The sequence below is a fragment of the Falco biarmicus genome, chromosome 5 (genome assembly GCF_023638135.1).
Source record: "Falco biarmicus isolate bFalBia1 chromosome 5, bFalBia1.pri, whole genome shotgun sequence".
NCBI lineage: Eukaryota > Metazoa > Chordata > Aves > Falconiformes > Falconidae > Falco > Falco biarmicus.
Genome location: NC_079292.1, coordinates 59337862 through 59409950, shown reverse-complemented (window position 1 = coordinate 59409950; position 72089 = coordinate 59337862). Strand labels below are relative to the sequence as shown.

General features: G+C 42.1%; 1 long non-coding RNA gene across 2 annotated transcripts; it reads right to left on the bottom strand.

The window, feature by feature from the left end:
- Positions 1 to 38886: 38886 nt before the first annotated feature.
- On the bottom strand, positions 38887 to 66421 carry LOC130150212 (uncharacterized). Of its 2 annotated transcripts, none has more exons than XR_008822151.1 (3): positions 66301 to 66421; positions 49004 to 49100; positions 38887 to 40830 (listed from the first exon to the last, which is right to left on the bottom strand). It is a non-coding gene; the product is annotated as an uncharacterized LOC130150212 (long non-coding RNA). The 2 variants fall into 2 exon arrangements; XR_008822152.1 differs by lacking the exon at positions 66301 to 66421 and adding an exon at positions 62193 to 62330.
- Between the last annotated feature and the right edge of the window lie 5668 nt (positions 66422 to 72089).

Below are 72089 nucleotides of genomic sequence, written 5' to 3'. Positions count from 1 at the left end.
TTGCGCAACTTGCGCAGTTAAGAGAGAACAGAGACTGGAATGCTCCAGCCAGGAGCATAAAGTTGCATAAAACCCAAATGTTCTCTTTTCCCTCTGTATTTTCCAACACAACCTGGGGTTAGCCACACAATTTGTCAGATTTTGTGACCAGCACTGCCTGCGTGATCCCAGCATCCTGGAACACTTGCAAATCTGACCCTTGCCGCAGTGCTGTGACCCATGTTACTGTCACAATTTGTTCACTGACTCTCTAGCTTGTTCATGCAAATTCTGCTTGGATAATTAAAAACACAGTCCAAGGTTATGTTAATAGCCTTTCTGAACAGCCACACTTATAAGCTTCCCATGTTGACAAATAACAAACAGGAGTCCAAAGTAGTAACAAGCTTCTGGCATCCACACGGTAACTTTGAAAAGTCATTTTTCATAACACCACACATGCTCGAAGAACCTTCAACTACAATATGTAGTGCAATAAATAACAGCTTATGTCTACTTTTACAAATAAAAAACATAAAATGAAAAGTCCTGAGGTATTTGGTGTTTACTAATTGAAGCAAATACAACTGCCTGTTCTATTATATCTTTCTCCACCTCACTCCCATCATCTGCTTGCATCTGTCTCTGGAGCCAGCACTGCCTCTGTGCTGCCCATTCGTACATGACCCAGAATCACGAGGTATTTATCAGGGCCTCCAGCTGCTACCACAATATAAGTAATTTTATCAAACTAATGTTTTATTTATCTGCACTTAATGTTCCTTTTTAAAGGGGAGAGAATGTGGGAATATTAATGGAAAAGTTGGGGGCAGGGAGCTGAGCTGAGTTATTAAAAGTTTCACAACTTGAGCTTTTAAGCTTCTCTGCCTGAAGCTGCTCAGATTGATGTGAATGCGTCCATATCTCTCATGCAAATTGTCCCAGAGGCAGCTATTTTGGGTAGAGTGTATATTCATTGTGGTGTCACAAAAGGTCGATTAGGTCTGCCGAAATTCCTGGTTGATGCTGATTGACTGCGAGTGACATTTAAGTCTTTCAAACTTCCTTATCTAACCCATTCTTCGCAGGCTGAACATGGATGTGCATCTTATGCAACCTCACAACAGACACCCCGAGCTGCAGATTTAGGAGCTTTTTAATTATCTGTGTGTAGGGAGGGGAAGAAACTGTGGTGATTTTCTTTGTGTGCTGAGGGGAGTTCTTTTCAGCCTGCTGCAGGAAGTGACACAAAACCCCGTGAGATGAGTAACAAGGGCTCTGCTCCCAGAGCACAGAAAATGGAACGGATTTTCCTCAGACGTTCTCACAAAAACACACCTGTCAGCTAACAATGAAGTGGAAAAGCATCTACACCTGACAATCCGGCTTGTCATGGAAAGCGCTAACCAAGTGAAAGGAGAGGAGTGAAATGGAAACCCTTTTGAATCCTGAAGTCTGGTGTTTGACTTCACGTGGACCCTGTAATTTCTACCCAGTGGTGCCAGCTACTCCGGGGCTGTGTATCTTTACTTCGCTAATCTATTTTGCAAAACTACCAATTTTCACTTCATCTTGCTGAAAAGAAGAAACTTAATTTCTACCTCTGAAACATAGTTTTGCAAAGAAAAGTGATGGTCTGTTTGAAAACTGCACATCTTGGAAAACAGGGTCTGAAGAAAATATGACAGCACTGCAGCACACACACGCATATATGTATAGGAGTGAAGAGAAAATAACACTGATGTCTGGTCTTCACTTTCTGTGTAGATTTCTCTAGGTTAAACTCCAAGACTTGGCAGGATGTCTGGATCTAGCAATTGGGCGATTTGGGTTGAAATTTACCTCTGTTTTTAGATGCAGATGAAAAGGCTTCCAGCAATGAATACACTGAAAGTGGATGGAAGGAGCCCAAATCCTTTCTCATGAACTTCCCACACATTCCTTTTGTGTGATGAATGTGGTCACCTGTGGCTGTGTAATTTCCAATATCTCAAACAATGCCCGGAAGGGTAAGCACCTATTGGTTCTAATGATCAGCAACTTTTGGCAGGCATTTAAGAGATTTTCAAACAACCCTTCATCCCTCACAGCTGTGACTGAATATAGACTGAAAAAATTGGCATTCCCTCTGCATCCTTTGACTTTAAATATAATCACTTGGTGGCAGTGATCGCATACATTGTCTTTAACAGTGGAGGAAATTAGCTTTAATTTAACAAAGTGATTGCATCTTGGCTTTCAGAGATGCCTATTGCAGCGTTATTCAACACATCAAGCAGCCCCTGGGCCCAGAACAGCTCCGTAAGCAGCAGAACACCACTCTGCACACTGCATCTGTAACTATCCCCTTGGACAGCTAAAAGGCAGCTTTGGCTTAATGACTCAGGAAACACGGCACTTGTCATAGTGCCCCTTCCCACTCTGCCTGGCATTATGTGTGTGTGAAACCAGACTTTGCTGTGGACTTCACTGTGGAGCATGATTCTGGGAATTTGGGGAACAGCATGTTTCACCTGAAGTCTGTCATATGCCCCCAGTGCTTTATCTCTGCTGTCAATAGATCCTCTTCCCTTTTTCTCTTGTTCATAAAACCTCACCGCTTTGGGCTTGTTAGGTGCCTGCTTTGCTGCAAGTATGCGTTTATTTGCTTTCTTGAGTCAAGGGCCGAAGAAGGTTATAAAAGCATAGGTAAACACAAGTGTAATTTTGAGTCAGAGGAACCTTTAGCAGTTACAGTAAGATGAGAGTAAACATAATCACTACACAGTCAGACCATTTTCATTTATTTGTAACACCTCAGGGCAATAACTGCTTTGACAGGGCTATTTTAAAATCATTACCCTACTATTTTCTGTACCCCATCCATTCAATTTCCCACTAAAGATTAAATAATCCACTTGGAGGAGAATATCTTTTTATTAAAGTAGCATTTAAGAAACAGCTACTGAGCTTTTGAGGAATTGAGTATTTACATTCATATGAAAGAAGAACTGTAGCAGAAAGAAGCATCTTTTCTTCCAGGTACTGAAAATACAGCTATGATTTAGAGAATCTCCTCGCTATTGTAAAAAAAACATGCTCTTTCTCTCCCACGGGAATTCTTCCCCTCACACGCAGTACACTGCACTCTTAGCCAGAGACAAGGAGAGACTACAAACAAACATTAGCCAAGTGAGCTTTTCCCTATTCAATTTTTCAGTTGACCCTGCAAAACAACTAAGGGCAGACAGTCGTTGACTAGTTGAAAGAAACAAGTTGACAAATAAAACACATTAAATCGCTTTGCATATTCACCGTACCAAAATACCTAATACAATGTGTAGTTGATAGGAAAACAACTTGGACTGACTTCGTGAGCAGTTGTTCCTGCAGCATTGTGACCTCAGCCCATGCCAGAGAGCTGCATCCTCACAGCACCAGCCAAGCAGCCTGGTATGGGGTCCATAGGTGTGTGGCCTCCTGGAGGGGTTTTCTTACAGGCACGGACACTAGCGGGTTGTAGGGAGGGGTAAGGACATACCTAAAGCCTAAGCACTTGCAGTTCCCACCGGAGAAAGGGAACTTGTACGTCCCCTGTGTGACGTGGGATCCTACTTTTGAGTGTGGGATTTCAAAATTTGGACTAGTAAAATCTGTTTGTGTATGGTAACATTTTTTAAGTATCTGGTCTTGTGATTTATCCATTGTATTGTTGATATCGATCCTGAATGTATAGTTGATGGATTGGCACTTAAGTACATGTCATTAAGTAAAATGATAGACTGCTTCAGTGCTGATCTAGTTTAAATAACATGAACTGAGTGGTTTCTCCCTTCAATACACTTCACACAATTGCCCATTTTTGCAGACACATGGAAGCTACAGCTGTGAGCTATACCTCACAGGTTAGACCAAATACACATATACGATGGTGAGAGATAAACCCACAAGTGTGTAATCCCACTGTTTCCTTCCCCATCCCCAAGTCTGGGATAAAATAATTTTGTTTTCCCTCTTTCGAGGCAATTTTGTGGCACCTGCGGTACCCTCCATGGTAGTAACAGTGAGATGAGGAAGCGAGCGAGCAAGGCTGCCTGATGTCCCACCAGAATCAGGCAGGCTGGAGATATGGTGGCAGGTCACCACCGGGAAGGAGTGACATGAACCCTGACCATGCATGTCCGTGTTGTCTGGCCCCAACCCCAGCTCCTGCTATACCATGGGCACCTTGACAGCTGCCAGCAACTCCAAATGACTTAGGTCCCAAAAGGGCATGGCTAACTTAAGTGCTTCTGCTCACAGCAGGAAGGCTTTTCAAGGCCTCTTGATTTCTTTGTGAGACTTCATAACCCTAGGCAACATCTCCACAAGGCAGTCTCTTCATCTCACTTCAGTTGTGAGCAACGCTTTTGCTGGGAGGTTGTCCCTTCACTTGCTGAGCCCCTGATGTACTTAGGGGTTTCAGCATCTCCACATGCTTGTGCAAGTTATTTCCATTGCCATCTTGGGATACTGTGTTAGATGATGATGTGGTGTCAAGTAACATTATGTCCAGAGAGATGTGAAAAGACAGGCTTTGACATACAGTGCCACTTCTTTATCTTACCCAGCCTCACGTCTGGTGATTAGTGCTCCAGCTCAACTCCCCTTTAGGGCCACTGGGAAAACCGCACTTTGTGAACTCTGTGGGAGGGATCCTTTCCTCCCACCTCTGGATGCCTTCTTTGTACATTCAAAAGCTTAAAGAAAAGGCAGGAGCTCCTAGCACTTTTAGTGGTCTTGATACATCATTAGACACTCTTGCTTCCGGGAAACATCCCCATTGGCATCCCTGCAGAGGAAGGGATGGGACACTGCATCCTCCTCGTGGCAGAAATCCCCACATCACAGTCTTCCTGCTAATACCCTTGTGGGGAAATTGTCAATGACGAGGTCTACCTCCCTCGAGTGGAAGACAGGCAGTTGCAAAATTTCTTATTACCTGAAATGAAAGCAGGACATATTGTACTTGGCACTATGCTGCTAAATCTAGGGACATCAATGAGCTCAAGGAAATGACTGGGAAAACAGTGTCTTAAAAGCTGTCCCTAGGTCTGCAGCCAGTCCATGCCTGGGGAAGGTACTACACTCAGGAGCTCACAGGAGACACCCACACTCCTTCAGATAATTTTCCCTGAATCGATATTCTTCTCCCTCTACTTTCCTGAAGTAGTATGATCTTCTTAACCGCTGTCATTTCCCTATTGTTCTTATCTTTTTCCATTCTTGAGAAAGAAAAAAAAGGAAAAGGAGGAGCAATATTTTCTCTCGGCAGGGCTCGTTGTAGATTGCGAAGAATTACTGTGCCTCAGCTAAGCTTCTCTGCCTGCTCTTGGTCCACTAAAAAGAGAAACCTCTTCCTCAGGGGCTAAAGTTGGGACATTTTATTTCCAAGAAATGACCAGTTGTCACATTTCAAATAACATTTGGTACTTGTCTGCAGCAGCTTGTTCACCCACCCATGGCACTCTGTGGGAAGCGGCAGATCGGCTCTCCTTTGCAGCCGTATATCATGTTAGCCATCCTTGTCAAAAGCACACTTCATTGCAGGGTTCACAGTTTAGGTTGCTGCTTTCACATGAGATCTCAAGCCCTATTTCAAGCTTTTTTCTGTTATATTGTAGACCAGTGAACATAATTTTCTTTTATCTTCCTGCCTTATGGTAGACATTCTTTTGTCCTTAAAAGTACTTAGGTACAAGCTGTGCACAGATCTAAAAAATAACAATAATCACAGTCTAATGGAAAGCTGAAGCCATTTGTATGAGAAAGAAAAGAGCAACAACCACAAAACTAATGCAAAACCAATGGAAAACACACTCATCTTGTTAGTCCTGACTGTGAAGGGACTCACTAGTATGGCTGCAAAATACTGATTTCAGAATTTAAGACTGGTAGTAGGGACGATTGGAATTTCTCCCCTGCCTTGCCTGTTGTCACATGATGAAAAGCATGCATTCTCCTTAAAGGTTTTTCTTTCCATCTAGCCTGTGCTAAGGGATTTGCTGTTTTATACTAAACCCACATTGCCTGTTTCAATCTAAAAGCTTTGTTCCCCTCCTGTCTTATGTTTAGAAGCATCACTGAAGTCGGTATACCTGCTTGGGTGGAGACCTTCTCCCTAAGTCTTGGCATTTCTGAGGATCCTGGCAGAACTGTGTTGTCTGCTCAAAAATTACAGTGATTGGTCATAGACAAGAGAGGCACAGAATCGACATGTGCAAATTTTGATCCTTGGTCTTGCTTGAACACAGAATAGGGGCAGTAAATTATTGGCAGGTCCTTGAAAATATTTTAACGTCGCTGGCTTTGCTGGGACTAAAGTGGACGTGATACACGGCACGGGAATATTTTAGCCAAAGTCAGATCAAATTTTAAGATACTCTGTCATCAATAAATTCTTATTCTTCATAGTTAGTCTTAAAAGCGATTTATTTTAAAGGCAAAGAGGGCTTATCTGCAAAGTAAGAAATTGCCCCCATCTGACACTTTGTTATGCAAACTTATTTGCTATTTGCGTAGGAAGCACTTTGGTATTGCAGTGAAGGGGCAGAATTCCTGCTAGGTGCTGAACACTCATGGCCTTGAAATTCTTTTAGGCATGTTTGTCCTTGGGACCATTCACATACTTGAATTTAGCAAAGCACCCTTAGCACATACCTGGATTGGGACCAGAATTCTTACCATATGTAGGGTGTCAGCTGGTTCACCTTTAAAAGTAATTTTAAATGTTGACTTGTGTAACCTTCAGCATGTCCCTCCAGATGAAAATGATTCAGTCTTACCCCAGTAGATAGATCTCCTTGGAAAGTTCATGCATAAACTGTGTTTAAGGAAAATAGCTTCTAATTATGCAAAGATGTTAACAACCATCCCATCTGATTGTAATGAGGATAATTTGCATTATTCCCAAACAAAAAAGCTTCATTAGAAGAGGTTTATGGCTGAAATGCATTTTGCTACAGTCCAGCTAATGATCAGAAAACCATTATTCTACTTTCTTTACAAAAGTTCTACTGCTCAAAAGAGTTGGAATGACTGAAGGTGAACAGTTAAAAGTCTGCCAACATATTCCCTATCACTACATATCCTTCCATACTTCACCATCACAGTTTCTTAATTTATTTAGTTTTTATAAGCTTCTTTCTGCTTTTTGTGTGGTTCCGATAGAAAGACACCATTATATTTACATTGCGGGTTTAAATACAGTATTCTCAAATATGCTGTAAAGGTCTCTGAAGAGTCTGTAATCCCAGGATTATTTTGGTTATGCAGAGGACGGTAAAATCTTGTACCAGTATTACATGGTGAAGCAGAAGAACACTTTAGCTATTAGGATCAGAGTGATCAATCCATTTGTATGATGAAATGCATAGATTATATAATCTAGGGAGAGCTCGTGTAGGAAAGTTTGTGTTTAACAGCATGGTTTATGAGCCTATATGGGATGAATGTACACACTGCATAATAAATAATCTCTTAGTGCTATGAGCTGAAGTTTAAAAGCAGCCTAACAGAGTTATGCATCTGACTCCCTCATGTCTTTGAAACCCTAGACACAATATACTAGAAATAGGAAAGGGACTTGAATGGTAATTACAAGCATATTTTGAAACCTATAGAGGGGAAAAAAATGGATTAAGGGCATTGTAAATTGAGAAAGGGGAGAATGATGAACTATGTTTTTTGGAGCTAAAGGACCAATATACTTTTCTGGCTATGAAAGTTTATATGAGTTATCTGGCAATTGTACAGTATGCTTGTAGAAGTGCTTTCTTTCCAGAAAGCTCTAACTCTGTTCAGGGTTTGATAGTTTGTTTCCTTCTTGAAAAGTAAAATTGGATGGAAGGCAGAGGGAAAGAAATGCAGCTGGTGGGCATATGGGTTTCTTCTTGTTGTTTTTTATGGAGTGAATATTGTTGAATTGTCTGTATCTATACTAGGAGCTGTGATGAGGGAAATTAAATCCCTCACCTGCACATGGAGAATCAGCAAAAGGATGTAGCTTCTCTGCTAGTGTTAATTGGTGTTGTTAATGAAAATCAACAGAGGATCAGTGGTTTTCACTACCTGAGAATCCCATCCAGAGTGCTTAAATCTCTTCTAATAATGTACAACAAACAAGTGCAAGGTTTGTGTTGTATTATGATCAGGTAGCAGTTGGATGAAATGTATTTATTGCAAATATGCATAATGTAACTTAGAATTAATAGGGGGGGGTATGTGTACAGGTATGAAGAGAAAGACCTGACTTTGTTTTTGTGTTAAGCTATATATTCCTTTATATCTAGCTATTTAAATGTCAGTTAGTTCAAGGGTTATTTTACTGTCTACACATTTTGTATTTTTCTGTAGATATTTGCTTTGGCAGCCCTAAACACAGATATGTGGAACTTCCTCGTGCATTGCCAGTAGTAATCACATTCAAAAGGTAAGGAAGTAATTTCTGTGTCAAAGGGAGAACTCCTGGGCTACACGCTAGTTGCAGAGCCTACAATACTGAAAAACATAGATAGCCCTTCTATTAACATAATTTTTAAATCCCAGTGAGGCTACTTGAGCTTTCATCGACAATAACAAAGAAGTGAACACCAGAATCAACGAAGCCAAGGTTTCTATGGATTTGTGTATTGTGCTCAACTGCAATTTCCAGGGGAATATAACTTCTCATTGAATTGTTGCCTGTATCTGGTGAGTTGACCCAGGATGGATTCTTCATGGATTCTCTAGTCTCCAGTAAGAGATGGGCTCCTCTTGCAGTTTTTCTCACATCTATGGCTCTCAAAGTCTCTTTTTTCTAGCCAGCTATTTGCATTAAAAATTAGGAGCTTAATTATGTTCTACGTCTCTTCCCTTTCCATTAAATTGGATTGAAATCAGGCAGCAGGTTCAATAGTCATTGGGGGGAAGGGATTCAAAGTCACACAGATGAGGCTAACTGTATGCATACTGTGTACATAAGGAAAAGGAATAAAATAAAGAAGTTCCCAATTCAGGCAGCTAAAACTGCAATCATTCTATGACCTTCCAGCATTGTTTCTCCCCATATTCCTTCCTCATAATACTTTGCTGGCCCCTCTTCTCTAATGCTTTGTCTCACAGTTCCTACATTTTTCCTGCCACCAAGTGCATGCATCTCTTTCTCCCTGTTCCTACTCCTGTTTTTCTCTTGGGAATGTGTGTCTTATCCTTTCCTCCCTGGAGGCTGATAGCTCAGCAGAGTTGCTTTTGCTCTGGGGTTACAATCTAGAAAACAAAGCAACAGAGGAATTTTGCTTTGAAATGAGAAACTTGCCTAAACACACCCAACACATTCACTAGGAACACTTTTCCCTCCCTCCCTCGCCTATATACATTCGGTTCTCTTAATTGTTCATCTCTATTCAAAGCAATTTCCTTGGCATACATATTTTCATTAAATGTAATGAAGGAAGGACAATTTAGCATCCCACCTGTGACAACTCACTGATTCAGATCATGATGACCTATTGTGAATACTTGGGCTTCAGTCAAGATTTTGATTAGTGGAAAGAAGTAACCTCTGCATAATTAAGATTGGAGCCTGGTTTTATTTATTCTTAGCCAGTTTAATTTTAAAGTAAAAGTTCCATTAATTAGATAAGAGATGAAGGCACCTCCATAGCACTCAGTGGTGGACTAAGTATTTATAGTTGGTCACATTCACTTCATATTCTGAAAAGTTTGTCATGTCTGTAGTCTGCAGGAGGGCGATAATTTATTTGTAGGTACACTAACATAAAAGCAGAGAAGCAGCTTGTAAAATATGGAGTTTGAAAAATCTGGTGTAAATCACATTTGGAACAATTTGAAATGATTCTTCCTCTACTGTCATGCAATAGCTCATGAATGGTTTGGCCTAGAAACTTCAAATATGATTTATTCAAAAGGTCCTCATCCCTCCCACTCTGCATAAAAAGAGGAGAGAGCTGGTGAACTTGGAAGGTATCCACTGGAAAAGTGGAAACAGTAGAGCAGCTTGATAGGATCTGAAATAGCTTATTAAGTTTGTCCCTGATACTATAGGCTTCTGAAGTCACAAAATAGAATGGACAGCAGCAGTCTCCTTGCAGCCAGCTGTTCTTTTAGTCACATGCCAGCACCAAGTCTTAATTCATAGGGACTATTAATATCAATATCACCATCCCACACAAACAGCAGCCTGGCATGGACCTTCTAATTCTGTGACCCCTCTGTTAGCTCCATAAACAACCATGACCATAGATACACAATCATTTTCTCATTGATTTTTGTTGGTCTCCCACTCTCGTATCATCATGAGAGCATCCCATAAACATTTAGGGGTGAAGAAAAGGAGTTTTTCCTTATGATGTATCTTCTAGCATCACCATGTTGCTGTTGATGCCATCCAGGGTTAAAAAACTCACTGCAACAAAGTAAACAGCATAGCAGTGATAATAAGTGACTGGAGCTTTAGCAAGAAGGAGTACACAATGAAATCCAGAAAGTAGCTGTCAGATAATTACAGAGCTTTATGCTGCAGGCTGCACATGCACATGTGAATTTCATGTGTTGTTTATTAAAAATGAGTACATTACAACAGGAAAACTTCTTCACTTACATTTGTGAACCTACATTGAAAATTTGAAGAGCAAATATACAAAAAAAAACTTTTTAAAAATACCTGGGGTTGAGGATAGTGTTAAAGCAAAATTTACTCCGTCCCCACTCAGAAAAACCCCAGATGAAGAATGTAAAAACATGAATCTAGGGCTCCCCAGACAATAACACTTTTTTGTCTCTGTAGTTCTTCTATCCACTACACTCCCCTCCAAAAGTAAATACAAGCTTGTTACATGTATCCCAGCTCATTAACATTTCAAATTGTCCTATCAATTTAAATATGAATAGAGATCATTGTGTATGAGGGGGATGACTCATTTCAATGGCTGAAACTGGTGGTCAGAAATTGTATTTCAAAATGGTTTTTCAGCAGGAAAATGGGACCTCCAATTATAGTAATGCCTACTTCTGTTTCTGGAAGTGTGCCAGGTGTGTGTGTGAAATTTAAACCTGACTTCTCTTGTATTTTGCTTGGGTAGTCTGCCGTGATTTTCATGCTGTAGTTGGTTTCCTTTGTCATCACCTTGTTCATAAAATAAGTTTGCAGAAGAAGTAGAGCTCCCACCTTTCACAACTACAGACACTAGGTAAGTGGATGCTAAAGACCTGTTGTCTAAATAGTGAACTCGCTGAACTGAAGCTGAAGAGATCAGGGACCTAAACTCTCAGGTGACTTGGCAAAAACAGTATTAGCAAATCATATTGTTTGGTTTTATGCTGAACTACTTTGGCCTTTGACTTTTATCCCCCTAAAGAAAAATAATAAGGATTTTTTCCCCCTTTGCTTTTACAGGAAACTCTTGACTAGTCACTAGTCCAGAATATAAATAAACCACATGAACTCCAGATAAATGATGAAAAGATGGGAGGCAGAAAGTTTTCCAAAGCCTTTCATTTGATGTGATTGAACAGAAGACAAAACATCATCAACCTTCTCTTCATCATTTTTATGCTTCCATCCAGCAACCTGTGGCTGTTGAAAACTCCCAGTAAATGAATTGAACTGGAGTTATTTTTTTTCTACTCTTCAGTGAAAGAAAGGGAGTTTATCGTTCTTTTCTGTCCCACTGTGAATCTGCTGGTGTGCAGGTATGAGACAGCCAATGTTCTGCAGAAATTGGCAGGAAGTGTTATTTGGAGCAGTTAATCACTAATTTTACATTGGTGTTACATATAATATTTTTACTCCATTTAGTATTGACTGATACAAAACTGCATCCATGGTAGTGAATTAGTGAGAAATGACCTGGTAGTGAGTTAGTGTGAATTCTCTTTACAAAGCAAGCAATTATTTCTGTTGCACATTAAGCTTAAAAAAGTGTTGGCAATCCTAGCTAAAATCTCACTGTGTATGTTTCAGGGAAAGCTTGAATTCTCAGGAGTGTGTTTTTATTTCTGGAGACTGACATGTCAGATTCTTGAGCCCTAGGCAGTAACTTGCAATTTTCCTGTAACAGATTTCTTCTGGGTTTGCATTGAAATAGCTGATTACTACGTCTTCTAAATCGGCCTCCTATTTCTTGAAAACTTGGAAGCAAGAATTAAATGCTTTCTTTTCACTCTGCAGAGCTGTCAGGGACAGGGGTTAACATACATTTATTTCTACAGGCTAGTAATGGTGAATATTACATGTAATTATGTATTTGTGCAGTAGCTCTCAATCTGTAGTCTGTGATGTCTGGCCTATTTTTAGGTGAATAAACAAGTCTTACACTCCCTCTTTACACAGAGGCATTAACTATATTCATTTAGAGATCACAAATTCATAGCTTGAAAACCATAGTGTCTGAGGGAGTAGATGAGTAGAAGATACCATCTGTAGGTGTGTATAGCTTTATATAAACTATCCCAGGATGCAACCAAAAAGCAAGGTGAAAGCTCGTGCATCCTCCCTTTTCTTCTGGTACCCACTAGTTTGCCTCCTTCTCCACTTTCCTTCAAGGAGGCTAATACAACCAAACAACTTCTTTTATCTCTTCCAAAGGACCATGACCTCAGCCTTTCTTATCCCCCTCATAAAAGCCATCTTCTGCTATGGGATATGTTTGAATAAAGATCTTATATTTTCTCCTTTCCCTTGCTTTTGTGCTATCCAACTCCAGCAGAAACAAGAACTCCACTATGTCTGGAAACAGCCAGCACATGATTAAAGCCATCACAATAAATAAATAAACGTGAAGCAGCGAGGCTCATCATAGTTGGTGGGAAGAGAGCCCCTTCATGCTGCTAGTGGCCATCTCGTTCTTTGCTGTGGCTTGTTTTGGTTTTGTTCCTCTGTTGACTTGAAGTCTTATCACTGACCTTGGGTTCTGAGAGGCAGCTCGTGTCAGTACCCAAATTAGCTTTTTGCTTGCTTTGTAATTCCCACAGGCAAAAGATATATGAAGCACTCCTCACAAAAGACCTGAATCCAGGTATCTCCTCCGCACTTTGCTGTGCTGGGGTAGCCCTGTCCAGCTGCCTCTTTTGCTTCCACCTTTCCAAGGAGCAGCGCAGGCAGGTGCTCCCACTTCTCTTCACTGACAGAGGTTTTAAAGCCCCTGGTCTCCCCAGAGCAAGAGTCAGAGACCCTGTAGCAGGTTTTCATGGGAACACAGTGCCACCTGGACACCCCATTCCCCTTGAGGGTCTCTCTGTAATGAGTGACTATGCTGTATGATTAGTGTGTACGTACAATTTCTGAGGCTTCACGTGTGCTGATGTTTCTAGTCTCAAGTAACTGAGTTGGTTTTCTTGATGCACAAAGACAGATAGTGGCACGGTGCTCCTTCCTTACATAAACACACATACACAAGAAAAGGCAGAGGGAATAGAAATAAACAAATGCACAAAAATAGTAAGCATAAATATTGCAGATGTAGATATGGAAAAGTATCTGGCAGGCAGATCTCTAGAGAAACAGACGGATAGCCCACAGCAATAAGCAGTAGTTATCTATAAAGATGGGCAAATGCAGTGGTAAATGACTTGTGACTCTTCAAAATTTAATTTGCCATGAAAGCCCATCATGAATGATGCAAGGGCAATACCTGGTGGGAAACTATCCAGCACTACTTCTTTTCTTCTCTAACCTGTGGGATGGAGAGTTATCTGACGGGTTACGATAAGGAAACATGAATGCAGATACGCAGAGATATCTCAGCACTTGACAGCTTTCAAAGTTTATTGTCAAACCAAATTAGCAGAAGTCTGCCACGTATGAGCAGGCAGAACAGCAGGCAAGATGCTAAAATGTCTGCAATGAAATCATCGCCTTCCATTGTATTCTTACAACCCTCTCCTTCCCCTTGACCTCCATTTGCTAGTTCATAAGATATTAAGGTGTCAGCAGCTAAAAGCAACTGCTGGGGAAGGTTACAACAGCCTTATTTACTCCTCAGTCTCTTTCCTACTTAATTTGCTGGAACCTGTCAGTTGTGATATGCCTGAGGAAAGGGTAAGGGCCTTTTTTTTCCCCTCTGTAGATCTTAAAGAGCACTTTTAAGCATGATTTCCAGTCTCTGATAAAGAGACTATAAGTTGTAACACAACATGTGGAATGGAGATAAAGTACCTGTTGAAGTTTGACTATCATCTAGCTGTGGAGGGATTGTGAGGAAGGGTGATGTAAAGAACGGTGCAGTTACATATAGGTGCTGGTCCTCAGAGACCTCCTTGTCCTTAGCTCAGAACCCTTGTTCTCCAATTACCTTATTGTATGTTAATTTGGGTGGATGGACACCTGTAATGTGCAAGTTTCCCACAACATGGGAACTGTTTTGTTTGCAAGGTGGCCGAGCCTGCCCTTGAACTGCTGTCTCCTGATTCAGCTACAAGTCCTCTGTGGCCTTTCTACCCCGTGTGGCTGGTGTTTCAGTGCTTTTCTAGATCGTTCCATATGAATGCTTTTAAGTTTAATATACATTTCCAGGTGCACAGTGATCAGCCTTTGTTGGTGTTATGCAAAAAGCGGGGAGCCTAAGTTACACTTCCCAATGGAGAATCCCAAAGCTCTCCAGAGAAAATTATCCCTCTGTCCTTATTCCACTACATGCCATCAGGCCAGCTTTCAGAGATCCCCCTCCACTCAGCATTCAGTCTTGCCTGATGTCCTCAGGGAAGTAAGGAATTAAATGGAATGTATTTTTAAAAGAAAAGCAAGAGAGCCCTCCTGCTGGAGCTGAATAAAACTGAGACAGCTCTGTCAGCTGCATGTCTTCACTTTTGTAGGGAGCTGTCAGTAAGCTCTTTAAAGTTGGGGAACTTATGCAGGCAAAACAATTGTGTGTGTCACTTGTAATCTACATGCGTAAATTGCACCATGTTGAAAGCAAGGAAATTCATTATTATTTATATAAATAGATCTTGCAGATTTCATTAAGATTAGGTCAGGCTGTGGAGTTATCACATAGGCTTGTTTGCACTTTTGTTAATCTTCATTTGCAAATGCTGATTAGTGCCACAAAACTCTCTTGCTGTTTACTGCAAAATCCTGCTTCTCTTCTTTTCTTCTTGTCAGGAAGACTCAGGAGGAGGGAGAGGGGAGGGAGAAAGAGAGAGAAGGGGACTTCAAAGCCAGTAGCCAGAACTAGAGGGAACATGAAAGTAGATTTGCTTGAATCAGGAAAGGAAGGGAGGGGAGGAGAGAGAAGCCCACTTGCTGCCTTAACATCCTGGGTGGAGCAGGCTCAAGCAGGACCTCCTAATCACAAAGCAGTGGTGCAAGAACAGTGCAGATCAGTGGGCTCAAAACCCTCAGGATGTAGAAACTCCTGAAAACTGGGTGAGTGGTGCTTCCCCCTTCCTTTCCAGTTCATACAGTTCTTACATCCCTCTGTACAGTGAAATACAAATCCTTCCTGTTGGCCCATCAGATGACATGACAAATGACTATTACCTGCAGTTTGCTCTTGTCCCATTCTCTCCAGAAAAAAAGGGTGCATACTGAGAATACTGTGTTATTTTGGAGTATTTCTGTCATGTTACTAAATTTTATGCTTCACATGGACTGACATCTACAGTGCTGTAACCAGCTTGCTTTCAGTTTAAAAAAAAAAAAAAAAAAGGGAAAAGTGATTTATTTGATGTCATTCTAATGCCATTCTATAACAGGTACTTGTTCATAGCGCTAGCTCCTCTGGTGAAACTGGAGTTCCAGGATGAGAAGCCAGAGAGATGGAAGGCTGCATGAAGAAAAAGAAATAACAGAGCCGGCGTGCCAACAAAGTGTGAGGAGTATTGAGGCAGGAGTACGTGTAGAGCCATGGGGAAGCAGTGAGTGATGCTGTGGGGGACCTGTTACCAGAGATTCTTCAGTACATAGCCCTGGTACAATTTTTATAAAGAATAGTTGTGAAGAATATATGCATAGCAAGTGCTCTCACACTAGGACCGGAACATGGTCCTTGCCTGGACAAGCTTGCCCATATTTTTTTCATTACGTTTTGTTCCACTCTCTGCTTCCTGCCATGTTGTATCAGAAACCCATATGAATCACAAAAGGAGAAATCCTGACACCTTTTTTTTTCTAAGTGTTTCCTTTCTTGTAGGTACTCCTTTGTGTCTTCATTTAACTGCTGACTGCTCTTCAAACTCCTTCCCAACAGTATCTGATAACTAGGTCCATTTTTTAGCATCTAATGGTACCAAATGCTGAACAAATACATCAGGGTATTTAAGCTATATGAGGGGCATGGGTTTGCATAGTCAATATTCAACTTCCCCCAAACTCCATTCTAGAACAATGGCCCTGGATTGCTCTTCAGTGACGGAGCCCATTACTACATGGAAGAGAAATAAAACTGCTTTCCAAAGATCCCAAGGCTGGAGCCTATGGGAAGCATGTACAAAATTTTGTCAAAGAAAGTGTTTGCAGCAATTTTTTTTATGAGTAATATGCTAGAAGAAATTGTAAGTAACAAAACAAAATTAAATTTGGTGAATGTGCTGAAGGGTAATCCTTAGAGAAACCTTATCTATCTCGAGTATTCAAACACATCAACTTGTTGGGCATGATGGCAATTACTGCACTACATATATTCAATTTGCTCTTGTATATACCATATTATCTTCCATAAGGAACAGTAAACTGCAGAACATATTTCAGTAAACACTATTCTGAGCAAACAGAAATGGCTTGAGTGTGCACTTCCGTGCATAATAATGTAGCAATGAAATATTGCTCTGACAGAGCTGCTGAGTGTAGGGAAGATTACATCCTCTGAGAAGCTCCACAGTGTTAACATGTACTTCTTTAAAGTCTTGGAGAGACAGCCTTTAGGAGTTCTGGTGTCCCCTAACCTGGAGTGGGAATGCAGGTGTTCCTTTTGTTCAGGTAAATTAAAGAAAAAATAAAGGTAATTCCATTATTTTGTAGAGAAGACTATGCTACAAATCCAGAGACAGCCCAATCCATCCATATACACCGATACGGACACATGTATACATATGTATGTGTGTGCATGTGTGTGTGTATACATACATATATGCATGTTTGCAAGGTTACAGGCTCTTAACCTGTGAAGATGCTGTTTGAAAGCTTAAACCAGAGGTGCTTCCTAGCTAGTAATGGATGTTTGTAGAACCACTTTATTCTAGGGCTATTTTTCTTCATGTAACTGCTTCTGTATTCTTCATATGACTAAAATCATATGTTCCCTTATATTTCAGATTCATGTCCAACCATGTGGCAGGTTGTGCAAGCCTTATGTGACTTGTTACAGGAGCACACAGTTAGCCATCAGCCAAATGCATCCAGCAAGCTGGGTATGATCTGCTGTATTGGCTTTGGAGAACCTGCATTAAACAACCAGTATTCTGACCTGGAGCAGAACAGGAGTATTTTGACTAAATCTTGTCAGCATCTTGTCAGAAGATGCTGATTCATCAAAATGAAGCTTTTTGCAGAAAAAAGCTAGCTCCTCTGGCATTTTCCTTTGGCATTACATTTGACTTGTTTTCAATTAAAATGTTTTATCTGAGAGGTCAAGATGACCTTTCTGTTTTAGAATAGAAAGTAAATCCTAGTTTTAAAATGAGAAAAATGAACACATCTATATTAAATGAACATCTATTTTAAAATGTTCAGGAGAGACCAGTTCACTCATCCAACTGAACATATGCAAAAATAAAATATCAACATCCCTCTCACCTGAGGAGGGATTTTTTGTAACAACTCTAACCAGTTTTCATGATGTTGTTAAAATTCTTCCCCTACTCAACTGCACATGTCACACTACTCACAGTACTCTCCTGCTTGTTCTTTCCTCTCTGCAGAATTTCTGCACTGTATGCAGTAATATTTTGAGCCATAATGCAAGGGCATAAGGATTATGTCCCCTCTTAAAAGGCGCCCTGTGTTTTTGGGAAAGAAAACAGACACAGAATGTGCTCCTGCACTTTTGGATACATGTGTTTTTCTTGTTTTCCTCCCCTCTGTGTACTTCATGTGTGTTATGTTAAAGATTTCAATACAAAATTGTCTACTGATAGAAATGGATTAAAGTTCTTCGTAGTCAAGAATTTGCAGTTCCTCATACCAGTAGAGAACTTTCTCTGGTTTTGTTTTTTTTTAAAGGTTACCCTTCCTATTGCTGCCCTCCAAGCTTCTTGGACTGAAAAACCTTACCCCTGATCTTTTTGATGCTGCTTCACTGTGAAGGCCAGCAAGGTATGGATTCAGTGCTGGAAAAGCCATTGTTTTTCCTTTTTAACTGCAATGCAATGAACTGAAAACACCTGAAAATTCATGGTGTGTGATGGGGTGAGATACTCAGTTCCAGCTGGGGGAGGGGGTGTGGTGTATGAAATTTCTAGCAGAGATGACAGTGGTCTTCATCTGAAGAGACCATAACTTCTTGACACACTTTAACTCAATCACTTATGATTATCTGACTTTACCTTTGAGCAATAAGGATAAAAGCCTCTTTTAAATTGACCTAAGGTCCACAAAAATGGCTGCACCAGTTTTTAAATTTGTTTTAAACCTGATTATTTAAATCAATGCCACTTTTGTGTGCAGACAAGATCTAAGTGTTATGCTTCGTGGATGGAGTGAGTTCTACAGAGGGAACTGAAATGACCTATTTTTTCTCACAATCACATCCCACTGGATTGAGGAAGGAGTTTTAAAAGATTGAAATTTGACTTTCCTGGACACTTTCCTATTCAAGGTATTCCAAAGAGCTTTTCAGCCATAAGCTGGATGCTGGTGCTGCGGAGACTGCACAAACACAGAGACTTAATTCAGCAGCAACAGCTCCAAAAGAGCTATGGAGGTTAAAGTCTCTGTTACTGAAAGGGAGACTGCTGCCAACCTGCCTTAGAAGTCTCTTCTCTGGGACACCCCTGTGGATGGCCTTCGTCCTAATGAGCCTGAATTTCCATTTGACACCAGGTGCCATTGCAATATTCATATCACTTGTTAGGAAGCTGTACAGGAAGCTTACAGGCATGTGATGAGTCCTGGGAAGTTAGGGGAGGATGCTGTGAAGGTGGACCAGAATAGAGCCCTCATGAGGGGGCAGATATGGAGACAGAAGACAAGAGACCAACTAGTATTGCTGGCGTGGAGGAATTTGTTACGGTTTCTGTGAAATTCTAGCTGTAGTGAAGGACTTTCAGACCCTTTTCCTGGGCTGTCTTGGTTCTTGGCAGCCAGACAGGGACTGAAGGCTGCTGCTGGGTACATAAACAGTCAGAACCAGCCTGCAGTTGTCACACACACACACACACATGCACACGCACACACACATGCACCATTGCATAACCTGGAGGCATCCCAGTTAAATGGGATTACCATCCCCACCAAGCCATAGTTATCACTATTAAATGTCATTAGGCTTAAATTAGGTTTGCTCCTAGAGACGTCCTGATTAAACGAATTTCCTGATTAAGTCCAAGTGGCATGTGCTTTAATATACTCTGTTAACATACACATGCGGTTTTTCTAATTTTATTGTTTCTTTGACTCAAAGTCTCTGGCTGTCATAGCATTAAGTCCTCAGTTAAACCCTTAAGTGCAAAAGCTCTGCGTGCACAAGCTCTATTATCTTTGCAATGTCATTTTCCCTGTTTTATTAGAGGGAAGAGAGCAGGTTTCAAAAATCAGGGCCTTGGTCATGTAGGAAAAATGGTATATGCAAAGCTAAAGCTAACACAGTTGATTAGGGAATCAAATTAAATCTTCTTCAGTAGACTGCAAACTGTTGGAGTGGTGAGTGCGGATTGTATACAGACAATCAAAGGAGTATGAGGTATTTTTAATTTCCTATCAGAGTTACTCATTCCCTCATGGCTGAACTGGAATGAGCCTAGCCTAACTTTTCTCTCTGTGGGTGTTTAGGGATGTTACACTATGAGTTCTCTGCTCTGCTGATCCTTTCCTTTTCCTTCTTCCACATCTAGTTGCAAATTAAAAAACAAGAAACTTGAAAACTTCTGGCATTTGACCATTGAATATTGAATGGATTTCCAGTGTTTAAATTGATGGTTTGAAAACATTGAAGACAAATTTAAGAAATCAAATATTTGTAAAGAATTGTTTGTGTCAAGAAGGTGGAAAAGAAGAGCAGAGGAGAAAGGAGAGAGGAAATTCCATTTCTTTGCTGGTGCAAGAGGAGACAGGGCAGGAATATGACCCAGAGTGACGCAGGAGTTTCATGGAAATCAGCCAGATTCAGAGAGGTGTCTCTTGCTCTTTTCACACAAGATGCAGTGTCCACTACTAGCTACAGAACACCTCATCGACAAATCCATGAGGAACCTGGCGTCCCGGTGCCTGATCAGCCCACACTCTTCTGCCCTGTATGCATGTAACCTCCCAGTGACAGGACACAGCTTGGAAGTGCACAAACATCCAGGGAAGAAGAAAACACTGCTTCAGTCCTGACATTCAAACATACCTGGCAGTGCCATGTCTCTGCATATGCCACCTGATACCAACTAAGACAATGCACAAGTAGATACAAGTAAATTAACAGTTAGGGTGGTTAAGCATCAGCACAGGTTTCCTAGAGATGTTGTGCAATCTCTGTCCTGGGAAATTTGCAAAACTTGACAAGATGCTAAGTAATCTGATCCAACTGGAAGTTAGCTTCATATTGAGTAAGGAGTCGGACTAGAGACCTTCAATGTCTTTTCCAAGCTGTTATTCTGTATTTTTTGCAGCTCTTCTTCCCAAGGAACAGGTATTCTCTCCATCTTCTGTCAAATTAATGGGAATGAGATACCCTAACCTCCTAGAGACCCTAGCCCATGCTCTCCAGGCCCCTGACATGCACTCTCAGACAATCTGCTGCCCTGAGCAGTTATATGAAGGGGTTACTCATCTGGCTCAGCTTGGGGTCTGCTTTTACACTGGATGAGGCTTGGTCCAGGCCTCTGAGGAATGGAAGGTGAGTACAGAAAACACCTATCTCTGTTCTTTAAGCAGTCCTGGGAGCTTCCTATGGGTGTGCCAGACAAAGGCTGAATAAGTCAGTTGTCTTTCATCCATGCAACTCAATTAAGGCACTGAACAGCTCTGTTGCTATTCAAACCCAAGTGCCATCAGAAAAAATAAAGAAAATGAGAAAGTCATAATGCATTGCAAAGCTGAATAATAAAACTTGACTCCATCATAGCTCTCTTCCATCACAGATTTTATTCACATAGCATTGCCCATTTCACAGATTGAGAAAGTGGGAGGTTTGGCACAGCATTACCCAGAGCAAGGAACTGAAACTCATTTGCCTCACCTTTAGCCTGTTAAGTGGTGAAAGTGCAAAAAAATTAGAGCTGATCTGAGTAAAGAAATTTATCTTCTTGACTCAAGCTGCCATAGCAGTTGTTTAGGCTGGCTTAAAGAGAAAGTAGAGCAAATGTGTACTGCCTTTGTCATGGATGATGAAAATATGCTCTGTCCCCCATCACTGCATGGAGGACACTTGCCTGGACTGTGTGTTCAGCCCTCACCAGAGCTGTCAATTACAGACAGACTGGAAATTACAGCTCATTATTTGGACTCATGCTGCCCACATTAATGTGTTCAAAATAAGCTTCTTATTTGTTTTAGGTTTTGCACCTAAAAGCACAAGTTAAGTGCTTCTCTGAATGCCCTTGTACAACATAAAAGCCTTTCTCATCCTTGTGATTTTCCATAGCTGCCTCAGGTGTCTGTACTGCTGCAAACAGCAATTAGAGGACAAGGAACTTGTCTGTCACACACAGATCCAAAAGACACTGTGTTTATCCCTTCTCTTATTTGCCTTCTAGCCAGCACAAAACACTCAGTGATCAAGGTACTCACTTTGCCTTGGGACTCCATTTTTTTCTTATGAACATAAATATTGTTCATACAGAAAATAATTGAGTCCTCAAGCTACTCATTTGAGTGGACAAATATAGATTGAAGGCTGCATGCTGATGCCCTACCATGTTCATCCAGTTCCTGTGACTAGTGCTTTGCTAGACTGCCTTTTGGCTGCTCTCCTCTCAGTGTTTTCCTTAGATTCTCTGGATCATTTCTCAGAGGCAATAAGCCTTTCTGCACTGATTGGTTCTAGGTATTTCTCTCAAAGATGTACTCCCTTCAGGAACAATGGAAAAACTACAACAGCAATGCTCTTGCTAGGAAGACTCACGCCCATTTTGCTCTTGAAGTAGTACTAAATTGCAGTATGTGTCAGAGCTAGATTACAATGCATTCTCTGTCCAGGGCATCTTACAAAATACTTACAACATACTTACAGTATACCTCCTGTACTCCAAATAATGGCACAGACGATGGGACATCCAGCTCTGCTTTCCATTAGATTAACACAGAGCACAATCGTCCTTGGCAGGACAGCTTTCAAAGCAAGCAAAAAGTTTGAGGTACACACATTGCCTAAAAAAGGCAGAGTAAAGCATGCTTTGATTTCATCTTGATTGATATAACTGAAGTAATGCAGTAGCATCATCACAATATATAGTATATATTGTCTTTATGCCCTGGAATATATGACTGTGTCATCCCTGTTGCACTGCACAAAGCTCATAGCATGTTTTTGATGGGCAACATAAGCACGTACTGTTTTCCTAAGAAACAGAAGCTGAAAGCCTTCTTATGCTCACAACGACTATCATCTGCAACTGATACAAAAAGCACCATTTTTTTGATTGTATTTTCCACAGCTCAGCTTCATTTTCTGCTTATTTATGTCTACCATGAAAATAAAATACAGCCAAGTCTTTTTTACCAGTATTCCTACATATCAAGAAGACAGAGCCAGGTTCTGCACAGTGGTGCACAATGGGCATAAACTGAAACGAGAGAGGTTCACATCAGATATAAGGAAAAGCTTCTCACACTGAGGATGGTCAAGCAGTGGAAGCTGCTATCCAGAGGGACTGTGTGTTCTGTTCCCCATCCTTGGAGCATTTGAAGGCCTGAATGGGTACAGCCATAAGAGATCTGCTTTGACCTTAGACCTGACCACAGTTTGAGCAGGAAGTTGAACTAGAAGACTCCTGAGGTGTCTTCCAACCTGAATTATCCTATGGTCCTATGAAAAGGCAACTTTGTATGCTAGAACAAACAGACAACAGTGAAAGAGACAACCTACTCACCATATGGTTGTATGGATTATAAACAGCAACAGTACAGGGGGAATGGCTGGTTATGCTGCTCATGGGCTTCTTTTCCTTGGAATGCTAGTCAAAGGAAACAGACACATCCTTTATGTTTTCTTGAAAGCCTATATCCAGCTAAGACTGAATGGTTCCCAACAAACATCTTGTGTGTATCATGTATGTGTGCCAGTGTATTCTCCTATCAGGCAAACAGAGCTGTCACTGTCTGACCAGGACTTCTATGCTCACGCATCGATGGTATCCAAAGATCCTTGTAGCTTGGATTTGGAAGGGTTGGTGTTCTTTTAGGAGGAGCCTGCCACATGAACAGATATGGAGAATCATCTTGTTTAATCTACTACCATCACACAGGCCATAAATAGATGAGAATTTTGCCTTGTCTTTCTTGTAGCAAAGTAAATGTTACTAAGCCAAATAGCTTCCAGCTGAGCTGTAACATTTTTTGATGTGGTAATATACTGCCATAACACAAATGGTAAAGGGCTATAGTATGGGGCACCATACTATAAATGGGCACCTAGTAGAGCTGTCAAAAAGGAGTACAATTCCAGCTGCTCTCCACTGACTGCATAGGGTTTAGCAGCTTTGGATAATAAGAAAGCTGCATCTTTCAGCTCTGTAGTAAACTGAGCTATATTCAAGATGCCTGGCATTGAAGTTCACCCCTTGCTATGAGACAGAGAAATGCTGCTGTTTTTTTGTTTGGTTGGGTCTTTTTCCCCCATCTCCTTCTCCAGATTGTGTTCTGGAGCTGCTTTTCTCCTCAGATGGGCTACTGCCTGAACACTAAAGCGGGCTGTGATGAATCCTTTAGCTACCCAAGCTATCCTCCATTATGCTGTCATAACTCCAGTACCAACAGTGGAAAACCAAATTAGCTCTCCTGTTCTGGGCAAAGCTGCTCTGAAACTAAACCAGAAGAACAGGGCTGTTCAGCATAGGTAGTTGACAGAAGCCATCTTTTTGTCATCATCAGGTTACATATGTATCTAACATATAAAGGAAATTCAAGAGTTATAAATGTATTTGGCCTAGGGTACTAAACGGAAGGTCTGGTATATGTTTTTTGGAAAAGGTACTAAGGAATATACTTAGTATAAGATATCCTGATAGCATCCCTCTGAAGTAATGAAAATTACCTGTTTCAGAGGCAGAATATGAATTACATGACTGTACCAAGGGTGAGAAATATACAGTATTTATATGGAAACAACAAGCTGGCTACTTCCCTCCAAAACAACTCCTCCAGGATATTTTTCATACACTCGGTGAACACTGACTTGACAGTAGATAGTAAAAAGTTTGCCTGAAGTATCTTCAGTCACAGGACTTCCCTTCCCTGGCTTTGTTGACTCATGCCTGGCTCTAGGAATGTAATTTGCATTACATTTAGTTTAGTGAGTTTAGTTCCCACTGCCTCAACTTTACCCAGAAATGTCAAGATTATAGCCTATGTGTGTTGAACATAAAAGTGTGCTGTTGCATCACAGTGTTGAATTAAGTTCTGTGGGAGAATGTGTGTATGCAAAACATGCCTTTATCTGAACAAGAGTAGGGTGGTAAATAACATGATAATATGTATAAATGTAGCAGCACATGTGATTGCATGTGGATGCGTGAGGCAGTTGTATATGTCCATTTAACTCCAATTTGCTTTTTACCCTCCTTAAATAGCATTTTTGTCACTGTTTAATGAATGAATGTAGCAGCTAGCATTGTTGGGATGATGTTCTTAAATGTTGTGTGTCTACTTCAATCTCGTGTACTGTGTTTATCTTGTCATCTATGCTGTGATCGTTATCCAAGGTTGAATGACTCTTTGCTTCTGGAAAACCAGAGTCTGTCAGCGCTTATCCACTATTCCTTTCAGCAATTTCTCTTTGATACCAAACCACAGGTGTTTTCTGGCCTTATGAAAGGTGTGAAAGTATTGTGTGCACCACAACTGAACTGGGACATCTGAAAAACTACCTTGGCAAACTCTTTGCCTCCCCTTGCCTCCCCAAATGTCCCTGCTGGCAAAGGCAATAAGATGCTCATGTTGATATGATAGATAGCACCAAAGGAGATATGGTTGAAGAGTACCAGTGCTAAACAAGAAAAGTGACTACATAACACTTCATTGCAAAGGAAGTGTCCAGAAATGGAAAAAGAATAATCCAAAACACTTTATCACTTCAATGCAAAGTAAGCGTTCAGAAATGGAAAAAGAATAATCCAAAACACTCTCTAAAAAAAAAAAAAGCAAAAACAAAAACCAAACAACCACAAGTTTTATTTCATTTCTAGGAAAACTCAGGTCAGATATAGGTTCCCTCATGAAATTGCATGCTTGCTTTTTTTCCCCCAGTTTGCTGGTGGGGATCTCCAGGAAGCTGAGGACACAACTGACTTGGCTATGACCATTTACCAAAGCATATAAAATAGAAGGCACTGTGTACCCTAAAGGCTGGGGCAGAGCCTTTGCCTAGCCTGGCTGTATTCTATGATCTGAAACACATAAATGGCTTTATCATAGTGATGTTTCATCCAGTCCAGGCCCCAGCTAGAGTCTCTGCCCCTGCTGGCACCAAGTACGCAGCCTGCTTCCTTCTGCTCCTCATGCTACTGTCCCTCCTGCCCTTCCCCAGGAGGCTGTGCAGTCTCTCCCTACAGGGAGCAATTCAACATCCTACTGTCATGACTAAAACCTCTGAACCCAAGCCGCTTCTGGGCTCAGCATGACATCAGTAAGAGCCTTCCTGATAAATGTTTAACATTACAGAGCTTTTTCCTCCATGAAAATAAACTAAGGCTTAAATGTTCAATTCCTTTCTGCTCTGTGCACATTTATGTTTTCTCTAAATGAGGCCACAAATGAGGCCACATACCCTCTCTTCTCCCTCCTCCCCTAGAATTTCTTACCCTCTCATTATTTTAAGGCATCAAACCTGATTCAGTAAATCTCTTCTTTCAGAACTGTCATGTTTTAGCCTCAGAACACAAACACAGTATTTGTTCCTAGCACGCTTCCTTTCTAATGCTTTAAAAGCTGTTACAAATGTCTTGTTTCCTCCCAGCCACAGCTGTATTAGGTTATCTGTTCTGGGGGTTTCTTTGGTTTTGCTTTGTTTTGTTTTGTTTTGTTTTGTTTTGTTTTCTAAAGGAAGAAATTGAAAAACCTGATGCAAACCCAGCCCTTTTGAACAGCAACTGATTTATAACTTTATACTCCCCAGACCAAAGATTAACCCCTCTCGTCAGTTATTAAAGGTTGTATTGGATGCCAGGAAGGAGTAGCATTTGTCAAGTCAAGATTTCTAGGAGCAAAACTGAGACACACAATTTCCAACGTGTATCTGAAATAGGCAGCCTGTGGGAGAGCAAGTGCGTTTGTTAAAATTACAAAAGGATGGAGAGGGAAGGCAAAGGGAAACTGACTGCAGAGGGCTGAATGTTTCTTTTCCCATGGTTGCCCCAGAACGTGATGGGAAAAGAGAGCTGTGGGCCATCTTTTTGGGTGGTAAAAGCAAAGCATCAGCAGAAAAAGTTATCAGGAAGAGGAACATAAAAACAAAACCAAACGTTCCCTACCAGTTAACCCAATATTTTCAATTGTTCTAAATTAACTACATGTTTCAAACGCTGCTGAAGGAAGACAAAATGCTGTTGGTTTGTGTGCTAATGAAGAGTATCATTTCTTTAACACAACTTCCTTCCTGAAGTCAGGAAAATCAATACATATATGGTCTCAAATTTTATTTTTGTCTTCTTAAAAACAACTGAGTGGGATCCAAGAAATTTTAGGCAGATGTGCCTTAGTGCAGTAGATAGTAGCTCAATTATCGAACCTAAAAATATAAATATGCCTAGATGAGGACAATGTGACTTCTGTCAGTGTAAATCCATCCTGTTTAACTTACTAGAATACTGTGTAAGAATGAACAATATCATGGATAATGGTGGACTGATAAAAAGATGCGAAACATTCCCCGCAAAATTACCCCCACAGGAAAGTAATTCAAGAAGTTTTATAACCATACCATGAAGAGAAAACTCCTGTCATAGATTTAAAGGCTAATATGGGGAAAAACATTGGAACAAGTGAAAAGTACTTTGCATTATTGCTGTGACTGCTGGAGTGCCAGTCCCCAACAAGGTGTTTTCCAGACCCAAGGCTGGAACACTCCCACCTCCAAGGACACCATGAAAGAAAGAATAAAATCACACTTCAAAGTGAGGAGAAACAGTGCAGCATTATGAGTGCAAACCTGGACTGAATCTTTCTGCATCAGGGAAGAAATGTGATCCACTGACATCAAGAAAGAGTTCCTTACAAAGAGAAGTCTATTCAGAAAAACATGGTTATTAGCACCTGAACTCTTAAGATAGAGGTGAGGACACCAAACAGTTCACTACACACATTTCTGACTGGTAAGATGTGCCAGCCCTACCCGAGCTGCAATGGGCAGGGCTGGCTCTTCCCTTCTTTGTACAGACTTGCCCTGGGAGATGGAGGAGCCCAGTTTGTCCCCTGCGGAGCAGATTGACCATGGGAAGGCTGGGCCTCACCAGCAGGGTGGATGGGAATCAATTTTCTGATTCCTTCATTAAATCCCTCTGCTTCCTTATCATCAGCGAGTGCTTTCATTGGAGGGAACATGGACTCCTTTTTGCTTTTTTTCCTGCTGTATCACCCACTTATATATCTCATAGCTTTGTAAGCAGGCACGAGGAAAAGAAGGATGTTCTGAAACAAACTTCTTCCCTGCCAGAATCCCAACATCCTTACCCTAACCCTGAGCACAGGCTGATCCACTAGCATCACGGTCCAGCGCTTCTCACTGCTGGAATGCTCTGGAGGTTGCTGGTGCTGCACTCAGCAGAGCTCAGGGCAAGTTATCACTTGATGAAACATGGAGAAGCCTTTCCATGCTATAAGGAGGCACAGACAGAAAAGGAGGTGGTCATCATAGAGGGATGGGCAAAACTAGGGAGTGGAAATCTGCATCTATTGGGGCTGTAACACTGCAGAGCTATTTCTTAACTGATTTTCATGGCCCACTGGCTTTTGTTTTGGTTCCTAGCTTATACACAACACAGGCATGCCCCCTGCCTCCTGCTAGTATTTTAAAATAAGCACTGAATGCTTGATGCTAGCCCTAATGAGCATGCTGGGGCCTCTCTTTTCCTCAGTTTGCAGTGACTTTTATTTAGGTCCTCTGCTTGTTTATGATTTATGAAGCTTTCATTCCGTCTATCACATTTAACAAGCTCTGTGAAGAAAAGAGAAAGCTTTTAGCTCCAAGGCAAAAAGAGAAAAGCAATGGTTCCTTCTATTCCTTTAATGCAATTTAAAGGAGAATGGAAGTTAAAGATGCAAGAAAGTGAAAGATGGGATAGCAGAGGGAGAACAAAGAAAACCCTAGGCCCCTTTAAATTCTCCCTAGAGGAGAATATTAGGAAAGGCAAAGATGGGTTTTCCCCTCCAGCCCCCAAACAGAAGTGGGTTTTAGACATACAGATTGGATTTGCAGCTTTCCCAAATCAGCCTGGCAAGGTAAAGATACCTTGTACTATGCTTGCCATCTTTTATTATCTCTACTAAACCAATTTGAGTGTTATTTAATTAAAAGGGACATATAAGGATAGGTCAGGCAGCTCCAGGAAAGGTGCACTGCAGTAAATCACCTGTTGTTCAGAAAGCCACTCTTCCAGGGGAGTGAAGGAAATGGATGGGACATCTGGGATAACCTGGTCTGAGGCCACAGTTCTGTGTCTGAGCAGAAGACTTGAACATATATTGTAGGGTTTTTTTCACTGACAATAAAAGGCATTTTCTGAACACCCTTGGAACTGAAACCATGAGCATCCCCATTAGTTTTCTGGCAGGTTTCATTCCCTAGATGCATTGAGCCATTTCCTGGATGCAGTAACACAAAGTCAGTGAGCTAGGTCCTTGTGCTGGATATCACCAGATCTCAAATAGATGGGATACCAGGCAGTCCTTGGAGACATGGGACTTCATTTGGTCTTTATGCTGAGAAGTATCCATCCTGAAGCTCCTTGCTGTTGCTGGAGACCTCTCTAATGAGTGGAGAACTAATACAAACATGGCTTTGAACCTTTATTGCGACCTACAAAGACAGATAATTTCATCTCTTTCTATAGACACAGAATTCCAGTTGAGCAGTCTATTCATGACACAGGATCTGAGGCTTGCTGAAATCAACAAAAAAAAGCAACCAAAACTAAACACCAACAAACAAACAAACCCACAGAATTAACAGTCTTTGGTTTAAGCCCAAAATGATGAAACTTCTGCGGTAGTGGAGAAAAGATCCCTTCCAGTCAGTCTGCATAACATTTTAGTTTTGTTATAGATTTGTTATTGTTTAAATGCCACAATCTGAGAAAAAAAAATGCCTGTATTAAAAAGTCAAAAAGCACAGCACATTTAGTACTGATGAGGTATGTTCCTCCTCACCCCTTCAGTCTTCTAAGAAGCCTTCCCTAAACACTGGTACATATAATGTGATATAGTCCCAATAATTGTGAAGGCAATAAAGAAAGAAGCAGGAGGAAAATTACCATTGCATATCTTATTGCATGTCAGAAAAGGGGGGGAAAGGCCTCCTACACAATTGTTTTCCATCCCCAGGTCAGCTTTGATCTCTGCAAACATAAGTTTTAAGCCCAAAGGATATTATTTTCTAAAAGTTCTAAGCACCTGCAAATAGAAGCTTAAGATGAAAGTGACCAAAATATTTAAATGAGATTTAATTATAAAGATTGAGGAGATGACTTCAGGAAAGAAAATTGTAATCTTCAGAATTAAAACAGAAATAAAAATCCATCCAGAATAAAAGAAATAACTACTTTAATTATACTTTATATCTTTCCTCAAACTGGTTGCAAATGTATATGGATAACAATCATTGCACACACACTGAATTTGGGATGTAACACAGAATAACTTTGGTACCAGCAACCCATGGGTTATCTGGGGACATCAGAGGACCAAGCAAAGAGCATGGCTTCCCTTGATTTCCATGGCGTTTGAGGTATGGAGGAGGCAGTGGCTAATGAAGGCTTCTCCATTTTATTCATAATTCTTCCATCTGGCCACTTCCTAATTGTACAGTTTTGCTAGTTCCTAAGCTCTTGTTTCTATATACAGTCAGGATTGATGGATTCCTTCATCTTGGGTCTCCCACTCACTCCAAACCTCTGGTTCTTTTAGTGCATTAAAGGTCAGGCTTCAAGCAATTTTCTTGCCTGGATACTTCTTATTCTGTCTGAGGTGTTTGGTAATTAGATCATACAGCACTGTGATGTATGTGAAAGGGGCTTTATAAATCAGTATGTAATAACAACATAATACCACATCCATTTGTTAAAGAAGAGGGAGGGCATTCTGACCATCCAGAACATAATTCCCCCAAGGTGAACCTCTGGCAGGACAACAGGCCTAATGAACACCATCGCTGTGGGTGAATTGCCATTCGTATCTGTAAGGACAGAGTGCTGCAGAGGCCTGAAGCACAGAACCAGGCACTCTGTCATCCCCGTTTTGCGCCTGGAGTTGCCTCTTTCATTATGTGTGAATTTTAGAAGTCACTTGGAAGTCAAGAGCCAGACTTTCAAGGGTGTCAAAATATCTAAGGGTAATCGATAGGCACTGGGATTTTCACACCTATCTCCCACTGCAGGGAATGAGAGAAGGCCATAAGTGCTCTTTAAACACCCTAATGCCTCTGAAGACCTGGTTTTTCATTTCCCTTTGCTCTTGCTTCTCTGTACAGCAGAACTAACGCTGCCTGCCTGGGAAAGGGCTGAGAGTTTTCGCTCTGTCAGAAGCACATTTAGATCTGTGTCAGAAAGGTGCTGTTTAAAAAGCAGAAGGTGTTACTGTGTTTGCAGGAAGTGTTAATGGCTACGACATGCCAGCCTTTGACATACAGGTGACTACAAACACAACTACAGCTGAATGAGGAATTAAATTACCCTTCCTTAGGTAAGCCTACCTGGCATGATGCCACACTAAGCAGAGACACCTAGGCATGCCCTGAAGCAGCTCACCCTGGCACCAGGAGCAGCCCAGTGTCTCCGGACCCCAAGCTGAAGGCTTACTTTGGTGCGGTGTCACACCTGGACGTGGCCCCAGCACACTCTGGTTGGACTGGGGAGAAGCCCTCCGAGCCCCTTCAGGTGACAAAGGGGTGGGAGGCTTTAGGGCAGGGGTCCTCAAACTTTTTAAACAGGGGGCCGGCGCGCGATGAAGTGGCAGGCAGTCATCTGCGGCTGCTTGGTTTGCCCCCCCAACCCCCGGCGAGGGTGGGCAGGGGGGTTCTGTAAATACCAGGGGGTGGATTGAGGACCCTGGGGGGCCGTATCTGGCCTGAGGGCTGTAGTTTGAGGACCCCTGCTTTAGGGACTGCCTCCCAGCTTTGAGCAGTGATAACCCCTGCTGCACTGTGTACTTCTCAGCTGTGGCAGCAAACACATGCAGAGTGTTTATTTGGTCAATTCAATGGGTGGGAGAGTAAGGGAAGCGATTGTAAACCACTACATATCTTGGAAGCCCTGGGAGTAAAAGGAAGATACCCACCATTTCCAATACACATACATGCATATTTTCTCATAAACAACATGGCATTCCTGTGTTCAGTTCTGCACTGCTCCATGCTTTCATCTTCCTAAAAGCAGTGGCTCCAGTGACAGGGTAATTCCTACCCTCAGGCTGGATGCCAAGTGTTGTGTGCTGAGTTACCCATGTAGTCAAGCCAGTTCAACTGCCTGAACCTTCAGCCTTCGCTGTGAGATCATCTGCTGACTGTATGTCCGCAAGCCACAAAACCTGCCAGTAATAATATTCATCTTCTTACTCTGGACCTAAAAGGAATAAACTTAAAGAAGATAAATCAAGATTTTAACGCCCTTAAAATGGCATATTTAAATAATCCTCATTATAAGTGAGGTATTCTTTTGGAGCTGGGAGAACGAGGACTTCTTCAGGACTGCATCTGAGTACATGCTTACTCTCCCACCCCGTGGGAGACAGACCTGCACGCTGCAGGTGGGCTGGCTGCCACGAGTGTTGTGCAGGACAGACTGCTTCAATCACTTATCCTCGCTGAGAAGAGCTGAAGGAGAAAGTCCCGCTTGCCCTGTGTTACTACTTGCACTCTGATGGCATCAGAGGAAGGAGACACACAAGGGGTTGGTCTCTCCTACTGTTGCTCAGTGCTGCAGCTAGCTAACAAACAGGCCAGGTGCTGCTAGCAACACAGGTATGACAGCACAGAGTTTAAAACATGGAGTGGAAACACATGGGTGTTGTTCTACGGGAACTGCATTAATTCCAGCCCATGTTCCCCAACTCTGCTGAAGGGTGGTTGGTGTGTGTTAGTCTGGGTTCAGTGCTCTATCTTGGTTTTCTGGCTCTGGGAGCATCTATACAGATAAACAAAACAGGTACTTCATATGCTAGGTTTCATAGGCTTAATTGTTCCCTTTTCCAGCAACCCTGGGAGACAGGCACTTTGCTGGAAGAGGAGGAAACACAGCCTTCTCTCAGGCCTGAGCCACTCTGTCTTGGATCTAACCTGGTCCATCTCTAGAAACTAAAAATCTGCATAAACAGATCCCAGAACTGATCTACAGGTCAGGGAGTTCCTCAGGCTTCAGCAACTGATTAGCAGTAGTGTCAGGATGTAGGGATCAACCCTAGTGCCTGAGGTTACATCTGAATGGAACAGGAAGGCGATTCAAGGCCCATGGTCCTGGGATCCCAGCTGTTTGCCTTGGGGACCTTACCAGAGCATGCCATACCTTTTTGTAGCCCATGTTGCTGGGTTCCTTCTCACAGAGACCAGGAGAGTGGGCAGAAGTACAACACCCAGCCTGGACTCCACCAGTATAGACTCAGCTTGTGGCTGGGGTATCTATCAGGAGATCTTCTAAGCACCTGGGTAAATCCACCACTTCAGACACAGCTTCCATTTCAATAATGCATCACATGTGACACCCCCATGCTAATGGGAGCTTTCAAGATGGACCACCTGAATTACCTCCTGGACACCTTGCAGCCACCCAGCTGTACAAACCTCTGTCAGCTACCAGGCTGACCAGGACTGCAGGTAAAGGCTCCACAGCTATCTAGCTTAGGCCTGAGCCACATAGTCCCTCTGTGAAAACACCACAGGTTAAATAAAATAATGCTATCGATGTTTTCTTCTGTTTACTGCTGTCAACATTGCTTTCCTCTGTATTATTTCTTTTCCTGTCTATCTAATAAATGGTTTCTGAAGTCTTCCTGAAGTGTCAGAAAATAACAGTTGTGTGTGCATTTCTTGTTGGTGCAAAATCTTCCCCAGTGCTTAGACAAACATCCTGGCTTTTCAAGCAGAAATATTTGCCCCTTGGGCTTTGATCTTTGTCACTTTTAAACCTATCCCATCTCAAAAGTTTTGATGTATTTATTCACTAAGTCACAAAGAATTTTTATTACTCTTGAGCTCTGTAACAAGTTTATGGCTGAAGGCCCTGTGTGAAAGCAGGAAGTTCTGCTTTGTGCATGACATGCAGTGTTCCATCCAGAGTGAGATCAGAGATTGCGTGGAGGCTGGACAGTGTCAGCTACGTCTTTCACACAGGCAGCTGCATACCAGCAACTGATGAGACGTTTTGACAGAGACATGTCACTGCTGAAGTCACACAGAAGAAGCAATAATTAAATCCCTGGTGAAAGAGAAATACATGTGCAGATTTCAAAGCTGTATTTGGCTGCTGGGATAAGTAAATAGAGGTTAAGAAAGGTTTTCCTCCACATTTCTCCTACGTTATCTGTTCTGCCCCCAGAAATCACATTTCTAGGCAGAAGACAGGCTAAAGTATTTTGGTACAAGGTGGTAAGTACAACATAAGTGGATATTATGCGCTATCCTTCTACTACTTTCAGTCCAAACAGCATTATCTTCACCTAAAAATGCTTCTAAAGTATATTTGGTCAGAGAAACTAATAGACTTGTTTATGCTGGGTGAAGATTGATAGGAAAATTCAAGCTCCTTTCTGTCTTAGAGTTACTAGTTTCTCAGTGACGCTCCTCCCCTGCTGGTTTGCATGAATAGTCTTTGCAGGAACCAACAGGTTTACATGGGGAAATAATCAGCAAAGAATAGATCAGAGGGAGGGAAATGGCATACTAAGACCTAGTGTCCAAGTCACCCAAGAGCTAGGCCTGTGCTCACAGCAAATGGTGCCTCAAGGCAAGTCTTTTATGCCTCAGATGGAAGAGCAAGACATCCTGCATTTCATGAACTTCCTGAGCAATGGGCACTCCTTAGAAAGCTTCACCATTTTTGTCTTTTGTCCATTGTCTGCAGACACCCCTTTATAAATAGGTACCCCACTTTGGTAGGCACCGCTTAACAAGAGAGTTCCCCACAGCTGTGTACTGGCAGCCCCTAAGAGTTCACCCCACTACCAAGCACTGCAAGGGGAAACAATTTGTCATTCAAGGCAGGATGAGAGATTGAGCCCTCCATCTCTTTATCTTGTCTTTGTCGTGGGTGGGTGGTCAGCTGTGGACATCACAGAGCTGGCTTCTCCTGACTGCCACCATGACATCCTTTCAGAGATGCCAGGGAGTAAGCAGCAGAGAGAAAAGACAGATTCAGTATTTCCACTGCCCTGCTTGGTAAATAAGCTTCCTAAGTGGAAGTTTAGAGCTCCCTCTCACCATATTTGCAGCATATTGAGATGCTTTATTGCACTGTGAGGACATGAGAAAGCTTCTAGAAAGGAAAGAGTATGCAGCTTCTGTGCTAGGAACCCAGCAACTAAGCATTTGTGCAAGCATAAGGAAAAATACTTTTTGCCCTTCACTCTCTGATAATTCTCCCAGTCTGTCCCTCTCTCATATCACCTTTTTAACAGCTTTATGCATGCTGAAAGATTTATTCATCTCCCTGTCTCTGACTCCATCACCTCTTCCTTGCTTTCAAGGTTTGCTGCATATTTCCTATTTCTCATTATTCTCCTCAAAGCATCTTCCCTGCATGCTCCAGCTTGTTCGCTCCCCCAGCCCCTAGTGCAAATAGCCTTCTGGGCCTTGTTAGTGCTTCTTTCAGTGCTGCTTTCACAGAGGAAGCCTGTCGCACAATCAAAGGCTCTAGGCTTAGAGGTAGTTTAAAAGACACTAAACTTTCATGCTTCCTTTCTGTCCTGCTGCCTACCCACTTAGTCCCTGTTTTGTTTTGCCATCCATTAACCTTCCTTTCCTGTGTCTTTACTGATTTGCACTTGTTGATTTCATATCAGCTCTTATGTTTGTCAACACCCTTATCACTGCATCCCTGTTTTCCAGGGTTCTTGCAACTCCTCCAGTTTGGTGCTAGCCCCAGGACCATTAGTTGTATCCCTTATTGTTTGTTGCATCCCTGTGCATTCCAGATGTTAATGAAAATTCTGAGTAGACCCTGAGCAATCACTGAGCAGACTCAACCACTTTGTAACAATCATATGATTTGTAAAATAAAAAAATTATAATGTATCCAGAGAAAGTAAGCCTAGGAGGGGCCTCTAAAAGCCATCTTGACCATTCAGGACCTGTTGCTGGAATTTAAGCTATTTTTGATCGATGGTGTATAGTCTGCTTTCAAAATGCCTGGTGCTGAACACCACACAGCCTCAAAAGGCAGTATCTTGGTCCCTACTCCACCACTCCATAGCACTACATTCCTTGCTGGTTTTACTGTGAGAAAATGTTTCCTAATATTTAGCATGTGACACATTTCCTTAGTTTGCCATGTTCTGTTTCAAAAAAAAACTTCTAGGTAAAAGAAGCCCACAAATGTTAGCGTTGATTATTGTAAGGTATGCCTGTAGCAATGTGTGTAGTAACATGTATGTTCCCTTTAGCTTGGCTGGACACAAAACTGGCCTGATTTGAGCCACAGAGCCACATTAACAAGATGCTGCATCCATGATTTGAAGCTTTCCTGAGAGACGGTGGTATATCCAGGCCAGAAATGGCTTTTGTTTGGTTACCTGTAGTAAATATGCAGCAAGAGTATGCATGCGTTAATTGTCGGATGTATCTACACCTAAACATGGCTGTTTCTGTTGGACCAAAAGATTACGTGTTTAATGTATATGCTGTTTGTCACAGTGCCAAGAAGTGGATATCAGGGAGATCTTAAGAGCAGGACAGCTATATTTGTACTTTGCCTGGTATCGTTCCAGTCACTCTTTCAAACTCGAGGGCTGCCCATAGAAATGCCTACCACAGAGAGTGGAGTGACATCTGACTGATGTCTTGTCCTGGATCTACACTTTTGACTTTTGAACAGAAAGAACAAGTAAATAAACAATCTCCCTTTTGCTCATCTTAAGCCAAGAAGGATTAATAAACTGAATTTCCAGGGAACTGTTGCTCAGTTGAAGTCACATCATCTTTCATTTCCTGCCTGCAACATCCCTGAGGCATGCAGAGCTACAAAGTCACAGTCATGCACACTCCAGCAGATGCTGGGGCAGGTTGTCTAAATATTGAGGAGAGGAATCATCCTTTTGTATGATTTTGAGACTTCTTATCACTTTGGAATATTTTTGAGAGGCCACAGTTTTACTGAAAAAAAAACCCAACAGTATCCACTCAGGCTTTCATAGTTTTAACTAGTATGCTGCCCAAGACACTGCCTTCAGTTATGAAGATGAAAACCAGAGCTGGACTTCACTGTGAATTTCTACAGTGGTTTTGCTGTTACCTTAATGACTGCAGCATCTTCATACATATTTTACCCAAAAGAATTCAGATTAATTAAAAGGCTGTTTCTCCAGGGTTCCTTCATCTATTCATATTTCTGCTGTGTCATGAAGTCACCCAGTTCCCTGTAACAGTACATTACAGTGCTCCCACTTTTTGCAGACAGTTTGTCCCTGGCTACAACAGCTGTGGAGAGCACAGGGGATGATTTTGCAAGTGGTGGGAGGTGGGGATCACTGTCTGCTGACTACAGAAGGATCGAGACCTATACTAGACGCCTTTCAGGCAGTTAAATTTAGGTGGGATCAATCCCTAGGCATCCCAAATGGTCCCTTTGTCTCTTATGTTTCCCAGGATTGCCAAAGCACATTCCATGGAGTGGGAAGTGCACAGCATCAGCCTCCCAGGATGGGGAGTCTGTGCCACGAAGGCTTATTTCTTCCCACCACAGGGACATTATTGCTTGCTGTTCCTCTAGAGCTGGGGAGGGAGGATTTTATTTGCTGCCATTCAAGCCAGCAAAAGAGGCCAGCTGTGCTACAGAAACTGTCTGAGAGACAATCTGACCCACAGAGACCAGCCGAGAAAAGAGGTTTGGCAGGTGTAAGAGACCAGTCATTTTAATTAGGCAAAAACCTCTGGGAGATTTTTACACTGCATCTCCCTCAAGCATTTGCAGTGCCAGTGCTTACAGAAGGCTGGCATCTGGCACCCTCCGTGTTTCAAAGGAAGGTGCTGTACAGTGTACTGACTTACTGGGGGTTCATGGTTCCCACTGGTTTTGTTCCAGCAAACGGCTGCCACAGGGTGTCACCGCACCCAGGAAAAAAATTACCCAGAAAAATTATGGCCAAATTTCTGAAGTTCGGTGAAACTTTCACATTTCTTTTCACAGACCACTTTTCTGTACTTTGTCCACCCTTACCTGAGAGATTTTCGTGTGGATAGGAATGGAGTTTATAACACTAATTAAACTCTCAGGACTTGAATGGAACCTGAAGATAGGCTGTCAGCGATATCAAACTGGTGTCTAATTCCAGGCAAATGTATAGATTTGCCTCCTTAGATTTTTTTTTTTTAATTGAATCTACTTCAAGTTTCTCCTGGGCATTCAGTTTTTAGGGTATCTTTTCACACCTGAGGAGGCTGGAGACATTGAACTTTTAGCCTCACACCTTGCAAGTCACTTAAGGCTCATAGCAATTACACGGAGTCTAGATGCAGCTGCTGAACTTCTGTCAAAGTAAAGTGTGCAGTGTCACCATCGTTTTGTTCTCCCAAGCCCAACTGATTTCCTAGAGGAAAAGTTACATTTCCTTCTGGCTGAAGGGAATATGGTGGGGCAGGTTTTAAGTGCCGAAGTGGTGGGAGGTGTGGGTGGAAGAACAGACTATAAGAGGAAGAAATTATCATAGATGTCTCAAAAGTTGATGTAGCTGAGTGATTCATCTCACTTATATTTCACAAACACTAATCTTAAAAAATGAAATCCAAGCAGACATATTGCTAGAAATGGAAAGTCACTCAGTGATCACTTCAGGCTGCTAATTTATAAACTAATGAACTCTTTTCAAACATAAAAGCTACATTAGGCATCTAATAAAGTATTAAGGAGAGAAGGCAACCAAGTTAGAGATGACGTTATGTCTTTATTTCCCACACACCAGATACTACATGTACCTGAGAGTGTGGCAGAAGGAGCATGACATTGCCCTAATATAGGTTATAATGGAAAGGAAATTAGATATAAAGACATTGCTTGACTTAACAGCCAAAGTAGCAACACCATGAACTGGAGAGCCTGAAATGCTAGATGTAGTACATCTGAGTCTCCTGAGAAGCTCAAAACAAAGACATGGTCCAGGAAGGAAGAGGGCCACAAGGACCAGCTGGTGCTTGCTGATGTCTATGTTTGTGGTGGGTTGACCTTGGCTGGATGCCAGATGTCTACTCCCCTTCTCAGCTGGAGGGGGCCAGGGTGAGTGGGTGGGTGGAGGAGAAAATAATGTGAAAAGAGCCTTGTGGATCAAGATAAAGGCAGTTTAATGAAGAAATAGCAAAAGCAGTGTGTGCAGAAACAAAGAAAAACAAAAGATGTTATTCTCTGCTTCCCATCAGTAGGTGATGAGAAACAGGGCTTCAGTACATGCACCCTGGAAGACAAACATTTTAAATAACACATGCCCCCCACTTCCTTCTTCTTTCTTAGCTTTTATACCTGAGCAGAAGTCACATGGTGTCGAATGTCCCTTTGATCGGTTTGGGTCAGCTGTCCTGGCTATGTCCCCTCCTAAGATCTTGCCCACCCCAACCTACCGGTGACGGGGTGGGCAATGTTAGAGAGCCAGCCTTGATGCTGTGTGAGCACTGCTCAGCAGCAGCCAAAGCACTGTTGCGTTATCACCACCTTTCTAGCTACTAGTACAAAGCACAGCATTATGAGTCCTCAACCAGATGCAATACAGTGTGGTTCCTGGACTCTGCAGCTCTGCCAAGCCACATATGCCATGTGCTGATCTGCACAGCTGATGTCTCTCTCACCCTGTTTTGGCCTCTTTCCCACCCCAGGACCCCCCATTGTACAGTCTGCAGCATCCTTCGGTGGGAGGGTGGCTGTGGCACTGAGCTGCAGCGGGGCAGTGACACCCTGCAGGGCAGCAGCTTCAAAGGATCCCTGCTGAAGAGCATTCTGCACAGTGGTGGCATGATCGTGTGGACTGTCCTCACACGACCCGACACAACAGTACAACACTGCTCAGGCCTCTGTGAGTCAAAAGGTGTGAGAGCCTTCATTCGTAAAAGGTCAAGGGACTGAGGCAGCCCCCCATGTGCAGCAGAGCAGCCTGAGACTCTTCTGAAGAGGCACCTGCACCATAGCCTGGGACCCATTTCTGTCTCACTCTCCTTCTTCAGCTTCAGGTAGTCAGAGGAGGTTTTTTACAGTGTTTCAGAGCAGCAATAATATTACTAACAACAGGTCAATGAGAACAGAAGATACAGAAGGGTAGGAAAAAAAAAAAAAGTGGTTATTAGGAAACCTATGCCCCAACAGCAAGATGCACTAAGCTGCAAGATTGCTGTAGATTTTTCTGGGAAAAAGGTGAAAACATGACCTCCTGAGAAAAAGCAACTAGGAGGAACAGTGTCCTGGCCATTTGCACAAGCGAGGCAAGCCAGTTCAGCACACCCTTTCCAGAATTTCTTTCTTGCTGGAGTTTGAAATTTTATTTTTTAAAAACAAAACAAAACAAAACAAATATGCAGAACTTTAATATCAGAGTGTGGCTTCAATCTCAGAAACTCAGCTTGGTCTCAAAGCCAACAAGTATGGTTCTTTGCAAAACCAATCATACTGAATTCTTGCTTAGGCATCTGAACTGAATGTTGTTGTTCTCCTGACCTCTGTAGGACTTCCAACACACACATAAATCTCTGGTACCCTGTTTGAGTGCCGCATTGAATTTGGACCTGAAACAATCAAAGTCGGTTGAAAAGGCTCCCTTGGACAAAGCTGCTTGGGATGTCCTGGGAAAAAGGACCCCCTGTGTTTCCCTCACTAGGGAAGTGGAGACTGCTCCAGGCCACATGCCTTCTGATGGCTGGAGCACAAAGAGCCCTCAGGCTTGTAACACCAAATCAAATGGGGTTAAAGGGAGCCTTAAATTTAAGGGATGGATGCCTTGCTTGGTTTGAAAGCCTCAGAGGGCACTTCTGTTTGGGTGTTCAGAGGTTTCCTTTTGACTCCTGGAGGGTACTTCTCTGCAGCAGTGGAAAGGCCCTCCAGGGTTTTCTGGGAGCTTTTGTTCTTTTCAGATGCATCTTGTCCCTTCACTTGTTTGTCACTCAGACAGCAGCCTCCAGGGAAATGCTATAGACAGCAACAGAGGATCTGCAGAAAACAGTAAGGGACAGAGCTTTCACAGGAAAACATACATTCATTATGCTCTCTGCTTTTCTACAGCATCTTGGTGTGTTTCAAAGGTTTGTCTGGAGCAATGTGGGGAAATAAGCCTTTTGAAACTGTTATTCTGGCACAGATCTTTTGGAGAAGGGTTTTCAGGGAGAAGAACAGAATAGTGATCTGAGATGGCTTTGATGAAACACTGCCTGGGTGTTTAATATCATGGAGAAGAAGGGGATTTTCCCATCAATGAAAAGGGGAGAAAGTTGTGGAAGAACAAAAATATGAGTGCAATTGTGTCACAGGAATGATCAGACATTAAGTGAACATCATGTGAAGAAGATTAACAGGACAGGCAATCCACTAAGGTCAAGCCCCATGACTACTGTGGAACAGGACTCCTGAAATTTTACGGCATTATGATTTTTCTTAGTAAAACAAGCACTGCTTCCCAAGTCACTTGAACATCAGGGGTTTAAGATGTCAGCTCTGGAGATCTCTGCCTGGCCTGAGCACTTTCTGTTTGAAATTCCCAGAGCTAGCAGGTGCTTGGTTCTGAGGAGGTTCATGGGTGGGTGTCCAGGAGACAAGGAAGTTGACGCAGACTGTATTAGAAAATCAGTACAGTCTCCTGACACACTTTGATTTCATTAGAATGACCAAAGAAAAAAAAAAATGATCTGCTGTAAAACTTCTGGCCAGATCTTGATGAAGGACATGAGGAAGAAGAGGTAGATAAGGTTTGTAAAAGGCCACTAGGCATAAGACTTGGCATCCACCATGTGATAAGATGAAATAAATAAAGAAGAGCTTTTACTGTAGGGAACTGAGTCTGGTGCTCAGTATATTGTCCCTTAGATGCAGACAGCTGGCCAAGAAAGATTACTTCACTGGAGACATCCAAAAAATTTCTTTTCTGTCTGGGTCTCTCTCTCCAGAAAGGTTGTGCTAGGGCTGAGTTTTCTGCATCCTTGGGGAAGCTGACATTTCAGAACAGCCTGAGAAGTATTTAGGACAGCGGTTTTCAGCCTGGGGATTGTGTTACCCTCGGGCTGGCTACTGTTTCTAAGGTACTGGTGAAAGCTGGCTCAGAATAGAAAGGTCAGTGCATGTGAAGTGAGTTTTCAGCAATCTTCCAGTCCCCTAGCATGCAAACCTCTACATTTCTCTGTACTTCCGGCCACTTAGATATCCAGAGGTTAAGCATCTCAATCATTATTTCCCTCCTGACAGCTTTTTGCCAGAGCTCTGCAGTCACTGAGACCCCAAGTCTAGAAAGTCCTCTGCACATATCATCCTGACCAGACCTTCAAAGAGCTCATCTCTGTCTCTTCGGCCAGTTTTTCACCAAAACTCTGCTCATTGGCATGGTGCACACCATAGTCCCAGCTGCCATGCCTGTACCTCTAGCACAAGCTGAGAATTGCTGTAACTCCAGGTACAACATCCAGAAAATCATCTTGGGCTCTTTAAAACCACAAGCATCACACCTGCAGTCAGACTAGGGATGACAGGACGATCAGGTGTCCATACTTGGATAAGGTCTCTCTAAAGACATCTGTGAAACTGAGTAAAATTTTGCCACTGACCTCAGTAAAAGCAAAATTCATCTCTGCAGCACCTGATCTTGAGGAGCATAATGGGACTACTCAGTCTCTACAACACCTAGATGAATTTTACTGAGAACTCTGATCAGCACTGTTATATAAATAATAGCAATAAAAGAGAAGGGAAAGCATTATTCAAATTGGACAGTAGCAATAAAACAAAGAGTAATACTTTAAAGCTGAAAAAAATAAAATTTACATTATTTAATTTTGTAACTGTGTGATTTAACTTGTTTAAGTGCTTAAGAGTCCATTTTGCATGAAAAGTGCTATAAAAGCTGAGCTTTATTGTCTCCATTTATCTCAGGTGTTCAGAAAAGTTTTCAGAGGCAGCAAGTACAACCAGAGAGGGGAAACTGCCTTAGAGGAGGTGGAATTTGGACAAGGATAAGTCTGTGCATCCTCTGCATAGTGCAGGTCCACTAATGGCTATTTAAGACAATGATCTGGGTGCACCTAGTGCCTGAGGAAGTCTTAACACATTCATTTACATATGTGGGCATCACAGTGTGCTGGCTCTGTTTCTTTTATCCTGTGCATTCCCTCTTGGGCACATCAGAAAAAGGAGGCTCAGCCAGGCTCAGCATTGCTCAGACTCAGCCCAGCTCTTCTTTCGTTCTTCTGAGACACTCCTTCATCGCGTGAAGCATTTGTTAACTCTCTGAGAAGTTTCTTTCCTATGTCATCCACCGTTACCTTGAAGAGCAATTTGTGTCCTTTAGTGAGGGGAGTGATTTAGAAAATATTTGGGAATTGGAAGTATCAGCACTGGTAAAACTGGAAGCTGTAGCTCCACGTGGGTTGCAGTAGCTGTGGTGCCCATGTCTTCCAGGCAATCACCGGCACAGGCAGACACACATCCCCTCACAAACCTTACACTATTTTGCCCAGTCTTTGGGTAATGTATGCACAGGCGCTTTTACCTCACTTCATCTGGGGAAATCCAGAGCTTCAGGTTTCCAAGAACTATTGGCCTTCTGTAAGATCAAAAAATCCTGATTTCACAGAGGTTAGAGATAGGGCTTTTGGTTATTATCCTGTATATTTCCCAGAAGGAGCAGTAAGGGGTGGGGGGAAGACATACTGCCTTTTCATCTGTGTCCAGGGCCTAGCCAGATGAAACCCTGATCTCCTAATTTACTGCAGCCTTGAAGAGTAATGGTGTTAATAGTAAATAATATTGGGTTCAGCTTGTCTCTGCCTTTCCCCTGTATAGTTTCTGGTACTGTGCTAAATTTGCTTAAAATGAGACTAAAGAATTACTCTGTCCAGGTGAAAACAGTGCTCTGACAGACAGAGTGCAGGACTGTTGCTACCAAAGGATTCTTTATCCCAGGTAGAAAATGGGCGCTTAGAATTGTGCCTAAGGATGTCAGTCCATTTCTGAAAGTTATTGATTAGCCTATCTCTTTTATAATAATCATAATATTGCTATTTTCTAAACAGGAATTATTCTGAAATCCTTCAGGATCCTATATGCACTTGCAGTACACTGTGTCACTAGAGGACTCGGTGCAAGCCAGCTCAAGAACATTCCTGGTCTACAAGTAAGACAAAGCTGAAGCTCAAATGGTGTAGGATCTGTTAGGTTTTGTATTCCTACAGCTGTTTTTAATAGCTACCTCCTTTTTAATACCGCCTGATATTTCTATATTCTCTATGCTTTCATGAAAGATAGGGAACTCACTGATTTGTGAATACACAGCAGCTACCAATACCTCCTGTTTCTAGCTTAGTAGCAATACTTCCCCCTCTACATCAAAATGTGCAGGACAAACCCACAAGCTTGCCTTATACATTTTAACTTCTAGAGGCAATATTTGCTTTCAGTAAGTTGTTCCTCTAATGAGAAACTGGTAAAATACCTAAGTGTCTTTGAACAGAGTACTACTTTAAAGGAGGCTGGAATCAATATTTAATATACAGTTAAAAGTAAAAAATTGCAGGTTTGGTAGTGGTTAATAAGATGAAACTGCATTTCATGTTTGTTTTTACTTCATTATTGGCACTTGTATTTTTATTTCTTTAGCATCACAAAGCTTTAAACCAAGACCAGTATCAGGATCTGGCTTTTTTAGCTGTTGTGCAGGTTCTTTTTGTTCTTGGGTCTCCATCAATTCTTGATAAACTATCATTAAATTCTCCTGAGTTAGGTCTTCCTCCTTTCTTAGTAATACAACAACAAAAAAACCAACAATAGTGGCATTGAGCCCTAAATCACAACATATAAGAGAATTTCCTCAAATCAAGTTTTTGGACTTCCATGTCCTACTCTTTCGTTGATCCTCTATCTGAAGGACGATTCCAGTTTGCAGAAGTCCTCAACTCCTTGATATAGACAAAAGCCTTCATCTCTGCATGGCAACTGTGATGGACACGCGCTTGCCCCCTCCTTTGCCTCTGGCACAGAGGAGATCCTCCCTGCCCCAGCCTTGGCTACTTCACCTTCTGTTTGCCCTCTCCTCACTTTTCTCACATTTTTTATGTTTCCCACTTTTCCTGTTTCCCCTGGCCTCTCATGCGGTGTCTTTACCTCGAGAAATCAAAGAGAGTGAGGACACAAATTGAGAAAACACGGAGGTGTTGGTCTCACATAACCTGCCAAACTGCCAGGGAGCAACCCCAGGCAGCCCCCCTCCAGCAGCATGTGTGACACTGAAGGCTGAGTAGGGAGGGTGTGAGACTAGAGAGATGTGCTGACAAGCTGTACCTTGCCAAACAACCCACTCAGCCCAGAGTGCAATAATCATCTTTCTAACCACAGGATGTCATCTTTCATTTCAGCAAACTGCACTCGGCACCTCAGGAAATTTCTTCTGAATGAATCACAAAAAATCATTTCATTTCTAAATTACAAATTAAACAAATGATAATTAATTGAGCAAATAGCTAGGTCTATTACTGCCTTCCTTCCTGCTGCCTGTGGACCTCCTCCAACTCAGGATTCCCTTTTTCCCTTGCCTTGGGGTCCAGCTTGTTCCCCACAACCATCTGCAGATTTTCTCAGTCCCTTCCCTTGCTGGCCCAAATATTTTCTATACCCTCAACTCAGCAGCAGCTTTCTTGTTCTCTTGCTTTCTTCCCCTGCTGAAAGGGAGAGCAGTGACAAGGCAGGGTGAGGGGTCTACAGAAGTTTCTCTCCAGACCATGGCCCATAAAGTTCTCGCAAGAGGTTTCACTGTCATGTGGCTTCCAAGAGGCTGCCTGATGCTTGCTTCTGGGTGCTGAGATATGTAATCAGTTCTCCTAACTTGGTCCCTGCTGTTCCTTTTTGTCTCTGACACCCAAGTAGAGTGAGTGATGGGTCCTCCTTTTTGCCTAGGCTCCCAAAGACTGGACATTGCATTGGATGTTCCCACATTTTCAGTAACAGTGAGGAGCTTCTCAGAGTTGCCAGAGAGAGGCAATGGCTGTCAGAGTGCAATAAGCAGAAGTGGAGGTGGTGGGCTTGCTTGGGAGAACATTTATTCCTTTTGAGTGAAAGACAATACCTTAACCATGTCCTTCCAGGTCAAACTATAGGCTTCCTTCAGCCCTTGCTCACTCTTTCAGTACCTTCTGGACTCTGTGTAATTTTGAAGTTTTTTTAGTTTCTAAGTACGTTCTCTCTGAGGTTTTCTTTCTCTCAGAATTGATTCCAAAACCTTTCAGCTAAACTTCATCTGAAGTTTCTAGGACAAGCTGGCTTGAGGATAAGATGCAGTTAAAAAAAAAACACAAAGCAATGAAAAAAATTTTCAGGATGCCACGTTGGTGAGGTTTACATCTATTTGGAGGCCTGGCCAGAGGCAGTATCAGATATTAAACCTCCAGCTGGATGCACCACCTTTGCTCTCTGGTGAAAATAGTGGTGTCTTGACAATAGCAAATGGTGAACAACAACAACAACAAAGCTAGTTTATTCTATTTTCATCAGAGTAGTTATGGACAGAATCCATCCTGAGGAAGCAGAGAAATCTCATTCAGAGCCTTGTGTTAATTCCAAGTGAGCACATAAATCCAGTTTGAGGTTTTCTACTTCACATGGCACTATTGTCCTGAGATTAGATATTGGTAAATCTTGAACTGGAGCTTTGTACCCAGCTCAGATAGATTTTTGCAGAAATGTAATTGAAGCCAGAACACAGACACCCATGTGGGAAAGGAGAGCACTGGAGTTATAAATATAAAAAATAGAAAAGGAACTAACTGATGAGAAAAACAGGATATTATGGGATGCTGGAATCACACGAATGCACTAAATGATGGAACATGTCCCCTGCTCTCAGATTTAGCCGCTTCATTAGCAACGGCTCTGCTCAGTCAGGGAAGTTAATTAAAGTCTGCAGCCGGGCGTGTACAGAGAGCAGCCACTGCAAAGGGAGGTTGCCGCTTCTCCTTGCAAGCTGGCAAAAGAGATTTTGTCCTCTTTCACTTCAATGTCTGGAGCAGACACATTCATATACTTCCACTAAGGAGGTGACAATCAGTTTCTGCACCAACCACTTTGATACTGATGGTGTGTGCTGCACCATGCATTCTGACACAGAGACAGTATCACTGATTCAAGGGCATGTGCAATGTAAGTAGAAAGCCTCACATGCAGTAGCGAGCCTATAAAGGCATATTATATGTGTTCCAATTGTCCAGATGGGGCAATATGGCCAACTGCAATGTTGATGCAACTCTCCAGCTTCAGTACTGTTCACTTAAGGGACAATTTAGCCCAGAATGCCTGCACTCTGGGAAGACAGTCAAATAAGGCTCCATTGATCACAATAAAAATTGAGTGTATTCATACCACCAGCTTTGAAAAAGGAAAGAATCCAGAAGGAATTCCTTCTGAAGGAATCTGGAGCCACAGGAATCAGTAGGGCAGGACTGGTTTTCCCAGGCATTAGCAAATGGCTTGTAAATTTGTGCTTAGAATAGCGACACTGGAGTGTGACTATAGACGGAGGATATGAGCTGCTTCTTTTCTGGTAGTTTGGCATCAGGCCCATGCTTTCCATGAACATACATGGGCACATGTAGACAAATGGCAAACTTTGATTGAAAATGTTGGCTCTAGTTTACCGGTGGATCAATGCAACAGCTCTCCCAGCCTTTCCACTCTGCCTCTCCATGGATCAGTAGGAGACCAGCAGCAGTTGGGTCAACTTAGCATTTCAAGTGAATGCCATGATTTTTAGCTACCATGTTACCTAGGCTACTCTGAGGCTTAGAATCAAAGGACTCTCCAGCTAAAAGGAGTGGGAATAACAGCAAAAATTCTCCAAGATTATAAAAACAACCTCAAAACAACTACACTGACTTATTGCAGTATTTGTAAAAATAAATAAATAATGTCTTCAGGGCTTTCAAGCTTTGCCATACTTTGCTTGAGTGACTTGGTAGAGCTCAACTGTGAGGGAATTAAAAAAAAAACAAATCCCAAGCCAGGAACCTCCAGTTTCTCAATGGATTCTTCCAAAGCTGTCAGTGCTGCACTACACTAGGTAGCGTGGCAAGAGTCTGGTTTGCTGGCTGTCCTATTGTGCTTAGAGGTTTGCCAGGGAGCATGGTGCCTTTCCCTTTCTTGCTTGAAGCTATCCTGAGCATGGAATCTGTGCAGGCAGGGAAGTGCCACCTACAGCCTCGGGAAGCCCAAAGGCAGCCACAGAGTCCCTGAAGTGTCCTGGGCCCAGCTGTTGGTACTTCAGGGTACAAGGGAAGAAATTATTTTTTTTTAAAAAAGGGTGTGTGTGTGAATTTATCTGTTTGGTAAATTAATAGAAAAGCAAGGTTAGTGTGGAGGGGAGACCTTTCAAAAAGGCAGTTAGGATAGCTGGGGACAGTCACTGTTTCAGCCATCCTGTGCATGACTTGGGAGTCCTGAATGACCGAGGCAGTGATGGGCTTACACTGAGGTTCAGTTTTTCCTCAGTATTTTCCATTTCCACTGATGGCCACTTTCTGTCTTCAGACCAGTGATGAGATGAAGAGCTGGGCAAAACAACACAGCAACAGTCCTGTATGAATCCAGCAAGTGCTTTCCATTGAATGCCTGTTTGTTTCCCACTACCCTTTTGTCTGTGTTTAAGATCCTTTTGGTATTTGCTTTCCAGAAATATTTTAGCAAAGCAGCTTTGCCAGAATGAATGCTCATGAAAAATGAATGTTGAGACTGAATCTGCAAATATTCACTGAGAGTAAATTTCTCATTGTGTAAGCAATGGTAAAATTCATAATTTGCCCCGTATTTTGTTATATAAATTATACAATCAGGGCACAGTAACAATATGAAGTGAATTATGTATCTAACCAACATTGCATGCATTCCAAATATCCTCAACAAATTACTGGTGAACAATCTACAGGCTAAGAATTATTTGTTAGCAAAATGCATTAATCATTTCAAATAACAAATACATTTGAGGAAATCCTCATCTATTCCCAGACTATCTGTAAAGAGAAAGAGAGAGTAAAAATGAAAAAAAATGATCCATTGTGCTTAATTCACTCAATCCTACTTTGTAATTGACCATTCATCTGATTAAAAAGCCATCAAGGACAGGCTCTTGAGGATGGAGTACCTGGTGCAGATATCAGACTGTGACAAAATCAGAGGCTTCATTTTGACAATCACATGGAGAGCAAGCGCCAAGAAGTAATTTTGGTGTGAAGAGCTTCCTGTGGGGAGAGAATCAGAGATCTTAGCAAAGTTCTGCAAGGCTTCCTCAAGTTCTGCGTCCTTCATGGGGAAAATAAGACACAATTGCATAGAAGCCTTTGCAACAAAGTGGCCTTTGAGATCCCACCTCACCCTGGGTAAACCAGCTTTCATCTTCACTGATCAAGGGAGATACTGTTTGAATCTCCAGTTGAGTTAGTGACTTAACACTGAGCTGAGGGGACAAGAGATCCACGTTCTGCTTCCCTCTCTACCTGGAAACATGCAAAACATTTGACCATTCGGTACTGTTTTTCTCATGGCTCTCTTGCCCCATTGTGTGCAGCAGAAATTGGAATTCATTTGGGCTGAGGGCTGTCCCCCTTGAGATGAAAATGGCCACACACCAGAGCTGATTCTCACCTGAGCATGCTGAGATCAAGGCACCAAAACCAAGCTTCTTGTTTAGGTTGCTATAGTTAATGGACAGAGGTACTCCCAGGAAAACACTCACCCCACCTTTCTGAAATACGTATCCTAGAATGGGCTGGTTTGCTGTTGTCTTTTACACTGTAGAGAGAACCCTTCCAAGCAGCTCAGCACAGGTACTTCACTTTCAGATAACTAAAATCAGCTGGGATTGATCCTTTTCCCTGGATTGATACAGCATCTTGCACAACAAAGCCCAGATCTGCCTTGAGACCTCTAGACATTAGTGTGGTAGGGATAATAACCAGTGAGAAAAAACTTAATTAAAAATTGCCTGTGGGGACTACCTTTTATTCTAGGTGTTCAAGGCTTTCAATTTGAAGAACAGAATGATTGAATCATCCCATTGCATCAGTAAGGTAGATAATCACCCTTAAAATTTCTTCTAGCATGAAAACTCTGGCAGAAACAGACAGAAAGTACAATAGAAACGCAGGCTCTAATGCTGCCCTCACTTCCCAACAGGCACACTTAGAAAGGATATAATAAGAGTGGATAATAAAATAAGGTAGGCAAATGGCTTGTAAGAGGAAGACAACCTCTTGAAGTAAGTCTGAACATGTATTCAGAAGTGTTGTTCCACAAGAAAGGAAAGGAAATGTGGTTTTGTGCTGTTGTGCTCACAGGCCTGTGTAAAGTAACTCAGAAAATCCACAATAAGGTGCGATCACTCGATTCCCATCCCTCTATATTGGTGAGAAGTGCAGAAGTCCTTTCCCGCACAAACACTGCAGCCTCTGCCTGAAATGAGCTCACCACACGTGCCGTCATGCAATCCTGAGGCAGTGCGGAGGCGTTCTGCTTCCCGGGTCCTCCAGGCAGAATCCACCACAAAGCAGGGATGCCTTCCAAGGGAGATGGACTTACTTGAGTCAGCACTGGACTTTGCTGTCAACATCCATGGCCACTTTCCAAACCCTCATTCACAGCCGTGGCCAGCTGCCAGATTTGGAACCATTAGGCAAATGAGCTTACTATTAGTCAGCCACTGAGAGCTGGGATGCTCTTTTCTTCCCTTAAAGGACAGTCCCACATTTCATGTCCACAGTGCAAAATTACATCTGACATGTAATTTAAAACCCAAGCCTTACTCCAGTAAATGGGATCAAATAGCGGGGCATTTCATTTGACAGACTGGATATTTCTAGTTGTAATATTACATTAACATTTCCTCTCTGTGCCTCACATGGATTTTTCATTCTAAGGCAGCAGTGCCTGGCTGCTAACCAGAGTCGTAAGTCAGACCAGGGGTTCCCCAGGATTTCAATGATTCCCTCAGGGTCAGAGAGGGTTCCTGGGTAGGTGATAATCAACTCCCTGGTGTTGTCCATACCTTCTTTTGTGCCCAGTGAGAAGCTTAGCAAGCCCACAGCCCAGCTGTAAGACCTGCACGTTTTACCTGCTGAACCCAGCCTACTCCAGAGACCACGACAGACATTCCTCTTTGAGGGATCAGAGCGACCGACCTAGTCACTCAGAGGTGATGTAGGATTAAATTGCTGATAACCACAGCAGCTTAGCAGGCTGCTGCCCTCTAACTAACATGTCTTTGCAAAAGGCCTGCAATCTCACCTCAGTTTGTGAATCAGAGCTGACATGCATCTCCCTAGTTCAGCATACGGGCAAATATCAGTGTCTGCCTACACAGTAGTCTAGACAAAACCTCACTCCCTTGTTTTCCCTTGTGACCCCTGACAACTGTGTAGTCACAAGGAGTGTCTAGTAGAAACTTCTTGTGGAGTGTTAGCATCACAGTGCTAGCAAATGTGAGGTTTTATACTTGCAAGGTGATTAGCTGTAATATGAATAATACAATACCTATCCTAGACACCCTGGATGACAACTCTGAGTAATCACTCCAGCATGATGAAGTAAAGTGCTCTAGCTAAATGCCTGAGTGCTACATAAGAACAGTTTTTAATTAAAGTAACCAAATATATCTTTAATGTTGATTAAGAGGACTGTAGATTTGAGAATTCTGTAGTACGTTTTAGACATCAGATGAAGATTTATCTTTGGTCAGAGACAAAGCGTGGAAAAACTTAGCATGGTAAGGAACTTTCAGAAACCCAATCACAGCTTAAACCAGGAAGGTTTTATGGAAACTATGGCAGAAAACTTACAAGCCCCATTGACCAGGGGTACCAAGGCACCTCTACTGGAGGGACAGACCCCCAGAGCCTGTGTAGACACCCCACCCCACCCGCCTACACTGCCAATACTGTACTGGACACTGCCAGGAGGAAGAAGGAGGACCTTCATGTCAGTAAAAAAACAGCTTAAACAGAGCTGTATTGACATGCATCAGATAAGAACTAGCCAGTACTGTTTCAGATCCCTTAACATGATATATGGTAATAATTTAATCATGTACCAGTTGTTGTTTTCTATCAAGCCTTGTTGCTGTATTTCCATGTCCAAAATGATACAGTGTTTTCAATAGGATTTTGTTATTCTTGACAAAGAGTAATGTCAAGAAAAACCTTCTGTTTCTGCTAAAAGAGGGAAAGAGAACAAAAGAATCAACACTTGCACATGTTGTCTTGTGGTTTATGGACAAAATTCATGCCCCAAGTAGGTTGTACAACCTGAAGGCAATTCCTCCTCTGTAAGAAACCCACATGACCTCTCTGTCTTGCCAGCAACCCACCAACTGGTCTGAAATGAATACCATTTGAATTCATCATGGTAGATTTCTTCAAATGATATATCCTGTCTGCAGCAAGCTTATCCCCCAGGTCCTGTCTGCTCTTGCACCCTTCTTGAAGAGCTTCATCTGCAAAGTCATTTACAGTGAATCAAGTTTACTTAAGCATAACTCAGATTTCTCTTATGTGTTCTTGCATATTTTTTTCTTTGCATCCTCGGACTGTTTGCTTCTTATTATGGAGGTTGTTTTCTCTGTGATTCAAAACTCTGAGCCAGAGCCAATTAGGCTCACTTTTAAGTAACTACTTTAGGTATCTGAGCAGTAAAACATGTGTTTCAGCCACCAGACATTACTCTGGCCTCTGTCTGACCTAGACATTCCTAGGTCACCTATGGTGAAGCCTGTGCTAATGTAGTTGGCTTGCTAAGTGTTCCCAACCAGCTAATTTGTTTAGTGCTTCTGCATTGTCCATTCATGTTTTGAATGTATCTGGCATACCACGAATCCTACAGAAAACACATATTTAATCAAAGTTACTAAATTGTACCATCTTTGAATTGTTAACTGGATTTTTAAATGCAAAAAAAATATAAAAATTACATTAATTGCATTAATAACCCTTACTCCTTCAAAACCATTGAGGGGAATTGGTCTCTCTATGGCAAAAACAGAAGCTGACTTGACATCGGGCATTCTTCCAATTTGTTTTTTACTACCATTTCTTTGTCCTTTTAGCTATGCAGTAGTTTATTTTTGTCCCTTCAGGTTTTCTGTGAAGGTAAATCCCCTTGAAAATTCACATCCCTACTGGTTTTGAAGAAAATGGGCTGTAATTAAGCAAAGTTGCATTACTTAGAAAGTTGACATTTGCAAAACACCAAATACATAAAAGCAGGGGAAATGCATCATTAAGGACATAAATCTTCTCTTGTACCCACCTAATAAATAAACACATTATTCTTATCAGGTACAACGTACAGCACACTTCATCATAGCTCCACAAATGTAACCCTCCACCTGTTCTTTCAACAGCAGAATTACAATGAAGTGCAAAGCTTTCCTTAAAAACAAAGAAAAAGACTGGACTCAGATTCCTACAATGGTGTAAATCAGTTTAGTTCTTTTGGCTTGAGAGATTCCAAGCTGTTTTACATTAGTTGAAGATGTGTGAATGTGTGAAGAATGCCCAATGCCAAGCCAGCTTCTGTTTTTGCCATAGAGAGCACAATTCCCCTCAATGATTTTGAAGGAGTAAGGGTTATTAATGCAATTAATGTAATTTTTTTTGCATTTAAAAATCCAGTTAACATTATATGTGAACATTTTCATTCCACTCTCCTTCCTTTTAGAGCTAATATTCTCCTTCGATTCCTACATGTTGTGGGCTGGTAGGATCCTATATCTGTCAAAATTGGTGTCTTCTTAAAGATGTGTTCTAACTCAAACACAAATTAATTCAGGGAAGTATTAGGCTCCATCATCTTACTTGTTCCTTTTCACCTTGCAATGAGTGAAGCTATTTGAAGAGCTCAAGAGCAACAGAATTTTTATCTTCTCCAAAGTTTATGCAACCCAGCAAGCCTTCTTTTCCAATGATACCAATGGGTTTGGCTGAGGCCCTTGCTTTGGCAGAGTGATCCAGTTTGGCAGGATGATCCAGCCTTACCAGCTGTGGGGTCTGCACCGCAGTTGTGGGATCCTCCTGATGGAAAAGCCAGCATAGTGGTAGCAACAGCAACAACTTGCAGAAGCTAAGAGCAAGGAGGAGACTGCTACCATGAAAGCAGAAGCAGGCACCAGGTTAAGTTTTTGTTTATTAAGTGATTTGCCAGGACAGAAGGAGGTATCCATCTTTCCAGACCATGTTTGCTTCCTGAAAAGCTATTCCCAGCCGCTCTAGGGGAAAGATGACCAGAGAGACTAGCTGTGGTTAGCAGGCTTCAGGTTAAACCAGACTCTTGCAGGGTGTAAAGGTGTTTCTCCATGGGGATTTTTGTGTGATGTCCTTCAAGGGTCTCTTCGTTCCTCCTGCAATCCCTAGGTCTTAGTGACATTCAGTCTAGCACTTTTTGCTTGCTCCACCTCTGCACTGACCTACTTTTTGGCTCTGCTGCGAGTTTGATCTTAAAGCCACACTGTGCTTGAGAAACGCAAACAACAGGTATCAGAAACTTAAAAGTGGATTACATAAGATTTTGTCCTGTGGTCTCAGACTGCTGAGACACCATAGGTTTGAAGAAAAACTCCTGAATCTGCCCTGCACCTGGATCTCTGTAGCTTGATCAGAGGCCGTGTGCAAGGGCAAGCTTGTAAACACAGCGTGGGTTGTAGGTGAACTTGAGAACAGCTTTGGGCTACTGCTGGACCAACAGTGTCCAAAAGAATTGACTCCAAGAATAGTACATGCACCTGGTCATCATGGAGCTCAATGTGGTGGACAAAGGATGGTTTCAGGTTTTGCCTCTCATTATGAAGCAAAACATATGGAATTTTAGGATCATGTAGTTCCAGCATCCCTGTGGTTAGTGTAGGGATCTGTCTGTTTCCTGATGCCTTAGGAAAACAGAAAATGGCCTATACTGTTCTTCTAAATCAGCAGGAGTTATATCACTTGCCTTCCACAGCTACAGCACAGATCCAGTTAACTGACCCAACAATTTGTTGTCATTTACTGCTGCTTGCATTACTCACATGCTTCCTCTCCTTGGTGTCACAGCACTTTCCAAACTAACCAGCTACAACAAGGTCTTTTACCATCACATACCAACATACTCTTTATGCCAGTCCCTCTGCTGCCTTCTCCTAGTCTCTCCTCATCCAAGGTACACTCCCATACAATGCTTCTTCCTCGGCTGCTCTCTCTCTATTGGCTGCCCAACCACTTAACAGAACCAGCCACAGCTGCACCTTATCTACATCAGCCAACCCGCCGCCTCTGAAGCCAGCCCACAGCTGTATATTATCAATGATAATTAACCCAGCTTCATTCCTCCACACTTCGGTTCTACAAAAGCATTTCCCCTTGCATAGTAGTCAGTCCTGAACCCAGATGGATACATCTCTGCTAATTCTGTGGTTTCCACAATAGAGGGCAGGTGTAGTTGATACTTGACAAAGACTCGGCACAGTGCTCTCTGCCTAGGTGACTGCCTTTGGAGATCTCTGCTGACTGATTCTGGCTAAGTGAGCAAGTGGCTACATGACCACAAAAGAAGCAACGTTTCCAAAATATAGCTGATCTCCATAATAAGTTCTCCAGAGATTTCATGGACATATACCCCACCTTCCCTGTGGTACATACAAACTGCTCAGCAAAGAACTCTTTGGATACAAATATCAAAACATATTCTCAGGCAGCTCACAGCAAAGGAATGTACATAACAAATCAGAGCCAGTGGAAGAGCATGAAGACATTTAAAAAATATCAGTGACTATGATTTTTAATCTCAGTAATAGACAATTACTATATTTCTTAAATCCAACATCATAAACTTTAGTTACTGAGTAGTCTGAGCCAGAACTCATAATTAAGATAGAACTTTAATATACAGCACTTAACCTATGAATATTAGAGGAAAGATGCTGAGAGGAATAGTCTAAGATGTAAATGTTTTGCCTTCCTCCATGCCAGGATGTGGCTCTTTGAATCAAAGAGACCCGTTAGAAAGATTTTGAGGTGACACAGAGCAACACAAGGCTCTTCAAGGCTCTTAATAGATGTCCTTATGGATTCAAAGATTATTTGAGAGACTCAGATTTCAGCTACTAATTAACTTCTGAATAATATGTTAGGCAGAGGGCTTTGATTAAGATATTCCCTGTAAAATCTCACCCCTACAGCAAGTAAACCAAACATTTAAGGTGTACTCTGAACTCACAGACACTGGCCAGGTTTCAGCTGATGACTTCTCATCAAATCTACACGAAGTTTGGAAATTAACCTAGCCCTTCTCTCCTCTCTTCCTCCTTCTTTTCCCTGGCTCCTGAAAGTGGATCACACAATTTGCGAACCAGGCTGACTATGCTGTTTTTAAGTGAGCGTCATGTTGAGTTATGGGTTTCAAGTGAATCACAAAGCATAGAAATGGTGGGCCTGTACTTAAAAAAAAAGATTCTGTACTTAAAAAAAGGATTCTGGCAACACCTGGAGTTTATATCCATGCATGTTCAGAGAGGCCTAGGTGCTTATCAAAATGGTGTCTTTAATTGTTCTATTCATTATAAAAATAAATGAAAATAAAACAATAGGACGAGTGTGTTTGCTGTATGTTGAGGATTATAATGAGATCTTGAGCAAATAAACTCCACTCCAAAACAGGTGTTACAGAACAATAACTACAAAACCCTATAAAAGAGAGACAAAAACCACTGTGGCTTCAGGTTTCATTTGCACATGGGAAAGACAGACTTGCAAAGTGTCATTTAATTGGAATTTTGATTATTAATACCATGTGGCACTACCAGCAGTATTAGAGGAGACTCATGCAGGGTTGGGCTGATTAATGGAGTCGAGTAGCCCATTGAGAGCTTAAAGTTGCCTGACAATTCAGCCCATTAATTAACAAGATGCCATATTCCTTCCCACTGGGCTCTGATGCATTGAACTCACAAAAGCTTGCAGCTTCTTCCACAAGATTTGCAGAATTTCTTCTAGGAAGCTTTCCTTCTTCATAAGAGCCATGCCAAGTCATATGAAAGGCTGTATTGCCACTGAAGGCAGTCAATAGCAGGTCCCAAGACGGAGGATTGTAATACCTAAGTAATAAAGATGTTTCCTCAGAATATGCTTCCAGTTTTCAGGATCTTGTTGCTTTCTCAGACTGTGTAAACTATAAGCATCCATTATTAACTCCCACAAAGAATCCCACTGCTTACTTGTCCTTTCAGTGAAGAACCAGCTGATAACACACGTCACTTGCAATTTTAATTTTTTTACTCCACAGAAAGAGAGGATGAGAGGCTGCCATGATTAGCTTGATCATTTGCATTTTAACTTTCCAATGGGAATTTTCCCAGCAACTGAATATCCCAAGAATCAGGAAACTGCAAAATTGGCATAAAGCTCCCTTTGCATTGATTCAGTAGCTACATCAAAGATATAGATCTTTATTTATGCAAGTTGCTTCAGTCATCTGGCAGACTAAATATCACAGCAGAGCAACTGTACATTAGCATCTTCTACAGGGTGATCCCCAGACATACAGGAAAATTACCATTTCCTGTTAGATTGCATAGGAAAGTTCTATAATGATTTATAAATTAAACTTGAAACTGCCAAGCATATTTTCATTGTCCCGCCAGAGAAAACTGTCAAAAATAAACAAACAACACAAATAGACTGGAATAGAGATTAAATCTTCTGGAAGGGGTCTGGAAAATGCTTACTCTATTTTCAAAATTAGCATAACACAAATACTAGATTATAATACAGAATGAAAGAAAATTAATTGAGCCCTTATATTTTTTTGTACATGCACAGGATGAAGTTGTCTTGCAGTCTTGCTATACGCATGTAGAACAATAAGCAATCTTTTCTATTTTGCAAGGCTGATGCATGCTTACACAAGCTGCAAATCAAACCAAAATTCTTCATAAACATGTTCTGAATGGACACTGATTTCAGCTGCATACAGCACTGGAATTTAGAGAAAACAGCTTTTTCTGTCTAGCAAGTTTCTAAATTCCACAAAGCAATCAGCAGGACTGCTGAAGGGAAATAAAAGCAGGTGGGAGGGGGGAGGAGGAGTGGAAAGGACAAGCCTGCCTGTGAAAAGGCAGCTGAGGAAAAGCCACCCAGCCCAAATGCATCCTGCATTATGCTTTCAAAAGCATTTAAATGACAACAGAGATTCAGTAAAGATCCACAGGAACATTTCCATGCAGAGCTGGAACTGGATACTTTCCCACAAAACTGGTTCTTCCTATTTGGCTGACCCTTCTTCCCCAAGAAATATGCACAGGTATACAAAGCCCATGCTCCATGTTCAGAGGTGTTCAGAGCTATGATTGCATGTCAGGCGCAGCTGGTTTGTTTGCTGCAAGCCCAGCCTGCTGCTCCTGACTGTGATGGTGATCAGTGGGACAGTTCCAAGCTGTTCAGAGCTGTGAGGCCACAGCTGGGTGTGCTGAATAGACAGCAGCCACCATGGCCATGACATGAGTACCTTACAGTAAGACGTCTGGGACTATCCCCTGCTTCACTCCTGCTTCAAGCTAAGGCCCCAGAGCAGGCTTCTCATAGAATTGTAATATCATAGAATCGTTTGGGTTGGAAGGGACATTAAGGATCATCTAGTTCAGCCCCCCTGCCATGGGCAGGGACACCTTCCACTAAATCAGCTTGCTTAAAGCCTCACCCAGCCTGTCCTTGAATACTTCTACAGAGGAGGCATCCACGACTTCTCTGGGCCACAAAGCTGGGAATATCCTTCGACCTTTTGATTTCAGTATTGATTGTTATGAAAGATACAGAAGTTTTATGAACAAAACCATTAAGTTATTGCATCTAAATCTATCCCAATGATCCATAGTTTTTTACCGTTCTACTGAGTTCACTATTTCTACCACAGACCATACGTTATAGGGAATGAGATGCTTTCCAAAAACGGGAACCCCCGTATCAGCATATTTGTGTGATTTTTTGTGGTAATTAGATATGTTTCACTAACATGCAGGATCCTATGACTGAAATCCTCATGCTATGCCATGAAGATGTTTTCATATTAGAAACTACTGCCTCGTTCCTAATACACTTGTTTCTGTTGCAGCCTCAACTCCATTTTTGGCAGATGTGAAGGTGCACTCACCTTGTCATGATCTACCATTTCTATACTCGCTTTGTGCATTCTAGAAGATATCAGTGACAGCTTCAGGATGAGTAAAGTTCTAAGCTACACTATAACCAGGGAACTCAGCATCTTTTCCTCCTCTCAAAACATCTTTGACCATTACTTTAGGCAGGCTGAATATAGCCCCTATACTCTTGATGATTTGATGGGATTTAGACTCCTGACTCAATGCCTCATTTTCTAATCTGGTTTAGTGCCTGCAGGTGAATGTAGGCACTTATTAGTTTTTTGTACAGCATCTAAAGAGACTGGTGACTTCAGTGGGCTGTTAGCACTTCATCTGCCCTTTTGAGAGCACCATTAGGCAGCAGTGTTTATTTTTAGGTGTATAAATACTGTGGGAATCAGGGTTTGGAATGCAGTAGAGCACATGGTTGATGAGAGATCATGTCAGCTGTAAGAAATTCACTGTATTTTTCTCTTTTTAGAAAAACTGATACATGTCAAAGTTTGCTTATAAGCCTCATGCAATGGGAAAAGGAATGCAGACACCTGGCCCTCACCACTTTCAGAGCCCAACCTACTCAACATGCCTGATTACTCCTTTGTTTCTTTTTTTCATCTTTTAGCAAATGAGATCCACACAAATGGAAGGAATTTCAGCATCTTTTAATTCTTCACAAGTCCTTAAATACAGGCCACTCAATTTTAAAAATTCCTGTTGCTTCAATAATACCAAGCTTTTTACGTGGTAGGTTTATTCTCTCGTGCTTTCACAGCACTTCGTAAGTAAGTTTAATAGCTCATTACTATTTTATATATGGGAAACTGAGACACAGAGTTGACAGCAATGTGTACAACTTCATTTATCAGGCCAAAACTGAGAAAAATGTTCTGGATTTCCAGTCTAGTGCCCTGGGCTAAACTTTATTTACACTGATTTCACTAAATTCATCAGATAGTCTGATAGATGTAGCCTGCACCACAAACATATAGCTTTTAAAAAGATACTTTTTAAAAATGATTTGCTGTTCTGGTTTCCACCTCATTAAGAGACACTTGTGAGCATACTAAAGATAAAGCCATAGCAAAAAAAACCACACCACCAAAACTCCATCACAGTGAGGTATGGCTATTTCAAGAGAAAGAGAAGACCAGGCACAGCTCCAGCAGACAAAGTCCCTACTGAGGTCTTCTGCAAGCCTAGCTAGGTGTTTGAAACCCAAACCAGGTGGAGTTTGAAGGTCTAATCAGTAATATGAAGAAACACTTTAAAAGCAGCTGCTGGCCCTCAACCATAATTATGGGTAGGCAGATGATGTGCTGTGTGAGGGATTGTGGGCTGGGTTAGGTTGTGGATAGCAGAAAGCAAGCTGTCAGGGATTTTCTTGTTTGTTAGGGGTTTGAGGGTTTTGTTTTTGTTTGTAGTTTGGTGGGTTTTTTTAAGTTGAGACAACTTTTGGAAGTTAACGGGTAGCTGTAAAGCACACTGGTGTAGACAGTCATAAGGATGAATTTTCTTTATGGCTAGTGAGGGTCTGAGCAATGGTAATTCTCTGGTAGAGCAGGGGAAACCCTCCTAGATTTTAACTGAAGGTGAATTCTAGAATATGTCTTGCTTCTTTGCTTCCTTTGTCCTTTGAAGAGGCAATATGAATTTCAAGCTGGTGGTCCTCTTCTTCCACATGAATAGAGAAATAAGAAAACAAATGTGATTTCCAGCATTTTTTAGTGTACTACAAGGCAAGGTAAGTGGTTCATGGTGGAGCGAAAGATGAGATGCCTCATGGTCTAGATAACTTGAATCCTGAAATAGCTGAGATGAGACCTTTGCAGCAATTGTCTTCTAGTAAGATGGAGATGTAAACAAATGGCATGTGTTCAAGTCTCTCGGTGAGATTCGGCTCCAGAGCTCCATACAGCTCATGGCTAATCAAAAACTGAAGAAGGCATTGTAAATAAATACACCATACTCAGTTCAGAGTGATTTGTGGTGTGGTGAAGGAGGGAACAAGCAAAAACATGAACGGTAGGAATTGCAGCTGTATGACTCTTTGGGTCATTTTTAAAACTGGTTTCTTCTCAAGGTTAGGTTTGAAGGCTTGAATTAAGATATGCCTTCAGGTGTGGTGTGTCCCTACCCAATAATTCTGGTAACATGTTGACAGCTGTCACCATCTTTGGTAGGTCCAGAGAGGTCATAGAGAGCTAGTTCCACACCAGCTTTTGAAAATACACTTGCTTGCAGCAGATCCTGGAAGGTTCTTGACTGCAGGAAGGCTAGGAGGTTAGGCATAAACTGGCCTCAGAAGCACTGTAGGACAGTTCTTAATCTCCCAAGAGCAAAATTTCAATTGCAGCTCATGGTCTTGTTGCCGCAAGTTATAAACATGAGGGGCGGGGGGGGGGGGAGGAAATAGATGGAATGACAGTTTTCCTCTTATCATTACTAAAGAGAAGGCCCTGCTAAGAGAGACCTGTCTGAAGAGGAGGGCTCTTGTACTTCCATACCTCTAACAAAAGCAGAGCTTGTCTGTCCTCCTGAGACCACCTGTCTAGAACTTTTCCAAAGCCTTGATAGCAACCCCCCCACCCCGCCGCCCTTTTTATCAAAGTCAGCAGAAATCAAAAAGGTTGCAACACATATTGCTGCTCCTGACTCACTTATGGAAGTCTTCTTATTTCTAGCCCCCAGCCCTTTCTTGTGATGCTTGTGACCACTGGTTTGTTTGACAGCTTTTTTTTGTTTGATTGGTTGTTGCTTTTGAGGTGTTTTTTTTCATAGGGGTTGCAATGGATGCTACAATAAAAAGTGTCCGTGTCTTGTTGCAAGATCTGGATGTCATTGTTAAAGGGTCAGAAACTGTGGTAATGGCACCTTTTGAAAACACTTGGCAAAAGTCACTGATCACCGTGCTTATTTGGATGGTATTAGCCAAACTGTGCTTATGGCTGTTTCCAAGGATGACTAAATCCGAAAGCTAGCTGAAAGGCTTTATTTAATGTGGTATTTTCTGTGATGGAAAAACAGCTTTTCCTCTTTTCCATATGAGAACACAATTTTCAACTCAGTGCTTCCCTATTTTGGGCACTGCATGAGCCTGCTCCACTGAACCAATGCCATCGAGGAAGAAAGGAGGAGGCATTCTGTGTCTGAAGTTTCTCATAAAACCCCTTGTGACTACCTGCATGGCTTACTCAGAGATGAAAATGCTTGTCTTCTCAATCCCTGCTTCCAAACCTGTTCTTTCAAGGGGTTTTCATGACTTTTTCCTCTCTCTTCCTCCCCTGAGTCACCTTCGGCCAACAGTTTAGTCTTCTATGGAGCTGCAGTGAACCAAAAAAAAAGAGAGATGCAAGGTATGCCTGCTGCACAGCCAAAGGGTCTGCAGCCTTGGTCCAGGAACACATATGACTTGACTGACCATCTCCAACACCAGCAATGGGAAAAGCTGTTCTGTTTGGCATGCAGTGTAGTGGGAACTGTATGAAGCTGAACCTGTCAATTCACAGTCCTTTCTTCTAGGCCTATCTTGGAAAGGCTGACTTGCATACATAGTGATCCCTTTGCTAATAGCTGCAGAGCTACAGCAGTTTTGGGGTGGTGGGAAATGAAGGGATATTCTATACCTGGGGGTCCAAAGTCATCCTGATCCCCCACTAAGACAGGTCTTCCGTGGAGAAGGTAAATTATAGTCAACCTTGTGGGCTGACTGGCCTCTTTTGTGTGATGACTGCTACCAGAGCCAGATAACTCCCCAAAGTAGACAGTGGTTCATTTCTACTCTGTGAGCTCCTTGGGGTGCAGTTCGGTAGACAGCCATCTGCTCACATGTCACTTACTCATTTTAAAACTGGAAGGGTTCCTGACTTCTATTTTTCGCTGTAACCAGGGAGTGCTGCTACAATAAACATTGTTAAACTACTTCTGAAAGGGAGGAGAAAGCTGTGCTGTGGTTTTGCAGAAGAGGTGGGAAGACCAGGACAGTACGGCCTTCTGTGTGGGGGAAGCACTTCTGACAACACACCACAGAAAAAAAGCTGTAAGAAATCCTCTAGGAAATGCTGAACCACATCATGAATTTGAACCTGACACCAAGGATGCTTTCTGCATTTTCCTAGCTTTCCATTGTGTCAGTGGGGATTTGCCTGTCCCGGAACAGGTAGTACATTAAAGACAGGGTGACTGAAACTGCATGAGTGTCCATCTTCCTAAAGAGCCTTGTAGATTTTAACTTGAGACAACCTATCTCTTTCAATCACGTACTGGAGAAAATGTACAGCATGTGCACCTTGCCCTCCAAGATGACGATTCCCTCCACAGATCTTTCTCCTTTTCAATTGTACTGTCACAACAGACATAATATATTCTCACTTCATCACACTTTCTGCAACAGTAATACCGAAACTCAGGGGTGGATTATTGTCTACCTTATGTTGATCCTGCCTGCTCTTGAGACACTAATCCTATGGATGAGCATCTCTGTTATCTTTTCTTTAATCAAGTAATGCTATTTTTAGCACAGATACCTTATATAATAAGGTAATGATAGCAGCTTTTTTTTTTTTTTTTAAACTGCACTGGTAGAGGCTTAGAGATTTAAGCTTTACTTCTGAAAAAGAATCAAGGGCAATTATGGTGAGGAAGATGCAAGGGGAAAATTCAGGAAAGCATTTATGAAAGAGGAGGGGAAAAAAAATCAAGGAGGAAGAATCGTTAAGGGGGTGTGGGGTTGAGTGGTTATTTTTCTGGGGAGGATATTGCTTTCTAGACCATGGAAAATTTGTAATCTACATTAAGTATAGAACAATGTAAGGAAGAGAAGGATTGTGGTGGAAAAACAGAGGAGATTGAGCAGATGGTAGTGGGAAAGTCTGGGAAAGGAAGGAGAAATAAAATGAGAAAAACAGTATTAGGAGTAATAAAGGGACAGTACTTTTTCGTTGCTTTCTCTAAAATGCATGAAGATATGCATATTTCATGCCTTTGTGTGTATGCAATTGTGTGTGACTTTTCAAGGGCCTGTGTATGGAGCAGCAAAGTGCGTGTAAGTTTTCTGACTCATCTGGAATACCTGCAATGCTCTGGGCCAGTAGGCAAAATAGATAGTGTAAGGTTTATTTAAATTAAAAAAAGATGAAGTTTAATGAATTAAATATGAAAATGAATAATACACGTTGTGCCATAGCCCTTGAATTTGCTTTGATGTTAAATGCAATTTATTTTGCATTCATTTATTTTTTTCCCCTTAGCTGCAGGTTTTTCATTCTTCATAATACAGAACCCATTGCAGGAATTGTCATGAGATAGACTGGAGGTTTTTAACTGAGAAGAAAATTAGGAAACTGTAGTCCTACTATCTCAATCTGTGACTGATTGCAACTAGTAGCTTAATTCCACTTAAATTTTTCAGCAATCAAATAGACTGAAAGATGGCCATATCAGTGCCACAGTCAAGCTAAATGTTAAGAGGCAATTGATGTTTCTGGACTGTAACATTAGTATTAAAGTCAGTGCTTCAGGATGACTGCTGATGGAAGAGGTGATAGTGGATTTAGCAATGCATGTATTTCTCCTCCCAAAGTCATTAGGCTTCAGTTCTATTTGTACATGTGGTTGGTCTTGGAGCTCTGTCCTGCAAATTGGAGAGATTGCAAGGCAAGCAGAGCAGCTGCCAAGGCAGAGATTGTAGCCACCTACATTTAAAGAAATGTCTGACTGTAGAATTGCCCATTGGATTTCTGATGGTTTTGGTTTTCTAGAGAAGTGCATTCGTAAACCGGGATAGTTATGAACGCGCCTGCTTTTTTCCAAAGCTCCAAAAGTGGGCACAGGAGTAGTGAATACTGAAGTGAAACGTTCCCTTAAGTCTTTAACCTGCTATGATCTTTCTCTTCGCAGAAATTCTCAAATCCTGAGGAAAAAAATTGTCTATACAGGCATTGGCATCTGTTGATTTGACATCACCAAAATGTTGCAGGCAAAGATTTTGTTGTTTCTTTTTTACTCCTATATTTATTTGACCTCAAACACAGTTCAAAGAGCTCCATTATTTTTAACAGTTCAGAACATGTCAGTTGAAGGAAAAAAAACCCCAGCATGCTACAGGTTTTCTTCAAGAAAATCAAATGCACTAGTAATTGCCTTTCATATTTTATTTCAGAAAAATTGTATATTCATGACTCAGTATGGTGCTGTTGACAAATTAATATTAAGGGAAACAGAGGAAGCTACAAGAACACTGTGAGAAGAAAGCATCTGGGAAGAGCTTTTTCTTTCTCTAATGAACAAAAAAAGATGGAAATGCCTTTAGATGAGGTTCCTAAACAGATGTGTGCAGAGCCGTATGCAAGCTACTTCAAAGTAGGACACAGATGCTGTCTGAATAATTTTCCTAACACTTTTCCATATATGTGTGTAGCCAGCTAGAAGTTGCTGTAGTCATCGCTGCCAGTGGTGATGCCAGAACAATTGCAATTTGGAAATTCCTGCCTGCAAACTGAGACTGGTAGCTAGGAATGAAGGGAAATACTACTATTCTTTTTAAGCTAACCTTGTTCATATTACTTTTTGGTATATCACATATTCATATAAGGTAATTGCTTAAACACTGGCAAAGCCAGAAACCTAGGAGGGATTGAGTTGTATCACCACGCTTAACATGAAGCTTATCAGAGCAAGTAATGCTACTCTCATTTAAATTTCTCTTCATCTGCATTTCAACTACGAATTTTTACAGGCATGAGTCATCTAGCCCAAAGTTACGTATTCCTGTATGAGCAGTATGTCTTCCCGAAGCAGAAGCATGAAGCTTTTATAAGGAATTTAGTTTCCCAGTTGCTCCAAGGGAGGTATTGTATGGAGGCAGAATGTATGTGTACCTAGTGATTCAGTTCAAAGATGTTTTCAGCAGGATAACTTGCACAGAACACACAACTTGATGCAAATAGCAAGTATGCTTCTTGCCTGCCCTCCCCCAGTGTTTCTCTACACTTTCATCTCATAACTGCAATAGTTGCTATTCATATCTGCAAAAAAGGTGTTCAAACAAATACTCTTCCCTCAGCAAAGACCCACAGAGAATACTAAGTCCATGGAAAAATAAGGCCATTTTGAGTATGGAGGAGTTATGTACAGTATGGCATTTTTTCTGTATGCAAACAAAACCTTTGCTCCACACTGTGTGCATTTCTGCATAGACACTGTAGTTCTCCCACAGTCATACTGATTTCTCTTGAAAGAGATTCTCCTCTCTCATACAGTCCCTTGAGCACTCCCTTATAGGCACTTACCTGCACCCTTGCTTTTCCTTTGTACTTCATCCCTCCAGTGAATCTGACTTAAAGTTTTCCCTGCTAGGCTAGAAAGCCTTTTGGCAAAGATGTTCTTGTCCTGTTTTGTCAGGTGAATCCCATGTCTCCTGAGGTGTCCTTGTTCCTCAGAGGGGACTCCTGTATTCACAAAAGCTGAAACCCTGCCTGCAACATTAGCTTTACTACCAGCTATTGACTTGCAAAATATCTACTCCTACATTTATCTTTCCCCTTCATCAGCAGGTTTGGGGAAAACACCAGCTAGGTTCCCATGCCCTTCACTCCCACCTCCAGAGCTCTGTAGTCATTCCTTATGTGGCTAGGGTCTCCCTTGGCAAGGTCTCAGGTGCCCACATAGAAGAGCAGAAAGAGAAAATACTCCAAGGACCAGATAAACCTTTGCTGTCTTTCTCTAACATGCTGGATCTGAGTTAAGGAATCACAGAATAGCTGAGGTTGGAAAGGGTCTTTGGAGGTCAACTAGTCCACCCCCACCCCGTTCAAGCAGGGTCACCTAGAACAGGTTGCTCAGGGCCATGTCCAGATGGATCTTTGTTGTGGTTTAACCCCAGGTGACAACTAAGTATCATGCAGCCACTTGCTCACTCCTATTCCCCACAGTGGGATGGGGAGGAGAATCAGGAAAAAGTTAAAAATCATGGGTTGAGATAAAAGCAATTTAATAATTGAAATAAACCAAAATATAAAAACAATAACAACAATTGTAATGAAAAGGAGAGATAGTGAGGAATAAAATGCAAAAGGAACAAAAAACCCCAAGCGATGTACAATACAACTGGTCGCCCCCGCTGACTGATGTGGTCCCCAAGCAGCGATCCCTGGGCCCCAGCCAACCCTCCCAGTTTATACACTCAGTATGACATCCCATGCTATCGAACACCCCTTTGGCTAGTTTGGGTCAGGTGTCCAGGCTGTGTCCCCTCCCAATTCCTTGCGTCCTTCTAGCCTTCTTGCTGGCAGGGTTGCAGAAACTGAAAAGTCCTTGACTTAGTATTAAACTTTACTTAGCAATGACTGAAAACATCAGCGTGTTATTAACATTACTCTCAAACTCAACCTAAACCACAACACTGTACCAGCTACTGAAAAGAAAAATAAATCTATCCCAGCTGAAACCAGGACAGTTTTGAATATCCCTAAGGATGTAGGCCCCACAACCTCTGTTGGGGAACCTGTCCCAGTGTTTAACTATCCTCACAGTAAAGTTGTTTTCTTCTTATGTTTAAGTTGAATTTTCCATATTTCAGTTTGTACTCATTGCCTATTTTAGTGTTACTGGGCATGACTAAGAAGAATCTCTGTCTACTTTACTGTCCCCCCCTAAACTAAAAGAAGGCTGACAGAACTGTAGCTCCCTGAATCCACTTCCTTTCCATTTATTTTAGAGATGGGGTAATATCTGGGGGGGGTGTCATTGCATGTTTCCCAGTTGGCACCGCTTTTCAAAGCTGACAAAAAATACTCTCACAATGATATTGGTTACCATTAGATGTCTACATTTTGTAGATATTAATATTAGATGTCTACATTTTGTCAGGTGGGTCATACTTTAAGGGTCCCTGAAAACAGCTAATTTTGTATAACAGTCCCGTGACAGTCAGCATGTGTCTTTTTGTTCAGGAGGAAGACACTTGCATTTACTCAGTCATTTACCAGACTACTTTTGATCCTAACCTTAGGCCTGCTGCACAGGTGTACATCTTGAGTGCCATCACGTGGCTTTCACAGGACAACCAGGTGATCAGGCCCAGCCAGCATGGGTTTATGAAAAGCAGGTCCTGCTTGACTAACCTGATGTCCTTCTATGACAAGGTGACCCACTTAGTGGATGAAGGAAAGGCTGTGGCTGTTGTCTACCTAGACTTTACTAAAGTCTCTGACACAGCTTTCCACAGCATTCTCCTGGAGAAAATGGCTGCTCACAGCTTTGACAGGCATGTATAGCTGAGTCAAAACATGGCTGGCTGGATGAGCACAAAGAGTGGTGGTGAATGGAAATAAATCCAGTTGGTAGCCGGTCACAAGTGGTGCTCCCCAGGGCTCAGTACTGGGGACAGTTCTGTTTATGAATCTTTACCAACAATCTGGATGTGGGGATCAAGTGTACCCTCCTGAAGTTTGCAGACGACACCAGGTTGGATGGGAGTGTTGATCTGCTTGAGGGCAGGCAGGCTCTGCAGAGGGATCTGGTCTGGCTGCACCGATGGGCTGAGGCACACTGTGTGAGGTTCAACAAGGCTAAGCACCAGGTCCTGCACTTGGGTCACAACAACTACATGCAACAGTACAGGCTTGGGGAAGAGTGGCTGGAAAGCTGCCTGGCAGAGAAGGACATGGGGGTGCTGGTCGACAGCTAGTTGAACATGAGCTGGCAGTGTGCCCAGGTGGCCAAGAAGGCCAACAGTGTCCTGGCTTGTATCAGAAAGAGCGAGGCCAGCCAGACAAGGGAAGTGATCACCCCCCTGTACTTGGCACTGGTGAGGCCACACCTCGAATCTTGTGTCCAGTTTTAGACCCCCTCACTACAAGGAAGACATTGAGGTGCTGGAGCACATCCACAGAAGGGCAACAAAGCCAGTGAAGGGTCTAGAGCACAATTCCTATGGGAAGCAGCTGGGGGAACTGGGGTTGTTTAGCCTGGAGAAAAGGAGGCTCTGGGGAGATCATATCACTCTCTACAACCACCTGAAAGGAGGTTGTAGCGAGGTGGGTGTTGGTCTCTTCTCCCAAGTGAGGAAAAGACCTCAAGTTGTGCCAGGGGGGGTTTAGATTGGATATTAGGAAAAAAATCTTCACTGAAAGGGTTGTCAAGCACTGGAACAGGCTGCCCAGGGTAGTGGCTGAGTCACCATCCCTGGAGGTATTTAAAATACATGTAGATGTGGTGCTTAGAGGCATGATTTAGTGGTGGACCTGGCAGTGCTAGGCTAATGATTGAACTTGGTGATCTTAAATGTCCTTTCAAACCTAAACAAATCTATGATTCTAACTAGAAATCTGTGCATCAGAATCATTGTTTCTGGCTGACTCTTATTTTTAAGGCTAGATCATCTTAACTTCAACTAATAGATTATCCATACATCCTTCAGCAGATTGTCCCCCTCACCACAGTGTTCTGAAAGTATACCTGATTTCTAATCTGAATGTGTTCAGCTTTAGTCATTGTTTAACTGCAGCAAGCAACTAAGCACCACACAGCAGGTCATTCAGCCCACCCACGCCCACCCCCCACCCCCAGTGGGATGGGGAAGAGAAATGGAAGAGTAAAAATGAGAAAAATTGTTGTTTGAGACAAAGACATTTGAACAGGTAAAGCAAAAAGCTCTGCTTGCAAGCCATGCACAACCAGGAATTCAGTCACTGCTTCCCATGGGCAGGCAGGTGTTCAGCCATCCCCAGGAAAGCAGGGCTCCGTCACATGTTACGGTTACTTAGGAAGACAAATGCCATCACCCCGAACATCCCACCACCCTTTGTCTTCTCCCAGTTTTATACACTGAGCATGATGCCATATAGCACGGAATATCCCTTTGGTCAGTTGGGGTCACCTGTCCCGGCTGTGTCCCCTCTTGGCTTCTTGTGCCCCCTCAGCCTGCTGGCTGGTGGGGTGGGGTGAGGGGCAGAAAAGGCCTTGGCTCTGTGTGAGCCCAGCTCAACAGTAACAAGAACATTTCTGTACTGTCAACACAGATCCAAAACACAGCCTCCTATTACCTACTATGAAGAAAATTAACGCTATCCTAGCCAAAACCAGCGCAGTCAGATATCCAGACACATGACTGTACCTCTTACTGTCAGAACGTTCTCCTATTCTCCCATTAGGTAATTCTAAGTTATGATCTAGCAACTCTTTTAATGACCCAGGTATAACGCACATATTTAAACATCTTACTAGGAGGAAACATATCCTATCATTGAAATAGACTTACATTTTTTTCTCTGAATCCTTTCCAGTTTGTCAACAGGTGGTCACCACTGCTTTCAGGAATAGTGGAAGTGGCAGGCTGTGATTGCTGACTCTTTGCATTGCTGAGCCTGGGACTTGCCCTTGGGTTGTATTACATGTGCCTGTAGCCTCAGTATGTCTGGTCTGGCAGATAGATTGTTTCATCCTTCCTTTCATTGTGCTGATGACTGATAAAGAAAGAACACATTTGGTTAACTGAAAGCTGTTTGCTCTTTGGATGTGCAAGGCTACTAAAATTAGTACCTTTTGGCACGCTCTGAATTTGGTTTTGTCCTGTCTAAGATAAATGAAATAGTGCTGGTGATTTCAGTCTTGAATTTCTTTGACCTGAAGGCCTCACACCGCTACAATCGGTCTCAAAAGAAGTTAGTATCTTTTTAGTAAAATGCTAGTCTGACCACTCTAAGACAAGTGTCAAGCCTTATTTTTGCCATTTCTTTATTGCATTAAACTTAGAAAATGGTAACTCAAAAGAGCAAAAATTAAACTGAGGAAGAGCAACTGACTTATTTATTATTGGGAAAAAATGGTTATAATCTACTGATTCAAATTCTCAGGCATTCTCATCTTTGAAAACAGCAATTGACTAACTCTTTCTACAGCTAGGGTTCATGAATACGCACAAATGAACTGTGAGTTATCCAGTTTGAAGCATCTCTACCCTTTTCACCATGACATGAGACACTCAAACTTCCTAGGGGACTTCTTCCAGCTTTTACAACCTGTACAAGAGGCCTGGCTAGAGTCAGACCAGCCATGCCTGGGAACTAGTTGCACAGGTCAAGACTTGCCAGGGAATAACCATCTTGACCATTTATAGTCATAAACAGCCAGGCCCCAGATCTTGAACATTTCTGGGCATACATGAACATACTGTTATAGATGTAGCCTGAACATAACAGCAAGCAGGATTTCTTGGACAGAGTTCAGGGTCAGGCACAAAAGAAAGAAAGGGGAAGAATGGCACTTCTTGCACAGTGAAGCACGTAATTTCTCCTTTGGGAAGTAAGGTATAAAAGCATTGAGCACCTTCATCCTACCTATGGAAAACAAAGGTACTGGGAGACCTAAGGCCATGCTTTCACGTGGCCCATGAAAGGCTTGAAGGTTCTTAGCACATTTTCTTTACCCTTTCTTGCTCCTTCATTCCAAATGAAATGAGTTCTATTTGTTGAATCAAGAAACACAACTAATCACAGCTATTAAAAATGGATTGACACAGGCACCCTCTCTCTACAGTGTAAAAAATGGATGGTGCTCTAAAGCCCTCCAGAGGATGAAAATTCAATTTTAAGACTTGAAAGCTTATCTCAGTTCCAGTTACAGGAAGGAAGTACAAATATTTCAAGGTGCTTTGCAGAACTTCTGGGTAAAAAGTAAACATCTGCCACTTTAATCTTGATGCTTTAATATCATGCTCCTGAACAGCACACTTTACCCACAGATCTTCAGAAGGAGACTCTCTTTATCGTTTTGACATCTTTGATCAGTCATGAAATGCTGAATATCAACACCATGAGAACAATTCTTGTTGGATGGCTAATTTCAGGCTCTACTGAAATTAATATAAGCTCATTGCTCCCCTCTAAAGTGGCTATCAAGTTCATTGGCAAAGGCAGATGAAACTTGGTTGCTTATATTTATACTGCATTGTATAGGCATAAATCTTCACACATCTAAACAAATGACCTGCATTTGAGCAAAAATGGGGTGTGTTCCATTCCAATGAATTCCTCTTCAGTGCAAGCCTTGATTTTTTTTTGCAAGGAGAAAAAAGCTT